Source organism: Neovison vison, chromosome 7 (genome assembly GCF_020171115.1).
Source record: "Neovison vison isolate M4711 chromosome 7, ASM_NN_V1, whole genome shotgun sequence".
Lineage (NCBI taxonomy): Eukaryota > Metazoa > Chordata > Mammalia > Carnivora > Mustelidae > Neogale > Neogale vison.
The window spans coordinates 49,460,124-49,521,536 of record NC_058097.1 but is presented as its reverse complement, the minus strand read 5'-3'; the positions used below and the strand labels follow the sequence as shown (position 1 = coordinate 49,521,536).

The following is a 61,413-nucleotide window of genomic DNA, read 5'->3' as shown; positions in this document are numbered from 1 at the left end:
AGACTCTGCTGCTAATGAACATGCAACATGCTCACGAGTATTAACAGTGGATTTCACTTTGCATTTGCAACCAGAATGTCCCTAGAAGAGGAAGTTCCCCAGAGAACTTCATATCTTAGGGAAGTTACCAAGCTTATCAGGCCACCACTAAGAATTAAGATCTCAGTGTGACCTGCAGAGAGGTCGTTTTTAGGCCAACTATGGAGAACAGGGGACTGAGGAAGAAGCTGGGCATGAGTGGGAAGAATGTGCAGGAATTTATTAAAAAAAAAAAAAAACAACAACTCTGGGACACCTGGCTGGCTCAGTTTGTGGAACATGCAGCTCCTGATTTCAGGTGTATGAGTTTGAGCTCCAGTTTGGGTGTAGAGATTACATAAAAATAAAATCTTAAGAAAAAAAAAAACCCTCGTATCATCTTCTACCTGTCAGAAATATGAGAGGGCACCTGGCTGGCTCAGTCAGAAGAGCATGTGAGTTTGAGCCCCATGTTGGCTGTAGAGATAACTAAAACAAAATAAACTTTCCCCCAAGAGGTTTTATTTATTTACTTGAGAGACGGAGAGAGAGAGAGAGAGTGAGCAAGGAGGAAAGGGAGAAGCAGGCTTCCCTCTGAACAGGAAGCCTGATTCGGGGCTCTATCCCAGGACCCCAGGGACAAGACAGGAGAGGACAACCTGAGCCAAAGACAGACGCTTAACCAACTGAGCCATCGAGGTGCTCCTAAAACAAAATAAACTAAAACAAAACAAAACCAAAACGAAGAAACAACAAGTGTTGGAGAGGCTGTGGAGAAAAAGGAGCCCTCCTGCACTGTTGGTAGGAATGCAAGCTGGTGCAGACACTGTGCAGAACAGTATGGAGTTTCCTCAAAAAGTTAAAAATAGAACTACCGTGGTATCCATAATCACACTGAGTATTTACCCCAAGAATACAAAAACACTAATTCCAAAAGGTATATGTTTCGGAATTTACCTACATTTACTGCAGCATTATTTACAATAGCTAAATTATGGAAGCAGCCAAAGTGTCCACTGGTAGGTGAATGGATAAAGAAGATACAGGATATTAGCCATAACCTTCTAATAATCTTCCAATAATCTTCCAATACAGTGGAATATTAGCCATACACAGGAATGAAATCTTGCCTTTTGCAACAACATGTATAGAACAACATGTATAGAAAGTACAACGTTAAGTGAAATAAGTCAGGGAAAGACAAATGCCATATGATTTCACTCATATGTGAAATTTGAGAAACAAAACAAATGAACAAAAAAGAGACAAACCAACAGACTCTTAACTATGGAGAACTGAAGGGAGTGGCATTAGGTGGGGGGATGGATAAAATAGGAGAAGGGGATTAAGAGTATGCATACATGATGAGCACTGAGTAATGTACAGAACTGCTGAATCACTATATTGTACAGCTGAAACTAGTATGACATTAACTATACTGGAATTTAAAAAAAATAGTGTCATTTAGGCCAAATCCCAAACTGGGACTTAACACAAATCCTAACTGCAGTTTCAGTCTCCTATCACCAGGGCTCAGGAGTGCAGGAGCAGCTGGCTCCAGGAGTCCCAGACAGATGGGTTCAGCCACTCCAAAGGTAGAGACACAAGCGGTAGTGAAACAAGGCAGGAATTTACTCTAGGGAGGCCAACACTGGGACCACAGTGGACTAATGTCTCCAAGACTGTCTTCAGAGTGCTGAAAATCTTCCCAAGTTTATATGAGGAAAATGTAGGCAGCGCCGGGGTGGCTCAGTCGGTTAAGTGTACAACTTGATTTCAGCTCAGGTTATGATCTCAGCTCAGGTTATGACCTCAGGGTTGTCTGATTGAGCCCCACATTGGGCTCCACGCTCAGCACAGAGTCAGCTTGAGATTCTCTCTCTCTCTGCCCCTCCCTCCCCACTCCCACCCATCGCACACACTCGTGCTCTCTCTCTCTTTAAAAAAAAAAAGAAAGAAAGAAAGAAAGAAAGAAAGAAAGAAAGAAAGAAGGGGGGGCCTGGGTGGGTCAGTTGTTGGGCATCTGCCTTCGGCTCAGATCATGATCCCAGCATCCTGGGATCGAGCATGTCAGACTCCCTGCTCGGCGGGGACCCTGCTTCTCCCTCTCCAGTTCCCCTTGCTTATGTTCCTGCTCTTGCTGTCTCTCTGCCAGGTAGATAAATAAAATCTTTTAAAAATACAATAAAAATTAAAAAGAAAAAAAGAAAAGAAAGTACGTGAGGAAGAGCAGTGGGGACATGCTGTTAGGCAAGATAGGTCTGGTGGATGGTTGTCTTGGGGTCAGACCTACTGGGTCTCGCTGGCTCAAGGCAGTGCTTATTGGTTGAGGGGGTAGTTTCACTTCCCATCACGATGCTCCCCCCTCCTCCAAGGTCTCTCGCCTGAGTTCAGAGATAAGCTGGAATGAAGAACTTAATCAATTAGAAAGTACAGACTGAGGCAGCGCCTGGGTGGCTCAGTCTCGTGAAGGGTCCTATTCTTGATCTCAGCTCAGGTCTTGATCTCAGGGTGGTGAGTTCAAGCTCCAGGCTGGGCTTCATGCTGGGCATGGAGCCTACTTAAAAAAAAAAAGTACAGACTGAGGTCAAAGTAGAGGTGGTTGACATCCTCTGTCATTCCCCAGAGACGCAGTCCTAGCTGGTCAGTCAGGAATTTTCTGATCAGCACCAAAGAGTCTGCCACAAGGGTCCCTCCATCCCCCAAAGGAAGATGAGGTAATCTTAGGAGGACGCCCCTTACCTTCACCTCTCCACACAAGAGAAAGCAGCCTAGCCTGGACCAATCCTTTTCTCGAGCTATAACTTTCTTGCCCTACCTCCTTCTAGAAAAATTTCCATTTTGTACTTTAATTAAAAGCTTAATGTCAGGCACTTACGATCAGAAAAGCTCATTGGGCACCGGCATGACCATGCTGCTGGGAAAGTTTCAGCTGCTTTCATTTTAGTGCTTTCTTGAGAAAAAAAAATAATAATAACAAGTTAGTTCAACTTTACAGGAGAGGCGAGAATGAGCTCTTTCTTCTGTCCAGGCTCTGAGCCGCGGTGCGTGCAAGGACTCAGGGGCGAAGGACCAGCCCCTGGACACAAGGTGAAGTGAAGAGGCAGGGCCTCCAGGGGAGGGATCTCAAACTGCACAGCCGTGGGCTGAACAACACAGAGGTTGTAAGGAAGAAAGCAGAGAGAAGTGCAGATGAGCGGGGCCAAGGAACAAAAATTCCACCGAGTAAATCTGAGAATGTAATTAGCTTTATTCAGTGACTCCTAAATTGGGCAGCATTCCATCCCGTAAAGAGACAGGCACTCTGAGGGGCTGCATGTAGGTTTTTATAGGCAGGAGGGTGGGGCAAGGGAGTTATTACCAAAAGAAAAGATTTTTTTTTTTTCAGGTCGGGCCATCTTTTGGGGGAAGCTCTCATCCTGCTGGTGACCTCATCAGGGCTGATCAGGAAATTTCAGATCCTCTGTTGAAAGGTCACATTTCTGGGAGAGGTTGAGACTGCTGTTACTCTTGGTTTGCTCAGTTGTGGGGGCAAGTGTCTCCACTTTGGGTCCGTGGTTTCTTTTCCAACAGTAGCTAGGAGGGAGGATGTGATGGACTTTAAAAGCCGGGGGGCAGCCAATGCTCGTGATGTATTGTCTAAGGCTAGAGAGCCTTGAAGGCGGTTGTGCAGGAGATACGGGGTCAGCTCTCTGGCTGCTGGACACATCGCTGGGGGGCCCATCTGTAAGACAGGGAAGGGACTGGAGGTCAGGAGGTGAAGGAATGTGCTGGAAGAATTGACAGGTACAAGTGGGATGAGGAGAAGACTCCACAGAGATGATAAGAGGCACATATGTCATGAATCAAACACCAGGCTGAGCAACTGGTCTTTCTTTCCCTGGTGGGGGGGCTCTGAAGAGCTCTGGGAAGGAGAATGACCCCAGCAGGTTGCTACCCTGTGCTCCGGTCCTGGTCATCCCAAGCCTCAGGGTAACTTGCCAATTATTTTTCTGTCCAAAGAAGAGAGAGCAGTAGGTACTGAGCACAGGTAAGGCAGTTGAGATGGGACTTTTGTTGGTTGTGTTAATTTCTTTAATGTCCACAACCACCTCTGAGGCAGAATGCGCGATCTCTGATTTACAGAACGGGAAACTGAGGCACGGAAAGATGAAGTGACTTCCTTGGCAGCCTACATGAGAGCCCAAGTCTGCTCCACCTGGGGACGCTCGGCCAGTCCTTCCTGTTCATATTGCCGCAGGGGTTCACATGCTTTGCTGATTAGTGCCTGACTTCTCCTCTGCCCCAGGAGAATTGCCCTGCAATTCCTCAGGCCAAGCTCTAAGCATCCTCATTTGTTGTCTTGATCTCTGAGTACTCGCTGGTGCTGGCGCTCTCCTCATCCTTAGGCTCCCTCAGCTTCATCCTGTGAAAGCTGAAGGAGGCGTAATGGAGCTCCTGTTGCTCCCCTGAGGGAGGGTCATCCCCGGTAGGGGTTGCTTGGGTTGGGGGGCTGCCTGGACAGGACTTTTGCCTGGAACCCTGAAGAAAGGAGAAACAAGGGAGTCAGAAAAGGAATAAGGCAAGTATGGGATAATGGGTCATTCATTCAGTCATTCATTCATCCTCCTATTCACAGACACTTCCTATGAATCCAACGTTTCACTCATCCATTTAAAATCCTGTAATGCTGGGGCGCCTGGGTGGCTCAGTCAGTTAAGCGTCTGCCTTCAGCTCAGGTCATGATCCCAGGGTCCTGGTCCCAGGACTGGGTCCTGCATCGGGTTCCCTGCTCAGCAGAGATCCTGCTTCTTCCTCTGTCCCTCCCCTGACTCATGCTCTCTCTCAAATAAATAAAATCTTAAAAAAAAAATAAAATTCTGTAAGGCAAAAAGATAGATAAAATAAAATTCTGTAATGCTACGACTGATTAGGCCATATTAAAAGTTAACTAATCACATTTAATCCCCACAATGTGAAGGATACTGATTTCCCCCATTTTACAGATTAGGGAGACTGAGGTGGGGGAAGGTAAAGTAACTTGCCCTCTAGTCACCAGCAGAGCCAGGAACAAAATGAGTTCTGTTGTGTTATTGGAAATAAAAAGGGGAAGAAATACTCGGACAAAATAAAGATAAAATTCCCAGAATTGAAGAAAGATAAAACCAACGCAGCTGAAAAGGGCCCCACAAATGGAAGATTTTAAAAAGAGCAAAGGAGGGACACCTGGATGGCTCAGTGGGTTAAAGTTCTGTCTTCGGCTCGGGTCATGATCCCAGTGTCCTGGGATCGAACCCCAAATAGGGCTCTCTGCTCAGTGGGGAGCCGTCTTCCTCCTCTCTTTCTGCCTGCTTCTCTGCCTACTTGTGATCTCTGTCAAATAAATAAAATCTTTAAAAAATAATTTAAAAATTAAAAAAAATTTAAAGAGCAGGGAAACCACATACCCTAATACAGCATACAGCACAGTAAATCTTAAGAATACCAAAACTGGGGGCACCTGGGTGGCTTAGTGGGTTAAGCGACTGACTTCAGTTTGGGTCATGATCTCAGGGTCTTGGGATCAAGCCCCCGCATCGGGCTCTTTGCTCAGAAGGGAGCCTGCTTCTCCCTCTCTCTCTGCCTGTCACTCCCCCAGCTTGTGTGGGGCACTCTGTGCTCTTTCTCTGTGTGTGTGTCAAATAAACAAACAAAATCTTAAAAAAAATATATCAAAACCGAAGAGAAAAATGTAAAAGTTTCCAGTGACAATGAGTGGATCGCTTAGAAATGTGCAAGATTCATAAAGACATAAAATTTCCTTTTCTTTTTTTTTCCTTTTCTTTTTTTTGAGATAGAGACAGAATGCATGTATGCAAGCAGGGGGAGGGGCAGAAGGAGAGGGAGAGAGAATCTCAAGCAGATTCCCCAGTGAGCACAGAGCCTGACATGGGGCTAGATGTCACGATCATGAGATCATGACTGAGCTGAAATCAAGAGTCAGAAACTTAATCACCTGAGCCACCCAGGTGTCCCTAGACATAACCTTTCTTAACCGTGACACTGGGTACAAGAAACAAGAGAGTACAGTGTTGAAAGAGTTAAAGGAAGAGGGTGCATGGCTTGCTCAGTGGGTAGAGCTTGTGACTCTTAATCTTGGGGCTGCAAGTTTGAGTCCCATGTTGGGCATAAAGATTCCTTAAAGGATAAATAAGATAAAATAACAAAGCATTGAAGGATCATCAGTTTGATCCTAGAAATTATATCCTGCCAAATGAAATTCAAGTGTAGGAGCATGAAAAAAAACTTCAAACACACAAGTCCTCAGAAGTCTTAACACAAGAAAATCCATATTGAAAGCATATTGGGAGGAAGAATTCAAATAAAAGTAACAAAACCTGAAAATGCTGCAATAAATATGGGGTACAAAGGTGACAAAGTACCCCAGTAAAATGTGTGGTTGTATCTTAAAAGACCAAATTTAAAAATGTTAAGTATGTTCACAATAACCCATAATGAAAAATGAAGATCTAGAAAAAGCACCAACATCTTGGAAAGTGGAGGGAAAGGAGAACAAGAGATATATAAAAGAACACTAAAGATTTTGTTGGATATAAGAGAGATATATTAATTTTTTAAGAAATGAGAAAATGGAATATTGAAAAAAATGGAACCTAGAGTATAGAGTATTTCTAAAATATGTGGGCTCACAACCCTGAGATCAAGAGTCACAGGCTCTTCCTACTGAGCCAGAAGGTGCCCCGTGATAATTTTTAAATCAGAAAAAAAAAAAAAGCCTGTTAAAATGACCAACAGACACATGAAAAAGTGCTCAATATCATTTGCATCATGGAAATACAAAGCAAAAACCACAATGAGATACCATCTCACACCAGTCAGAATGGCTAAAATTAACAAGTCAGGAAACAACAGATGTTGGCAAGGATGCGGAGAATGGGGAACCCTCCCACACTGTTGGTGGGAATGCAAGCTGGTGCAGCCATTCTAGAAAACAGCATGGAGGTTCCTCAAAATGTTGAGAATAGGGGCACTTGGGTGGCTCAGAGGGTTAAGCCTCTGCCTTCGGCTCAGGTCATGGTCTCAGGGTCCTGGGGTCAAGCCCCGCATCAGGTTCTCTGCTAGGCGAGGAGCCTGCTTCCCCCCCCCCCTCTCTCTCTGCCTGCCTCTCTGCCTCCTTATGATCTCTAAATGATCTCTTTAAAATGTTTTTTTAAAAAGGTTGAAAATAGAGCTACCCTATGACCCAGCAGTTGCACTACTGGGTATATACCCTAAAGATACAAATATAGTGATCCAAAGGGGCACATGTACCTGAATGTTTATAGCAGTAATGTCCATAATAACCAAACCATGGAAAGAACCCAGATGTCCATCAACAGATGAATGAACAAAGAAGATGTGGTATATATACACAATGGAATACTATGCAGCCATCAAAGTAAATGAAATCTTGCCATTTGCAGTGGCGTAGATGGAACTAGAGGGTATTATGTTAAGCAAGATAAGTCAGAAAAAGACAATTATCATATGCTCTCTCTGATATGAGGAATTTAAGAAACAAAACAGAGGATCATAGGGGAAGAGAGGGAAAAAAAGCAAGAAGAAATCAGAGAGGGAGACAAACCATAAGAGACTCTTAATCGTAGGAAACAAACTGAGGGTTGTTGGAGGAGTGGGGGTGGGAGGATGTGGTAACTGGGTGATAGGCCTTAAGGAGGACATCAGATATAATGAGCACTGGGTGTTATATAAGACCCATGAATCACTGAGCTGTACCTATGAAACCAGTAATATAATACATGTTAATTTTTTTAAAAACCTGTTAAAAATACTTCAATGTTGGGGCACCTGGGTGGCTCAGTGGGTTAAAGCCTTTGCCTTCGGCTAAGGTCATGATCCCAGGGTCCTGGGATTGAGCCCCGCATCAGGCTCTCTGCTTGGCAAGGAGCCTGCTTCCCCTTCTCTCTCTGCCTGCCTCTCTGCCTACTTGTGATCTCTGTCTGTCGAATAAATAAATAAAAATCTTTAAAAAAATACTTCAGTGTCTATATACAAATTATTAGAACTAACAAGGGAGTTTAGGGGTGCCTGGCTAGCTCAGTTGGTGGACCATGCACCTCTTGATTTCAGGGTTTGTAAGTCTGAGCCCCACAATGGGTGTAGAGATTACTTAAAAATAGAATCTTTAGGGGTGCCTGGGTGGCTCAGTGGGTTAAGCCTCTGCCTTCGGCTCAGGTCATGATCTCAGGGTCCTGGGATCGAGCCCCACATCAGGTTCTCTGCTCAACAGGGAGCCTGCTTCTCCCTCTCCTCTCTGCCTGCCTTTCTGCCTACTTGTGATCTCTGTCTGTCAAATAAATAAATAAAATCTTTAAAAAAAATAGAATCTTTAAAAAAAACTAACACGAGAGTTTAGCGAGCTGGAAGAATATAAGATCAATATATTTGTAATTGCTTTTCACGTGTTGCTGCGTCTACAGAGAGAACAAAGACAATTCTCAGCATCCAGACCAGCACCCCAAAGAGCTGGGTGTCACTGGGAAGAGACGAACATTTACAGTGGAACCCCCGAAGAACTCTGCATGGGTGTTCAGCCACACCACGGTAGAAAGTAGAAGGAGAAGCTGCATGGACACATTAAGGAACTGGCTACTGTTGACTCTTTCACCACCTACTACCCACACTCCTTGTGACACAGACATCTGTGACCAGAAAACAGAGTCTGAGTGTGCTCACTTTCCTACCACTGATTCAGGAGACTGAGTCACTTACTGAAATATGAAATCTCTTAGAGGAAATATATGTCTGCAGAGGATGCAGTACCTGAAGGCCAAAAGGATGAGTTGATTCTTGAAGAAAATGATATTACATTTGCATCAAATTCAGCTACTTTGATTCAGCTAGCCATGAGGTTTAAAAACAAGAATATCACAAATTTTTCAGACGGTATCCCTCTGTAAAACTGTGGTGCAGCAGGGTTATGAGTAGATCTAAAAATGCTCCAGCTACCAAACCAATAAGAATCTAAATGACACACTATTTGTAATTTTTTTAAATTCTAAAATGCTTTATATAAATTTTTTGAAGTTTATTATTATTATTTTAGTAATCTCTACACCCAACATGGGGCTCAAACCCATGACCTGGAGATCAAAAGTTGCATGATCCTCCCATTAAGACAACCAGGTGTCCTAACGCTTCATAATTTTTTAAGATTTTATTTATTTATTTGACAGACAAAGATCACAAATAGGCAGAGAGGCAGGCGGGGGGTGGAGGGAAACAGGCTCCCTGTTTAGCAGAGAGCCTGGTGTGGGGCTTGATCCTAGGAGCCTGAGATCATGACCTGACCTGAAGGCAGAGGCTTAACTCACTGAGCCACCCAAGTGCCCCGCTTCATAATTTTTTTTAAAAGATTTATTTATTTATTTGAGAGAGAGAGAGCCTGTGTGCATGTGTGTGAGAGCTGGGGTGGGGGGAGGAGGAAAGGGAGAAAGAGTTAGGGGAATACTCCACGCTGAGCACAGAGCCTGGTGCAGGGATCAATCTCATGACCCTGAGATCCTGACTTGAGCCAAAATCAAGAGCTGGCTGCTCAACCGACTGATCCACCCAGGCATCCCAACACTTCGTAAATTTTTTTAAAAAGATTTAAAGATTTTATTTATTTATATATTTATTTATTTGACAGACAGAGGTCACATGCAGGCAGAGAGACAGGCGGGGAGGGGCGGGGGGGGCGGAAGCAGGCTCCCTGCTGAGCAGAGAGTCCCATGCAGGACTCGATCCCAGGACCCTGAGATCATGACCTGAGCTGAAGGAAGAGACTTAACCCACTGAGCCACCCAGGCACCCCAAATTTATAACAAATGTTTTCATTCTGTGTATCATTGATGAATGATCAGAAGATGCACTTTTTAAAAGATAGCGTTTGTAGTACTAACAAAGCTGGTTATTAAGAAAGTAAAATAAAAGTTTGCGAGACCTGTCTGAAAGAATTCTACATCTTTCTTGGAAAAAACTGAAACTAATATCTGTTTTTATGGGCAAGAAGACCGGAATTTATAAATAAGTAAATTCTTCCCAAGTTGATCTACAGATTCAATGTAATTCCCATAAAAACACCAATAGGAGGACTTTTTGGAATGTGATAAACTAGTTGTAATGTTTAAATAGATTGGCAATGGGGCAACTGGGTGGCTCAGTCAGTAGAGCATGTGACTCTTGGTCTCAGGGTTGTGAGTTTGAGCTCCATATTAGGTATGAGTCTACTTTAAAAAAAATGAAATAAAGGGGACACCTGGATGGCTCAGTCATTTAAGTGTCTGCCTTCAGCTCAGGTCATGATCTCAGGGTCCTGGGATAGAGCCCTGTATCAGGCTCCCTGCTTGGCGGGAAGCCTGCTTTTCCCTCTCCCACTCCCCTTGTTTGTGTTCCCTCCCTCGCTGTCTCTCTCTCTGTCAAATAAATGAATAAAATCTTAAAGAAAAACGATTTTATTTATTTATTTTTCAGGGAGAGAGAGCACAAGCAAGGGTAGTGGAAGAGGGAGAAGCAGGCTTCCCACTGAACACAGAGCCCAACATGGGGCTCCATCCCAGGACTCCAGGATCATGACCTGAGACCAAGCAGACATTTAACAACAGAGCCACCCAGGTGCCCCAATAAAATCTTTTTTTTTTTTTTTAAGAAACTATACTTGAATATCCTTCTAATCCTAGGGTAAGAAAGATTTTCTTAAATGAGACCCAAAGTCACTCAACAGAAAGGAAGAGATTGTTGAATATGGTTATATTACAATTAAGAACTAACCTTCATCAAGGTCACCTTTAAAAAGTGAAGACAAGTTACTCACTGGAGAAGATATTTACAATGCATATAATGGAGGAAAAGTAGTGTGAAAATGTATAAAATTCTCCAATAAATTCAATAACAAAGTCGAACACCCAATAGGAAAATGGGCTGCTGATGGGACCAGGCATTTTAGAGAGGAGGTGTTCATATACCAGTGAAGGCAGAGACATTTTCATCCTCATTGACAACCAAAGAAATGCAAATCAATACCAGAGTGAGATAGTGAGATGGAAAAAAATTAGAAAACCAAGCGCTACAGAGATTATAGACCAACAGCATCTGATAGGCATAGATGGATGTATAAACGGATGCGTTTGCTCTGGAAAACCTGGTCAATCAGAATATTCACATACCCTCCCACCTAGTAGCTAAATTCTTATGTAACAATGAAGAAAAACTCTTCCATGTGAATGCAATGAGATATGAACCATAAATCTGGAATAATTCAAATGTCCAGCAACAGGATCTTAAGCAAACGACATAATCATAAAATGAAACAGACAGCGGCAATGTCCCGCAACACAAATGATTCTCCATGATGTAACTCACGGCTCTGGGTCTACAAAAGCAAGTCCTAGAAAAATGCACAGAATGTTGACAACAGTGCAGAAGCAATGAAACTAAACAGCGGCTCTTTCAGGCATATGTCCATGGGATAACGCTAGCAAAAAAAGACTCAGCAGTGGTTCCTGGGGATGGGGTCACAGAGCAACCTGAGTGTATGGAAGTTAGGGTCAGTGTTTGAGGTCTTCAGTTGGATAGTAGGGTCACAGCTGCTTATCATATCATGAACAAAAGGAGTAAGCACAAATGAACAATGCTTATTCCTGCAATAAGGGGTTGGTCACGAATCAAGCATTTTGGATAACTCCATTTAGAGCGACATGGGTGCAATTTTGTAAGAGGTGAGAGGGGACATGTTGCACATGGAGTGAGAGACCACTGCAGTCCCCTGCCCGCAAAGACGTCACAAATACAACAGGGCAGAGACAATCAAAGGCAGTGATGTTGTGTAAGGTGCCCCTCAAGACAGGGATAGACATGGAGCTCTCTCTATGAGAAAGAGACACAGACTCGGGCAGGGAGGGGGATGGCAAAAGCTTCCCTGAGCAGACGTTGTTGGTACTGGAGCTAGAATGGCGATCACAAGAGGTGGTCTGGTGGAAACAGGGACAGGAGTTTGGAGGAACTGTACATGCAAAGTCTCCAAGTCGTAGGGGAGCAGGTGTGTATGGAAACCATGAGAAAGCCAGTGTAGCTGGACCACAGCAGGACCAAGGCTGGAGTGGCCATCGGGAGACTGCTAGAGGGATTTTAAATATCAGACCAAGGAACATGACTCAATTCTCTAAACAACATCATTGAAACTCCCAAATGGCTGGAAAGCAATAGAGTTTGGGAGAGGTTCCATTAGGCTGTATCTAGAAAAGGCCGATCAGCGGGGATGGAACAAGAGGTGACCAGAGGGCCACTGGGTCTGGGAGATGAAGGTGAAGAACAGAAGGGAGGTCAACTCCCAGGCATTCTTCCAGGAGACCAGGGCAGAGCAGGGGGTGGGGAAACGCTGGGAGCCCCATCTGGACTCGGAAGGAACAAGCCCAACAAACCCCCCAACTGCATGAGAGGACGCCAGCATCACTCACCCAGGCCACTGTACCCATGACAGGATCTTCATAATCCAGGCCCTCTCGGCTCCCGGATGCTTCCTTCCTGCGGGCTTTCACTCTAAGGGGAGAAAGCAGCACGCTGCAGCCATGGTTCAGACTCACATGGGCTGGCTGCCCGCTCCCTGGTGAGAGGGCATCCGGACCCCGGAACCAACCTCAGACCTTCCTGACCTGCATGTAAGCACTACGTCCCCCTGGGTGAGCAGAGGTTTGGCTGGACCAGCTTCATCACTAAAGATGCCCCTAACACTGGGGCGCCTGGGTGGCTCAGTGGGTTAAAGCTTCTGCCTTCGGCTCAGGTCATGATCCCAGGGTCCTCGGATTGAGCCCTGCGTTGGGCTCTCTGCTCTGCAGGGAGCCTGCTTCCTCCCCCCCCCCCTCTGCCTGCCTCTCTGCCTATTTGTGATTTCTCTCTCTGTGTCAAATAAATAAAATCTTAAAAAAAAAAAATTAAAAAGATGCTCCTAACACATAAACCCTGGGGCCCGAGTGGTCATAGCAGCGTTCTTCGTGACAGCCCAAATGTAGAAACAACCCAAATATCTATCAATACATGAGTGACAAAATGGGCTCCATCCATGCAATGGAACGGCATATGGAGATAAAAAAAGGATGAGGTATTGGGCACCTGGGTGGCTCAGCTGTTTAAGCGTCTGCTTTCAGCTCAGGTCATGATCCCAGGGTCCTGGAATCAAGCCCCACTCGGGCTCCCTGCTCAGTGAGGAATCCGTTTCTCCCTCTGCCTCTGCCTCTGCCTCTTCCCCCTACGTGCTCACTCTCTCTCAAATAAATAAATAAATAAATAAATTTTTTTTAAAGGACTGAGTGACACATTCCACAACATGCAGGACCCTTGAAGACATGCTAAGTGAACGGGGTCAGTCACGAAGGACCCCGTGTTGCATGACTCCACTTAACACAGAATGTCCACAATAAGAGGCAAAGGCAGAGAGACAGAAAATAGACTGGCGGTTGCCTTGCACTGGGGGAGGATGGGGCCAGGATGAAAATCAAGGAGAAAAGGGTTTCTTTTGTTTGTTTCTTTTTCATTTGGAGATTGATGAAAAAGTCCTAGAATTGTGGTCATGGATGCACAGCTCTGAATATGCTAAAAGCCACTGAATTGTACCCTGTAAACATGTGGGAGTGGTATCTCCATGCAGCCCTTATCCCGCCACCGCCCAGAAGATGCCCCCTGGATCTACTCTACTCGGCTCTGCGTTTCTGGGATCGACTGACCTCTCTCCGCACTCCCTGTACCTCTCCCGACAATGACTTACACGCAAAAGAAGAGGAGGCACAAACTTAGGGACAGCAGAGCCATAGCACCGGCACCTCCAAGAGCTGCGGGCACTGCTCCTGCCAGGAGCACTGGTTTCCCTGCAGGGAAGAGGCAGGGAAGAGGCATGGGGAGACTCATTTCCGGGCCTCTGTCTCTTGCTCTCCTACCTCCTCGCAGAACTTGCTGAAGATGGAGCAGCACCCTATCTCACCAGTCGCCCCTTGTGCAGACCCCAGTCCCACCCCCAGACCTTCTTTTCTAGGATCCAGACTCCCCACTTCCTACATCTCTGCCCCTGGACAGCTCCCGGACCTGGGAGCAGCAGGACAGCGGTGCTCTGTTTCCCGTAGTCATTCCGGGCCTCACAGTTGAGTCTGAGGCCAGAGCCCAGAGGCCCACTGAGGCTCAGGGAACTGTTGGCCCAGGGCCCTGCAAGGCTGGAGGTGGCGGTCCAGGAGGCGTTGCTGTGGTTCCCCTCCAGGAGCTCCTCCCCCAGCCTCCAGTGCAGGGTGGGGGCCGGCTGGGCTCTGGAGGAGCAGTTACAGTGCAGCCCCTCGCCCTCCCAGGAGCAGGAGAGGCTGAGCAGCTGAGGGGGATCTGCGGGAGAAAGGGGAAGGGTCAGCCGTGTCTCTCCTCCCCAGGCCCTAGGCAGCCTGCCCCCAGGGGTCCCCACACTCACAGACCACAGACAGATGCAGTGAGACCTGCCGGGAGCCCAGCAGGTTCTGAGCTTGGCAGGTGAGGTCTCCTTCATGCTCCAGTTGTATCTGAGGGAGCTCCAGGATCCCAGGGTCTGTGGGCTGGGAGGGGCTCAGAGTCTGTCCCCCCAGGACCCAGCTCAGCTGGGCTGGGGGGTTGCCTTCAGCAACACAGAGCAGCTGTGGAGTCTGGCCTTCCTGGGGGAGAATGATCAAGCCCTTTTCCAGAATCTTCAGGGCTTTGGGAGAGAGATGCAGAGAGAGAGGGAGAGCACCCACTCCAGTTGTGGGAGGCTGGCAGTCTCCTTCCTCCCTCCTTCGCAGGAGCTGGTTGGCATTTCCTTCTCCTTCCTTGACCCAATGACTTGGTTCCATCAGGGCTGAAAGGCTGGCTTTACACCCCAAAGAGTTTGACCTCAGGTGTCTGTGCCTCGTATCTTCAGCAGAGGCTCAGTGTCCCACTGGGACATGCCTGGAGTGCTTGGTGGCTTCACTCAGTGAACACGCCAGGAAATAGGATGGAGGAAGCGGGGTGGTGGGGTAGGTGGGAAGCCAGAGGTGTGCCACTCGTGAGGTGAAACAGGCTTTGAGTAGTAAGTGTGCGTGTGTGTGCGTGTGTGCACGCGTGAGCATGGGTGCGTGGGAATGCAGGTGGGTGTACCCGTGGGAGGTAGGAGGCTGCTGATTTTTATTTTTGCTTTTCCCCAATCTGATCCCATTCAAGCTATGATCCGCTCCCCTTTGCTGGGAGCTGACCCCCTACTCCCACCCCAGGGCCTGGTCTCAGTCTCCAAGAAGATAGGTTCTTTCCTACCTGTGACATCGCTGGAGAGGAGGCTGATGGTGAGGTTCTGGGGAGCATCTGGGATGGAAAGATAAGGCCCTGCCTCAGACTTGATGTTTAGAATTGAAGATGACCCAGCACCCAAGGAGGGGTAGAGGACCATAGGGAAAGTGGGGAATGCTGTCCTTGTCCACTCCCCACCTACACTCTCAAGGTGCATCTGCATACACACACACACACACACACACACAGAGTCCCCACTGCCCTGGGGGGCCCAGCTATCCCTCCAGCACTCACAGGAGACATTGAGCCTGATGGTTCTTTTCACGGTACCCTGACCTTCTGGCAGGTGCACCTGACAGGTGAGGTTGCTGCCATGGTCCTGCACCCTTGGGGTGAGGGTCAGCACCGAGGAGCGGAGGGTCTGGCGGTCCAGCGAGTCAAGAGCACCCCCCACCCAGAAGAAGCTGAGAGGTCTTCCTTCTTCGCAGGATCCCCGCAGACTACAGGTCAGGTTCGTGGCATAGCCAGACTTCATGGGCTCCGGAAAGTGGATGTCGGGTTCCTGTGTCAGGGCTGAGGAGGAGAGACGCAGGTGCCTGGACCCCAGGGAGCTGGGGACCCAGAGTGTGACCCTGACAGGGACGAGGGCCTCAGGGCACGAACTGACCCCGGGCCCCCATGTCTCTTCCCACCATCCCAGCCCCAAGACCTGGAGCAGGGAATGTTCCAGTGTCCTGCTCCTGTTCTAAGACGGGGGTCTCCACATCCCAGAGCTCTCCTGGGACCCCTGCCATACCTGCCACCTGCAGGTTCAGCTGCTTATCTTTGTAAGTGTATCTCCCATAGTCTTTCGCTATGTGGAACTTGTAGAGTCCCTGGTCGCTCCTCCTGGCCTCTCTGATCCTCAGGGAGCAGTCGTTTTCCCGGGGCTTCCTGATGAGGTTGAACCGGCCCCAGAACTCTGTCTTCACGAGTTTTGTTGGATCATTTGTAGCCACAGGCTGAGAGTTATGGAAGCTGTCCCCACTCCGGAACCAGTACATGTAGGGCCTCTCATGGGTAGGCCACGAGCTCCAGGGATAGGAGAAGGAGCAGGGCACGTATACACACAGACCCTCCTGCACCGTCACTGTGTCCTGCACTTGAAGCTCGTACCCCCAGTCCTCCTGCAGGGACCCTGTGGGGACACGGAGGCTCAGCTGTGGCTCTGGCACACCCCCACTGTGCCCTCCAGAGCTCCCCCTTGGCCTACTTACCCCCCCACAGCAGGGGCAGCAGCAGCAGGGACACCATGTCTGCATCAGCTGGTGTTCAGGTCCCTCTGTTGGGGAAGGAAATGGCCCAAATCAGGGGGTGAGGCCAAGGAAACCCCAACAGGAAGTTGCATGTCAGAGCTGTGGTCACTGCAGAAAGGGAACTTGGGCAGCACCAGGCACTGGGGAGGAAATTACCATGTCTCACCTCTGCATCTGACACAGCAGTTGAGAACACCAAGACCCCCACCTCCCACCCCCGAAGGCTGAGATGCTTGTCCAGATGTGAATCTGGACGTGAACACCTTCCAAATGATGTTTAAATCGAGAGTGAGGTCAGCGAAGGGCCAGAGCAGCTAGAAAAGAGAAACAGAGAGGGTGCAGCCAGCCTCAGCCCCTTCCCCCAGCCCTTTCTCTTCCCAGTTTGCCATCAGCCTGTGTGTCTAGTCCCGGGGCTTCTTCGGGGAACGCCCTGCAGGGCCCTGGGGTCTTAGTTCTTCATCATGTTCTACAGTCCCTTGGACACGGATCACACATGGAGCTCGCTGAGCTCCAGCTCCAGGATTTCAACAGTCATCCAGACCCACAGCAGCCGCACCCAGCAGATCTGCGGAACCACCACTCAGATAAAGAATCTGAAGAGCGGGTTACCTGGATGGCTCAGTTGGTTAAGCAACTGCCTTTGGCTCAGGTCATGACAGTGGAGTCCTAGGACTGAGTCCCACATCGGGCTCCCGGCCCCGTGGGGAGTCTGCTTCTCCCTCTGACCTTCTCCATTCTCATGCTCTCGCTCTCACTCACACTCTCTGTCTCTCTCAAATAAATAAATAGAAGTAAATAAATTTTCTTTTAAAAAGGAATTAAAAAAAAAAAAAGAATCTGATGAGCCAATGAGGAAGGAAGTGGGACTCACTGGAGCAACCAGAGGAAAATCTGCAACAGTTACAATATTCCAGCAATCAGCTTGCCAAGGAAACAAATGAATTACTGAACTAGGGACTTCAGAAAGACTACTCTGGAGCAGGAAGGATTTCCAAGCAATGCAGGGAAGAATGGCTGAAAAGGAAAAGGAGCTTATTCTGCCTTCGGCTTGGGTCATGATCCCAGGGTCCTGGGATAGAGTTCTGCATCAGGCTTCTTGCTCAGTAGGGAGCCTGCTTCTCCCTCTGACCCTACCCCCCACTCATGCTCCCCCCCAAATAAATAAAATGTTAAAAAAGGAAAAAGATTTGGCCATGATGATCCATGACCAAGGCGACCCAGTGACAGCAGAGAAGCCAGTGTGGAAAGCTCAAAGGTGCATGCAGACAGAACCGCTGGTCAGTTACAGCACGCTGTTTACTATCAGAAAAAATTCTCACAAGAATATCTATATTCTGGCCCTGGTCCTGTTAGTGATGATTGCAATCTTGGGACTTATTATCTGGAAATTTGAAGCAATTGCCTCAGGGCTGCCTTTTGCTGAGCTGTTTTCAGGGACCAGTTCTTCTTGGAGTCTTGCCAGAACAAACAAATATCACAGGAAGAGAACATATATGTTGGAACAACCTGTCATCAGTTAGCTAGAAACTAATTACTAGTTAGACAGTGTTTTTCAATTTACATATACATTATATTGATTTCTCAGATTAGTAAGAGTTCATTTATATGGATTTTTCTCGCTTTTGAATTCTGATGGTCCTTCATCCTGAGTGTTTACTGACACTTTCATTCTAGGTATTTTTTTTCTTAAGATTTTATTTATTTGACAGACAGAGATCACAAGTAGGCAGAGAAGCAGGCAGAGAGAGAAGAAGGGAAGTAGGCTCCCCGCTGAGTAGAAAGCCCAATGCAGGGCTACATCCCAGTACTCTGGGATCCTGACCTGAGCCAAAGGCAGAGGCTTTAACACACTCAGCCACCCACGCGCCCTGCTAGATACTTTTTTAAAGATATTTGTGTTTTGACCAGTGACTCTAGAATCTGGTAACATCACCTTTTTAGTGTATACAAGACTCATCTTTTCACTAGGAACTGAGAGAGAATTACCTTCTGTCACCCAGAATACTGGAGCCTGTTAGAAACTATATATAAGCCAACACTTTTTATGACTTAGCATTTTCATTTGAATTTCTAAGCAGAAATCTGCTTTGAAAGATTTTGGCAATGTGTTTAACTGGAAAGCAAACAATTGCACTGCAATCCAGATTAAAAGTATGGATTGGAGCCATCCAGTTGTTGGGGTACATGCTATTCTGGGTTTGAAGTTTTCTTTATTGTCTGCTGGTGTCAGTAACAGCTTACCCAGAACCGTCTTGTTCACAGTTTAAAGCAGTGAATTTCATTAACATGACTATACTCTCTGGAGCCCCTCTCCCCCAGTCTGTATAGAAAGGGAGATATATTTATTTTTTTTAATATTTTATGTATTTATTTGACAGAGAGAGATCGCAAGTAGGCAGAGAGGCAGGCAGAGAGAGAGAAGGGGAGAAGCAGGCTCCCTACAGAGCAGAGAGCCTTATGCAGGGCTCTATCCCAGAACCCTGAAATCATGACCTGAGATGATGGCAGAGGCTTTAACCCACTGAGCCACTCAGGCGCCCCAGAAAGGGCGATTTAGACAAAGTATGCTTTTGAAGACAAATGGGAATTGTTTGGAATGATTTCATCTTATTGTTGTTGTTCACTTGTGGTTCTATGGTCCTGGTGAACAAGGAATGTTGCTATCTCTCTGAAAAGGTTGCTATCTCTCTCAAAAGTAAAAAACCAGAAACAAATGCAGTCATTGTAATTTAGAATAAACAACTGGGAGGATATTCACACATGGCATACTAATTAAAAGCAAAACAGGACATCCAAATGGCCAACAGACACATGAAAAAGTGCTCAACATGACTCGCCATCCAGGAAACACAAATCAAAACCACAATGAGACACCACCTCACACCAGTCAGAATGACTAAAATTAACAAGTCAGGAAATGACAGATGTTGGCAAGGATGCAGAGAAGGGGAAACCCTCCTACACTGTTGGTGGGAATGCAAGCTGGTGTAACCACTCTGGAAAACCATATGGAGGTTCCTCAAAAAGTTGAAAATAGAGCTACCCTACAACCCAGCAATCGCACTACTGGGTATTTACCCAAAGGATAAAAACATAGTGATCTAAAGGGGCACCGACACCCCAATGTTTATATCAGCAATGTCCACAATGGCCAAACTATGGAAAGAACCCAGATGTCCGTCAACCGATGAGTGGATACAGAAGATGTGGTATGTATACACAATGGAATACTAGGCAGCCATCAAAAGAAATGAAATCTTGCCATTTGCAACGACATGGATGGAACTAGAGGGTACTATGCTAAGTGAAATATATCAATCAGAGAAAGACAATTATCATATGATTTTACTGATATGTGGCATTTAAGAAATAAAACAGAGGATCATAGGGGAAGAGAAGAAAAAAATAAAACAAGATGAAATTAGAGGGAGACAAACCATAATATCAAACCATATAATCATAGAAAACATATAATCATAATATATAATATAATATATACCATATAATCATAATATACAAACCATATAATCATAGAAAACAAACTGAAGTTTGCCGGAGCGGGTAACTGGTAGCTGGAGGAAATGGGTAACTGGGTGATGGACATTAGGAGGGCACGATATGGAATGAGTACTGGGTGTTATTTATAACTGATGAATCACTAAACTCTACCTCTGAAACTAATATTACACCATATGGTAATTAATTGATTTTATATAAAATTTAAAAATAAAGCAAAACAATACCAAAACCAAAAATGAATTATTGATACATATAACAATATAGATATATCTGAAAAATGTAAAACTGGGAAAAAAAATTCAGACCCTAATGCATATGTAATGCTTGAGTCCACTTACATAGCGCCCCAAAACTGGCAATACGGATCTGTATTGACAGAAAAGAGGGAGTTGGCATGCGTGTGACTCTGCTGACTTGAAGGAGCCTGGGACAAAGCCCAACACCTTCGGCACAGCGCTCGAGGCTCCAAATTTTCTGACCCTGCCTTCTGTCCTGCTGTGATCATGTCTCTGGTGCTCCCGGTCATCCCCGCCAAGTTACAGATACAGGTGTGCTCCCCTTCATCTGCCAGGGGGTCTCAATTCTTGGCCCATCTCCACCAGAGCTGCCTGCCCGCTGCCTATCCTTCCCATCTCAGTGGTGGGACCTGACCCCAGGGGTAGGGGGATGGAATCTGTATGTTGAACTTGGTGTTGGAAGCAAGGGTGTGCACACAGGTAAGCATTCATCTAGTTGCACTCCTTAGATTTGATTATTTAATCAATTTAAGTTAGACCTCCAAACACAATGAATACATAAAAAGTCTTCTTTAGACCATGTTCAACAAAAAAAGGATAGAAGGTTGAGACATAGTTTTGCTCTTGAAACTTCCACAGAGACATTAAACAGTAAAATCAATTTTTATGTTGCATCTTTAATAAAACTTTTATTTATAATTAAATGTGATGTTCTGTAGCAATTATTATGAGGTAGGTGTCTCTCATCTGGGAAAGAAAAGCTGTGTTCTTGACTCTATTATGCACTGTCATCTACACTGAGAGGGAAGTTTGGGAGACCAGAAACTCAGGGGTTAAGCAGGTCATGGGAAGTAAGCCCAGGGAGCTCCCTTACAGGGGCAGGGCTGGGGATGGAATGGAGGAGGGTGGGAGGGGTGGGATGGGCAGAGCCAGCAGGGAGAGGCAGGCTGAGCAGATGGAGACTGGCCGTTAGCAGAAACAAGGGGGCATCAGCTACGGTGTGTTTTTACTTCCTTTTTTTCTTAAAAAGCTTGCCATCTGGGGAGAGATGGTGCCTCCTAGGGCCAGCCAGTTTTTAGAGATGGCAAAGAGTTCTGCAGGAAGCTCACCTTTCAGATCAAACTAACCAATCCTCAGCTCGTGTCCCACAAACACCCTTTAAAAAAAGATTTTATTTATTTATTTGAGAGAGAGACAGAGAGAGCACAAGCAGGGGGAGGGGCAGAGGAGAGGGAGAAGCAGACTCCCTGCCCTGAGGGGGACTGAATCCGGGGACTCTAGGATCATGGGATCATGATCTGAGCTGAAGGCAGATGCTCAACCAAGCGATCCACCCAGATGCCCCAAACACCACTTTTCTCTAACTCATGCACCCTGCCCTAAATCACCAAGGACAGGTAGCAGACAACTAGAGCCACCCCTTTAGGTCAAGGGCGCCCAGAATTACTCAGACTAACTGATCCTGAACTATACTGCTGGCCTTGTCTTTCTCACACAAACCCCAGGAAAGGCTTTTGCAAGGCCTCCCCTGTACCTGATTCTGCCTCCCAGCCAAAACGTGTTGCTTCTTCCCACATGGCCCTGCAAGGCGTGGCATGCCCCATTTCCTTGGAAAACCTAAGTAGCAACTTCTGATGATGTTGGCCTCTCTGTGTCATTGCTCCTTCACCTCCCCAAATTAAAGTCCAGGGATACAGTGGAGAAGGTTTGAGTTGAGAGGTTCCAGGAAGAAGCTGACCATGACGTCTCATATCTGTCCCCCTGGGCTCCAGGTCCACACCTCAGTCCTGTCTTGAGAAGGAGAGAGGCTCACTCAGGCCTCTCGGCCCCGATCCCTGGGGGTCCCCACACCTGCAGAACCAATACGGGTCTCAGATCAGAGAGCTGCCATGTAGTTCTAACTCCAGGCAGGATGAGATGGCTCAGCCCCACCTGGACAGTCAGCAGATTTCCCGGGAGAGGGATGGGCCCGCTCACCTGGTGTAGTAGATCCAGGTGAGGCCATAGGCGAGGAGGAAGCCAGCCCCCATGAGGAACCCTCTGATCAGGGTGAGGACCAGGGGCCAGGAGCCCTCCTGCTTCTCACTCACACAGTTGCAGGAAGAGGGGCTTCCTGCAGAAGGAAGTCCAGAGGTTGAAGCTCTGTCCCCAGACCCCAGTCCCTTCCACATCCCAAACACCTGACCAGGCTGCACCCCTCCCCAAACCTGTATTACAACTCACTGCGCACAGAGAGGCTGATGGAGATGCGCTGGGAGCCCAGGGGATTCTGAGCCTGGCAGCTAAATTCCCCTTCATCTTCCACCCCTACGTGAACCAGCTCCAGGACCCCAGGCGCCGAGGGCTGGGAGGGGCTCAGGGCTTTGCCCTCCCGGGACCAGCTCAGCATGGCAGGGGGATTGCTGTCAGCAATGCAGACCAGGCTCAGGAACTGACCCTCCAAGACAGGCAGCGACATGCCGTTGCTCAGCATCTTCGGGACTGGGTAAGAGAGTCACCACCAGCGGGTGGAGCCGAGAGAGGCATTTCTTCCTCCCTCTTCCCACAGAGCCAAAGCGGGCAGCTCTGGCGGAGATGTGCCAGGAACTGAAACCGCCTGGCAGATGGGGGAAGTGCACTTGTCCCTGGAGCTTGGCGGGGACGACCGGGAGCATCAGAGACATGATCACGGCGGGACAGAGGGCAGGGTCAGAAATTCTGGAGCCCGGCTGAGGGCACTGGGCTTTGCCCAGAGGTTACTGGGAAGTGGTAGGGGCTATGAGCAGGGGAAATGCAGAATCAGTGCTGGGTCTACAAAGATCCTGCTGGGCCAAGTACAGCCTGCCATGGAGAGATATACAGGAGGCAGGGAGGCTGAGGAGCAGGCTGAGGCAATGGTCCAGGGTCCAGGAGAAAATTGGAGCTGGCCTGGGCCAAAGGCAAGAGGAGGGAAATGATTTGGGAAATGAAGTTCTCAAGACTCGCGGACTCATGGGTGCAGCTGGTGAGAAGGTGAGTTACCCAGAGTGGGGTCCAGACCCGCCACCGGGGTAAGTAGCAGACACAGAGAGGCATCAGCAAGAGGCAGCTGCACAACCAGCTAGAAAGTTGTGGGAGGCACCAGGACAGGGTCAGCATAGGGTTGGGGTCACAGGGGGAGACAGGGGACAGAATGAAGATGCCCAGGAAAGTGGACACAGAGAGCAACAGGGGTCCAGCTGGAGTTACAGGGACTGAGAACGTGGAAGGGTCCAACAGAAGATGAGGAAGGAGATCGGCCACAAAGGAGTGCAGACAGAAATTCAAGTGCAGGGAGCAGAACCTGGAGCCGCAAAACTCACAGAGACAGAGGTGGAAGATGAGAGGCAGAAGGGTAGCTGCCCAGGGCTGGGGGAGGGGCTGGGGAGTCAGTGTCTGGTGCGCATAGGGCACAGGTTGGAGAGAGTTCTGCAGGCGCAGCACTGAAAGCCTCCAACACGGCTGAGCTCTAGCCTTAAACATGGTGAAGACAGTAAGCTTTACGTTGTGTCTGTTTTATTACAATGATACATAAACTCTAGGGCCGCCTAGAGTGGCTCAGTTGGTTAAGCCTCTGCCTTGGGCTCAGGTTATGATCCCAGCCGGGGTCCTGGGATAGAGTCCTGCCTCCTGCTCTCTGCTCAGCGGGGAGCCTGCTTCTCCCTCTGACCCTCCTCCTACTCGTGTGTACTCTCTCTCTCAAAAATTCATAAACAAGGGGTGCCTGGGTGGCTCAGTGGGTTAAGCCTCTGCTTTCAGCTCAGGTCATTATCCCAGGATCCTGGGATCAAGCCCCACATTGGGCTCTCTTCAGCGGGGAGCCTGCTTCCTCCTCTCTCTCTGCCTGCCTCTCTGCCTGCTTGTGATCTGTGTCTGTCAAATAAATAAATAAATTTTTTTTAAAAATTCATAAACGAGTATTTTTTAAACAGACTCCCCTTCCCCTTCTACCCCTCTCCCCCATCTCTCTAAGGTGAAGAGATAAAATAAATCATTTTTAAAAGAAAACAACCATAAACTCTACAGCTAATGAAAAAAGGAAGAAGGTCAAAAGGCACCAACCTCAGTTATAAAATAAATAAGTTACATCCTCTCCTGAGGATGTAATGCATACGGTGACTATAGTTAATAGTGCTAGACTGTTTCTTTGAAAGTCCCTAAGAGTAGACCTCAGATGTTCTCATCACAAGGAAAAAAATTTGTGATGACGGATGTTACATAGACATACTGTGGTGATCATTCTGCAGTGCAAACAAATACCAAATCATTATGTTGTCCACCTGAAGTTAATACTGGTACATGTTGATTAGAATGCAATTAAAACGAAACATACATAATACACACAAACTAGTGGAAAAAAAGAGGCAGGAGCTGAAAACAATCCTGGGTCCTCAATGGGAGACCCTGGTGAGGTGGGGCAGGGGGGCAGACAGAGACTCAAGGGGCTGAGGAGTGAGGGAGAGTCTCATCTCCAAGCCCTGAGCCCTGAGCAGGCAGACCCTGTTCTCATCACAACCCCAGGCGAGAGGATCTTTCCTACCTGTGTAGTTTCCCTGCAAAACGCGCATGGTCATCAACTGTGGAGCGTCTGAGGAGGGAAGATGTGGTGAGGGGCAGGGTGGGCTTCAGCCCTTTGTTCCAGGAGCCCCATAAGTGGAAGGGATGGGCTTTCCAATTTCCCCCAATCTCCTCTGGAAAAAGGATCCCAGGACTGACCCTTTTCCCCTCACTGCTCTGAGGGACCCAGCCATCCCTCCAGCACTCACAGGAGACATTGAGCCTGATGGTTCTTTTCACGGTACCCTGACCTTCTGGCAGGTGCACCTGACAGGTGAGGTTGCTGCCATGGTCCTGCACCCTTGGGGTGAGGGTCAGCACCGAGGAGCGGAGGGTCTGGCGGTCCAGCGAGTCAAGAGCACCCCCCACCCAGAAGAAGCTGAGAGGTCTTCCTTCTTCGCAGGATCCCCGCAGACTACAGGTCAGGTTCGTGGCATAGCCAGACTTCATGGGCTCCGGAAAGTGGATGTCGGGTTCCTGTGTCAGGGCTGAGGAGGAGAGACGCAGGTGCCTGGACCCCAGGGAGCTGGGGACCCAGAGTGTGACCCTGACAGGGACGAGGGCCTCAGGGCACGAACTGACCCCGGGCCCCCATGTCTCTTCCCACCATCCCAGCCCCAAGACCTGGAGCAGGGAATGTTCCAGTGTCCTGCTCCTGTTCTAAGACGGGGGTCTCCACATCCCAGAGCTCTCCTGGGACCCCTGCCATACCTGCCACCTGCAGGTTCAGCTGCTTATCTTTGTAAGTGTATCTCCCATAGTCTTTCGCTATGTGGAACTTGTAGAGTCCCTGGTCGCTCCTCCTGGCCTCTCTGATCCTCAGGGAGCAGTCGTTTTCCCGGGGCTTCCTGATGAGGTTGAACCGGCCCCAGAACTCTGTCTTCACGAGTTTTGTTGGATCATTTGTAGCCACAGGCTGAGAGTTATGGAAGCTGTCCCCACTCCGGAACCAGTACATGTAGGGCCTCTCATGGGTAGGCCACGAGCTCCAGGGATAGGAGAAGGAGCAGGGCACGTATACACACAGACCCTCCTGCACCGTCACTGTGTCCTGCACTTGAAGCTCGTACCCCCAGTCCTCCTGCAGGGACCCTGTGGGGACACGGAGGCTCAGCTGTGGCTCTGGCACACCCCCACTGTGCCCTCCAGAGCTCCCCCTTGGCCTACTTACCCCCCCACAGCAGGGGCAGCAGCAGCAGGGACACCATGTCTGCATCAGCTGGTGTTCAGGTCCCTCTGTTGGGGAAGGAAATGGCCCAAATCAGGGGGTGAGGCCAAGGAAACCCCAACAGGAAGCTGCGTGTCAGAGCTATGGTCGTGGGATAAAGAGAACTTGGGCAGCAAGGACCATGGTGGGGGATGGGGGAGAGGGCTGAGAAATCACCCATCTTGCCTCCCTGCCATTTGCAGATGGTGAGAGGCTTGGCTAGGAGGATAAGGCCCCAGAACTGCGGCACTTTCCTAGTGCAACAGGGAGAGGGGCAGAGGGAGAGGGAGAAGCAGACCACTCCTGGTCAGTGGGGAGTCCGACACAGGGCTGCACATGTGGAGGCCGAGAAAAATTAAGGCCATCCCACCTCAGGTTGAGCCTTAGCATAAGTACAGCCATCTTAGCTTTGGCAGCCATCTCAGGCCCCTGTGACCAAGAGCTGAACTTTCCCCTACTTCACTTTAGTTCCAGGGACTCCCACCCTGTTTTAGTTCCAAGAAAGTCCCCCACCCTGCAACACCCCAGCAACAGCTAATCAGCTTACTGCAGAAAAGTCTGAAACTTCTCCCCCCAACCCCCCCACCCCACCAGCCTCTTGTAATGACCTATAAAAACCCCTGCCTTAAGTAGCCTCGAGGTCCAAGTCCCTACTCCGCTGTGTGGGGTATACTTTTTTTTTTTTTTTTTTAAAGATTTTATTTTATTTATTTGAGAGAGAGAGACAGTGAGAGAGAGCACGAGCGAGGAGAAGGTCAGAGAACGAAGCAGACTCCCCATGGAGCTGGGAGCCTGATGTGGGACTCGATCCCGGGACTCCAGGATCACGCCCTGAGCCGGAGGCAGTCGTTTAACCAACTGCGCCACCCAGGCGTCCCTGTGTGGGGTATACTTGAGCCCAAGCTTAAGCTTGTCAAATAAATCCTCGTGTGATTGCATTGGTGCTTGGCTCCTTGGTGGTCTCTCGGACATGAAAACTGGGGCACAACACATGCAGGGCTCCATACCAGGATCCTGAGACCACGACCTGAGCTGAAGTCAGACACTTCACCGACAGAACCACCCAGGCGCCCCGTCTCTTGCCCTATGTTTGCACAGGGAAGAGAACACCACCTGGCCAGTTCCCGGGGATCAGAACCTCTGGGCACTGGAAGAGATCTGGAGCAAATGCATCATCACATGATGGGCCTCTAAGGAGAGGCTCCCGGGCTGAGGGGCCAGGTGGCCGTTCCTGCCCCTCTGTCAGGAGAGAAGTTCTCAGGGACAAATCCATTGGTCCACGATAGTTACAAGAGATATGGCTCCCACCAGTGACCCTGAGGCCTCCTGCCCTCTTGGATTTTGGTCCCCAGTCCCACCATAGTCCTCATCCCAGGCAGCCTCAGACTATGGCCTTGGTGTTGATGCAGAACTGACCTGAGAGCTGGGCATTTGGAATGTGGAAGTTGAGGGCATGGAGTTGGAACCCAGATGTCTACCCACTTACCACCCACCCTGCTCGACTTTACTAAATTCTCCTAACCTCTCTGTGCCTCAGTTTGCCCATCTACAAAATGGGGACACTACTACTGCTGTGTGACATTAAATGAGTTCATGCATGCTTAGGACAGTGCCTGGTACTCACTGAGCATTTATTTGTTCATCCAAACGTTATTTCCTGGAACTTCCCATGTGCCAGGCCCTGTTTTAGGGCTGGAGATAAAGCAAAGGGTCAGCTCTGAGGATAGAAAAGATGAGTCAGAAACTCTAGTTAGAAGACAAACAGTTAATAAAAAATTTTAAATGCACTATTACTGAGAGAGTGATATATTTTAGGGGAACCCCCCAAAAAACAGAAAAACGTAAGAGGAATCTTTAAAGACTGCTGAAATTTAAAAAAAAGAAAAGAAAAGAAAACTGTGCCTGGGGCAAGCCTCATGGATAAGGTGACATCTGAGTGACGATGTGGACAAAGTGAGAGATCCAGTGGGCACCCATGCAAAAGGAACCCATTGTGAAAGACTAGTGCTCTCGGTGTTGGGCTGGCAGAAAGGGCTACTTAAGATGGCGAAAGTTCCTGCCACAAGACCTGAGCTCAGACAGGAGAACAAAGGCCCAAGCAGGAATCTGAGACCCCCACCCCGGGCTCCAGTGGACCAATGGGACCCCGACGAGCAGGCGAGATATCCGAATAAGGGAAACTTGCCAAAAGACCCCTGAGTTCCCCTTGAGACCCCTTAAAAGCCCCCTCCTCCCTGCCTTGGGCGTGACTTCTGCCACTCTGCTTTCCAGAGCCGTGGAACCTCGCCTGAGGGTGCCCATCTCCTCCTGGCGCAACTTTCCTGGCTCCCCTTCTCCTGAGCCCTGAAACTTCGCCGGAGAGTGTTTTTAATAAATCTTGCCTTGCACCCACTTTGCCTGGTGTTGTGTTTATCTCGCTGGAAAAACTTTATACTCGCAAGTCCTAAGTGAGGGTAGGTGTGTTGGCAGACGACTGGATGACAGCATAGCAGAGTGAGCCATAGGAAACGTTGAAGGAGAGGAGGTCTGAGAGTTAGTTACCCTAGGTCAGCTTCTGAAGAGCTCTGGAGGCTGCTGTAGGAACTTGAATTGTACTCTGGGTGTATTAGTCAGGGTTCTCCAAACAGAACCCATTGGATCACATCCTATGCATATACAAAGAGATCTATTGTGCGGATTTTGCTCCTATGATTATGGAGGTTGACAAGTCCCAAGATATGCGGTTGGCAAGCTGGAGACCCAAGACATCTGATGGTGAGTTCTAGTCCAGAGACCAGCTGGCTTGACACCCAGGAAGAGCCAATGTATCAGTTCAAGTCCAAAGGCACAGAAAAAAATGATGTCCTAGCTCAAAAGCAGTCAAGCAGGAAGGGCTCCCCTTAGTTGTGCCAGGGTCAACACTTTCCTCACATGCAGGTCCTAACTGATTGGATCAGGCCTACCATACTGGGAAGAAGAATCTGCTTTAAACAATCTACTGATTTAAATCATTGGCCATTGGTGATTTATTCAACTTCCAGCCCCTTTCCCTCCCTGGAGGTCAAAGGGGTGGGACTGAAAGTCCCAATCCTTCAGCCAAAGCTCCATTCCTTTAGCAACCAGCCCCCACCCTTAGGGGCTATCCGACTGTCACCTCATTAACATAACAAAAGACACCTTAATTGTTTTCAACACTTAGTAAATTCTGAGGCTTTTAGGAGCTCCCTGCTGGAAATGGGGATGGATGGACCAAAGGTGCATATTTCTTATTATAAATCATAGTATCACAGGTGTGAAGGGCAGTGCAGGACTTGAGCAGAAAAGGGACAGGATCCAATTTGCTTTTTCCCCTGACCTCTTGCTTGCTGGACTGAGCCCAGACTTCTCTGGGGCTGTTGTGTTGCCCTGCTTGTGAGATGGGAGTGCCCAGGTCTGGGTGGACATGGTGGGTTGGTGGGAAGTTGATGGCTAGCAGCATTTGTTGGTGTATCAGATCCATATTGAGAGAGAAAGAGAAAACTCAACAATACCAATGTGTTTCTCCCGAGTGGTTGCAAGCTGCAAGCTGCCATTGCAGGAAAAGGGAAAATCTTTAAGAGATTTTTAAAGAAGAAATTCGGGAGCTCAATCTCAGACATATTGGGTTAGAGACACACAAGTGGAAAAATCAGACAGAGGGTTGCTTGATCTGTAGGTCTATAGCTTAGAAAAAGTCCAGCAGCACCCATGAACTTGGAATGTCACCACACGGATCATATTTAACTGTGGGCCTGAGTGTGAACACACACTGCACGAGATAAAACAGAAGAGAGGTGAGGACCATCTCCAGTGGGCATCAGACCCACCTTCCTGCTGAAAACAACCACAAACAGAAAGGGAAAATCATGGCAAATCTGAAAACTACTGAAGGGCTGACAAGTGTAAGGTTTTACAGGAGAGATACACATGACACCAGGCAAGATAGGAGAAAGGCAACCTTTATTAAAGATGCCCTCGGGCGAGGTTCCTCGACTCAGGAGAGGAGAGTCGGGGAAGTTGCGCTGGGAAGGGGTTGAGTGAGCTTTTATTGGGTTAAGATAGGGCATAGGTTCACAGTCATATAAGGTAAGGTATTTGGTGCTTGGAGGGTAGGAAAGTCCTGATGTTCCTGTTTCTCATATAGGTATCACTTATGTAATACCTATGTGAGGTTTACTTATGGTGACATGTCCTCGGCATGTCCTTCTGGCAGGAGAGTCATGGGTAGAGGAAGAGGGTGGCCAGGAAGATGGTGGCCCGGCGGCCATTTTATTGTTCCTCCTGCATTCCCACAGCTGCCGACCTAAGAAAATTTTCAGCGTGAAATCGAGGACAGGGTAGAAACCAGACAGGGAAGGGAGGCACCGAAGCTACACATTAGCTGGGTGTGGCTGTAAATGGAATTGACTCCTTAATTTCTCTTTCTTCTCTCTCATTGTTAGCGTATAGAAACACAACTCATTTCTGTGCATTGATTTTATATCCTGCCACTTTGTTGACTTCCTCTATGAGTTCTAGCAATTTTGGGATGGAGTCTTTTGAGTTTTCCAGAGAGTAAGATGCTACTCTTAGATAAAAACCGGGATCTGAACAGTCAAAAGACTGACCAACCAACCAACCAACAACAGAACAACGGCACAGGAAGACAGAGCCATGAGGGAGTGCTGGGGACCCAGAAATGTAGGGGAGGCCATGGGGGTGAGGAAAGGCACCAAACCATGAGATACCTAGGAATAAACATAACCAAAGAGGTAAAGGATCTGAACTCAGAAAAATATAGAACCCTCATGAAAGAAATTGAGGAAGACTCAAAGAAATGGAAAAACGTATCATGTTCATAGGTTGGAAGAACAAATATTGTGAAAATGTCTATGCTACCTAGAGCAATCCATATATTCAATGAAATCCCTATCAAAATACCATCAACTTTTTTCACAGACCTGGAACAAATAATCCTAAAAATTATATGGAACCAGATAAGACCCCAAATAGTCAAAGGAATGTTGAAAAAGAAAAACAAACCTGGTAGCATCACAATTCCAGACTTCAAGCTCTATTACAAAACTGAATCATCAAGACAGCATGGTACTGGCACAAAAACAGACACATAGATCAATGGAACAGAATAGAGAGCCCAGAAATAGACCCTAAACTCTATGACCCACAAATCTTTACAAAGCAGGAAAGAATATCCAATGGAAAAAAGACAGACTCTTCAACAAACAGTACTGGGAAAATTGAACAACCACATGCAGAAGAATAAAACTGGACCATTTCCTTACACCATGAACAAAAATAGACTCAAAATGGATGAAAGACCTATATAGGAGACAGGAATCCATCAAAATCCTAGAGGAGAACACAGGCAGCAATCTCTGTGACCTCAGCCACAGCAACTTCTTGCTAGACAGGTCTCCAAAGGCAAGGGAAACAAAGGCAAAAATGAACTATTGGGACTTCATCAAGATAGAAACTTTTTGCACAGCAAAGAAAACAGCGACAAAACCAAAAGATGATCAACAGAATGGGAGAAGATATTTGCAAATGACGTATCAGATAAAGGGCTAGTAACCAAAATCTATAAAGAACTTGTCAAACTCAACAGCCAAAGAATAAATAGTCCAATGGAGAAATGGGCAGAAGATATGAACAGATATTTCTGCAAAGAAGACATCCAAATGGCCAACAGACACATGAAAAAGTGCTCAACATCACTCAGCAGCAGGGAAATACAAATCAAAACCACAGTGAGATTCCAATTCACACCAGTCAGAATGGCTAAAATTAACAAGTCAGGAAATGACAGGTGTTGGTGAGGATGCGCAGAAAGAGGAACCCTCCTACACTGTTGGTGGGAATGCAAGCTGGTGCAGCCACTTTGGAAAACAGCATGGAGATTCCTCAAAAAGTTGAAGATAGAGTTACCCTATGACCCGCAATTGCACTACTGAGTATTTACCCTAAAAATACAAATGATCCGAAGGGGCATGTGCTTCCCAATGTTTATAGGAGCAATGTCCACAATAGCCAAACTATGGGAAGAGCGCAGATGTCCACTGACAGGTGAATGGATAAAGAAGAGGTGTTATTTATATACAATGGAATACTACTCAGCCATCAGAAAAAGAAATCTTGCCATTTATAATGACGTGGATAGAACTAGAGGGTATTATGCTGAGTGAAATAAGTCAATCAGAGAAAGACAATTATCATATGATCTCACTGATATGGGACATTTAAGAAACAAATCATAGGGGAATAGAGGATAAAATAAAACACGGTGAAATCAGAGAGGGAGACAAACCATAAAAGACTCCCAATCATAAGAAACAAACTGAGGGTTGCTGGAGGGACGGGGTAACTGGGTGATAGATATTAAGGAGGGCACGTGATGTGATGAGCACTGGGTGTTATAGAAGACTGATGAATCACTGACTTCTACCTCTGAAACCAATAATACATTATATGTTAACTGAATTTAAATAAAAATAAGTTAATTTTTTTAAAAAGCAGTATCTTGGGGTACCTGGGTCACTTCAGTCTGTTGGGCATCTGATTCTTAGATTTGGCTCTAGTCCTGATGTCAAGGTCATGGCATCAAGCACTCTCTCTTTAAATTTAAATTTTTAAATTTAAAATAAATTTAAAAATCTTTTAAAAATAATAAAAATAAAAGCAGCATCTTGATTTCGTTTTGGAGGATGACCATCCTCCTATCATCAACTCCATTCCCTACACCAGGGGTGAATCTGTGAACTGACACTGGCCAGTTGGCATATTTCATCACTGATAACTCTTGTCAATTTATCAGGACCTGGATGAGCCTATATCCAATTGCCTCAGAAGAGTTTCCAGGACTTCTGCTAGACCTTTGAAAAAAATGGCTGCTCTCTTTCCCCTGGGGTCTTTGTTTTTTTGTTTGTCTGTTTAAGATTATTTATTTATTTATTTATTTGACAGAGAGCGATCACAAGTGGACAGAGACGGTGTGGGGGTGGTGAGGAAAGTAGACTTCCCACTGAGCAAGGAGCCCAATGCAGGCCTCGATTTCAGGACCCTGAGATCATGACCTGAGCGGAAGGCAGAGGCTTAACCCACTGGGCCACCCAGGTGCCCCTTTCCTGAGGCCTTTGAATGGGAAAGATTCAAGTCTCGAGCTCTCAGAACCCAATACTGGACTTGAGCCTACCTGAGAACAAAGCCCACAGAGGAAAGCAGAGCTATGGGGGTAGCAAATTTTTAAAAAAGGATTTCAGTGACATTGACCAAGCTGTAGAACCCTCTGTGCCAGAAGCCAGCATATTTCAAAACTTCAGCTAACAGAGTGTGATACAGTTTTTTATAATAAGAGATATATATTTGGCCATTGTCCCAGTTCCTGGCACAACATCCTAAAGCCCTTGGAATTTCCTAAGCGATGAGAGGGGATAAATAGGCCTTTTGCTCTGCTAATGAAGTGACTTGGAAAGCACCTAAGGGTGGGAGATGGTTGCCAGGGGAAACAACCATGCAGTTGGAGTGTTGGGGCTTTCTGTCCCAGCCAGACTCCCAGGGAAGGGAGAGGGGCTGGAGGGTGAGCTCAAATGCCAATGCCCCACGATTTACTCACTCAAGCCTATATAATGAAGCCTCTATATAAACCTAAAAGGATGAGGTCCAGAGAGACCTTTCAGATGGTTGAACCATAACGCATCCACATGCCACCATTCAGGGTCCCAAACTCCACAGGGACAGGAAAGTTCCTTTGTTCAGGACCTCACCCTATGTACCTTTGATCTGTTGATTTGTATCCTTCGATATCCTTTGTAATAAACTGGTAATCTAGTGAGTGAACAGTTTTCCTGAGAATGTGAGCTGCTCTAGCAAATTAACTAAACCCAAGGAAGGGCTCCGGAAGCCTCTGATCTAGAACCCGTGGCTCAAGAGCACAGGTGACAACCTGGGACCTATGACTGGTGTCGGAAGCAGGGGAAGGGGGCAGCCTTGTGGGACTGAGCCTTTAACTTGTAGATCTGAGGCTATCTCCAGGTAACTAGTGTCAGAATTAAGTTGAATTGCAGGACACTTCGCTAGTGTTGGGGAATTTCCTGAATGTGTAAAGAGAAGACCCACATATTGGAAATCAGGAATAGAACTGTAGTGAGTTAGTACTATTTTCCCCTCCATTAGGCCAGTTTGAACTGGATTGATGGTACATGTACCTGAAAAAGTTCTAACACAACCTCCCCTCTAACCACCGTGCCCATACCCCCTTACCTACTCCGCCTCAGCCCCGGAGGCTGCCCAAACCTCCCCGTGAAACTCAATTTCACAGCTCATAAGCCTCTCAGGGTCTTTCAGGAAAGACACTGACATATGCTCATGCATAAGCCCGTTTCTGATGCCTATCAAAATCAGATGAACATGACCAAACCCAATTGTAGAAATAAAAACCAATCTTAGCTTGCGCTTCCATTAAAAACAAAAACAAAAACAAAAACAGAGGGTGGCCACTTAAACGAAATGGGGGAAGGGAAGGGGAAAGGGGGAGGGAAAGAGAGATAAAGAGAGCTCCTGAGTGGGCTTGCTCACCACTCTCTATTTTTCCTCTTATTAAGAACATTAATCCCATCACGGGGGTTCCACCTGCAGGACCACATCTAAACTTAACCACCTTCCAGAGGCTTCCCTCCAGCTGATCACACGGGGGTTAGGTCATCAACATATGCATTTAGGATGAATTTAGGATGGGAGGACACATAACAACCAACCAACCGAGAGCAGGTAGAAGTTACTTATTCAGAGCTCACTATAGGAAGGGAGTCAACCACCATCACTGGCACTTGGGCAGGGACTTGAAGGCGGGCAGAGGATTGGGAAAGCTTCACTGAAGAGAAAAGAGAAGACTTCCTGGTTGTGTGTGTCCTGGTTGGAGGCTGTTGATCTGAGGAAGCTGGAGGAGGGCTAACTAGAAGGGAGGCTCCCTAACTGACCGGTTAGGGTACACATTGGCTTTCTCTGTTCGGTCCTAAATTGAGAGCAGGGACAAAAACCAGGGAAGCCATCAGTTATTAATCAAGTCCTGGCCATGTGTGGCTGCTCGATACAGGGGTTAGCGTTTGGTGTCCTGAATCCATTGTCAGAGATGTGGTGTGATTTCCCACAAGTCTGATTTGTCGGCAGCAGGCTGGCTTCCAGGCTGGTGGCTTATGGGTGAGAGTTCTGTTTTTACATATGTCTGAGTTTCCGCCCCTTGCATATGCAGTCTCTCAGCGTATAGAGCAACAACCACACTCACAGAGGACCACACAGTTCATCTTAGGGAGAGGACCTACAAACTTCCTTTTCAGAACAAATCAATGGCCTTTTGGGGATCTAAACAGAAAGCCAGGATTAGCCGGGAGCTTGGGCTAAAGAGTAGGCTAATATAACTCCACCTGATAAAATCCTGTGACCCCCAAGACTGGCTGAGAGAAAGACTGAGGGCAGCATCGGTGTCAGTGGCAGTACAGGTGGTAAGGACGGAAGCCGGACTTCTTAGGAGAGATGTGATAGGAGATGCAGCTGCTATGAGGCCCCATGGGGTAGGGATGGACTGTGCAGGTTAACACCCCCTTTAGGTTACTTTCTTTTCCGTGGGGTCATTCCCCACTGCTGTCCCCGAATGTTTCATATGTTACCCATAATACCATCGGATTAAAGTGCTAAAGAATGCAAGAAGTTTTGCTTTCTTTTCCCATATTGGGGAAAAGGACATCACAATGCATGTGATGATTAGGAGAATGGCATCATCTCCAGTAATTCTCCAAAATAATATGCAGAGTGGGCAATGCTGTATATACTGTACTTTTGTGGCATGGGGCCTCCAGTTATAGTCTCTAGATTTTAAAAAAACTGGGGGGCTGCAGGATTTAGGGGACCTCTGGTTTGTTCCATGCATGATGGCTAAAATGACTGAAGGTATCAATCTGGTGCACAAAAGCTGGACATAACTGAAGGTGACAGAAGGAGGTGAGAACAATTGTATCACCCTCTGCATTAGGACACAGTCCAATGCAAAGAAGCTAAAGTACAGGGAGGACATTTTGTGAGGTGCCACCTAGCATAGGTGTCATATGCAGGAAGGACAGAGGCCACACTTCACCAGCAGTGGTTTCAGGGCCAAAGATAAAACCAGGCAATTGTGAAGAGTCTCTCTCCCCTTCACTTGGTTTCCAACAAACAGGCTAGGTCGTATTTGTGTTTTGTTTGTTTGGACTGGTTTGGAAATATTTTAACAAATAAACTTAAAACATTTCAATATTGGGAGATATATATATATATATACACACATATATATAATGTTGTATATTAAAATATAATATTATAATAGTATGTATATTATGTACATATTTTTTAAATTTATTTTTATTTTTTAAAGTAGGCTTCATGCCCAGCATGGATTCCAACATGGAGCTTGAACTCATGACGCTGAGATGAAACCTGAACCAATATCAAGAGTCAGCTGCTTAGCGGACTCAGCCACCCAGGTGTCCCTCAAGATATTTTTCTTTCTTTTTTTTTTTTTTTAATATTTTATTTATTTATCTGACAGAGAGAGAGACATCACAAGTAGGCACAGCAGCAGGTAGAGAGAGTGGGGGAAGCAGGGCCCTCCCCCTCACCGAGTAGAGAGCCCAATGCAGGGCCCCATCCCAGGACCCCAAGATCATGACCTGAGCTGAAGGCAGAGGCCCAACCCACTGAACCACCCAGGCACCCCAAGATATTTCTTCAGAAATTAAAAGATCCAGTATTCTCGCCTGGTAGCAGTCAGCCGGGGCTGCACAGGAACTGACTGCCTTTATACCGCTGTGCTCCCCTGCACCATGCACCAATGCCTCCTTCTACTAAAGCCAAATGCAGGGACCATCCGTCAGGTACTTTCCTTACGCTAGTCTGCCCCACTTATTTTCTGTACTGCCTTGTCGATTTGGGGGAAAACCCCTCAGTATCTGGTCCTGGTTTGAGGAAGTATTGCTATCCTTAAAATATTGAATATTCAAATTAAATATTCAAATTGAATGACCTAGCTCTTACTGAGGGCTTCTTTAATTTCTCTCAGCAACATTTTCAGTTTCAGGTGTCAAGGTCTTAATTTGGTTAGTTTTACTTTTAAGGAATGTCGTGATTTGGGTTGCTTTTTAAAATGATATTTAAAATTTTTTTAATAAAATGATATTGTATTTTTTATTTAATTTTCTGACATTTGCTAATACAGATATAGAAATCATTTCTGTAGGTGGACTTTGGTTACAGTAACTCTACCGAATTACATATTAATTCCAGTAGTTTGCTTGTCTGTTTTGAATTTTCTATGTAAATGATCTTGTCATTGGAAACAATGATGTTACTTCTTCCTCTCCAATTACACTGCCTTTTCCCACTGCTTCATTGAAGCCTCCAGTAGTTTCATCACAACTCTGAGTAGAAGGAATGAAAATAGAGACCCCTGGCTGGCTCAATCAGAAGACAGTGTGACTCTTGATCTTGGGGTTGTGAGTTTGAGCCCCATGCTGGGTGTGGAGATTACTTTTAAAATTAAAAAAAACATGCTCTCTCTCACTGTCTCTCTCTCTCAAATAAATAAAATAAAATCTTAAAAAAAAAAAAAAAGAAAAGAAAAAGGGACGCCTGGGTGGCGCAGTGCTCAGGGCGTGATCCTGGAGTCCCGGGATCGAGTCCCACATCAGGCTCCCAGCTCCATGGGGAGTCTGCTTCTCCCTCTGACCTTCTCCTCGCTCATGCTCTCTCTCACTGTCTCTCTCTCTCAAATAAATAAAATAAAATCTTAAAAAAAAAATTTAAAAAAAAACATATATTTTAAAGAAGAAAAAGGAGGAAGAGGAGAAGGAGGAGGAAGAGAGAGGAAGAGGAAGGAGAAGGAGAAATAGAAGAAGTGAAATAGACATCCTTGTCTCTTTCTTGACCTTAGGGAAACAGCATTCAATATTTCACTATTCAGTGTAATTAAAGACAGTGCCATGTAAATACAGTGATTCCTGTGTCATTCACCAAAACATTCTAGATGATAGTTTGCATTTATTTACACACAGGTTTCTAAAAAAATTTTCATTCATTCGTCACAGCTTATCATCTGGAGATCTCTCCATAATCGGAATGTCCGCCCTCTCTTGAAAATGTTGATGATCTGGCACTCCCGTGTGACAGAAACCAGCTGGGACCGAGCAGGACCTGCGGGCTTTATTGTGGGGCATTCTCCCAGCAGGTGCTGTGATCTCCTTGGACCTGGGGCCAAAACCCAGATACCGTTTTTCAGTATACCTGCCCCATTATTGTCCTTTACCCCATGTCTCCTAGCTCATTTTCTATACCTGCCTTTCTGTTGTGGGGCTTAGTTTTGCATCCGCTGGGAAAATAGATGCACTGCCCCATCAAGCCAAAAATTCCTCTAACCAGAGTTTCACTCTTCATTTCTCAACAGTAGACCCTACCCTGTTCAACCGGAGCGGGGGAGGCAATCAAGGTCCAAGTCTGCCCCCTGCTGGACAAAGTGCTCTCAGCATGGTAGGCCGGTAAAGCAGGGAGTGAACAGGATTCCCAACTTAGACGTCTAATAATGCTCCAGCTCTCTCTTCCAACACAATTTTGACAAAGAATAAAGAAGGGCGCCTGGGTGGCTCAGTGGGTTAAAGCCTCTGCCTTCAGCTCAGGTCCTGAGTTCGAGCCCCACATAGGGCTCTCTGCTCAGCAGGGAGCCTGCTTCCCCCCACCCCCTGCCTGCCTCTCTGCCTACTTGTGATCTGTCAAAGAAATAAAATCTTAAAAAAAAAAAAGAGACAGGAATCCATCAGAATCCTAGAGGAGAACATAGGCAGTAATCTCTTTGATATCAGCCACAGCAACTTCTTTCAAGATATGTCTCCAAAGGCAAAGGAAACAAAAGCGAAAATAAACTTCTGGGACTTCATCAAAATCAAAAGCTTCTGCACAGCAAAGGAACAGTCAAAAAAACAAAGAGGCAACCCACGGAATGGGAGAAGATATTTGCAAATGACAGTACAGACAAAAGGTTGATATCCAGGATCTATAATGAACTCCTCAAACTCAATACACACGAAACAGGCAAACACATCAAAAAATGGGCAGAAGATATGAACAGACACTTCTCCAATGAAGACATACAAATGGCTATCAGACACATGAAAAAATGTTCATCATCATTAGCCCTCAGGGAGATTCAAATTAAAACCACATTGAGTTATCACCTTACACCAGTTAGAATGGCCAAAATTAACAAAACAGGAAACAACATGTGTTGGAGAGGATGTGGAGAAAGGGGAACCCTCTTCCACTGTTGGTGGGAATGCAAGTTGGTGCAGCCTCTTTGGAGAACAGTGTGGAGATTCCTCAAGAAATTAAAAATAGAGCTTCCCTATGACCCTGCCATTGCACTCCTGGGTATTTACCCCAAAGATACAGATGTCGTGAAAAGAAGGGCCATCTGTACCCCAATGTTTATAGCAGCAATGGCCACAGTCGCCAAACTATGGAAAGAACCAAGATGCCCTTCAACGGATGAATGGATAAGGAAGATGTGGTCCATATACACTATGGAGTATTATGCCTCCATCAGAAAGGATGAATACCCAACTTTTGTAGCAACATGGACGGGACTGGAAGAGATTATGCTGAGTGAAATAAGTCAAGCAGAGAGAGTCAATTATCATATGGTTTCACTTATTTGTGGAGCATAACAAATAGCATGGAGGACAAGGGGCGTTAGAGAGGAGAAGGGAATTTGGGTAAATTGGAAGGAGAGGTGAACCATGAGAGACTATGGACTCTGAAAAACAATCTGAGGGGTTTGAAGTGGGGGGGGGTGGGAGGTTGGGGTACCAGGTGGTGGGTATTATAGAGGGCACGGCTTGCATGGAGCACTGGGTGTGGTGAAAAAATAATGAATTATGTTTTTCTGAAAATAAATAAATTGAAAATAAAATAAAAGAGCATGAAAAAATTATAAGGAGAAGTGCCCAGCTGGCTCAGTCGGTGTAGCATACGACTCTTGATCTCGGGGTTGTGAGTTTGAGCCCCTCTTTGGATGTAGAAATTACCTAAAAATAAGATTTTCTTTTTTTAAGATTTAAAGATTTTTAAAATTTATTTGAGAGAGAGCGAGGGATCACAAGTAGGCAGAGAGGCAGGCAGAGAGAGAGGAAGGGAAGCAGACTCCCTGGCGAGCAGAGAGCCCGTTCCAAAGACCCTAAGATCATGACCTGAGCTGAAGACAGAGGTTTAACCACTGAGCCACCCAGGTGCCCTTCTTTTTTTGAGAGTATTTTAATTTATTAACTGCATCACACACACACACACACACACACACACACACACACACAAATCGTAGGCTGTAGCAGCTTCCCACTTATAAGGAAATTAAAGAAAACTTATATAAGCAATGATAAGAAAACAATAAAAATGGAGCTAGTAAATCTAGGGTAAATTATTAAAGAGAAAACAATGACAATGAAAAATTAAAATGGGACTTAGAAGCATAAAGTACAATGGTTGGCACACAGAAAATAAAAACTAGTGCACAGATTCCAAGTTCAGGAAAATCACACAGGATGCAGGTGAAAGAACCAAAAGGTGGAAATAGTGAAAGGGAAAGTGAGTCCTGGAGGAAATTTTCCAAAACATAAGTTGCAAAAACTCTTCTTAGGAAGAGATTGAATTTGTTAAATAGATTGGTAATTATGAAATAAACTGACAGAATCAGATTAAGTTATTTTATTTAATTTTAAAAGATTTTATTTTTAAGTAATCTCTACACCTAACGTGGGGCTCAAATCCATGACCCCAAGACCAAGAGTCGTTCACTTTTCCAACTGAGCCAGCCAGGTGCCCCATACTAAATTATTTTAAACTATCAACACACAGACGATTCTGACTCAAAGTAAACTAAATATAAAAACTAAAACTTCCCAATTATTTGTATAAAGCCAGCACTATAACTCTAATATGGTAACACACCATGGCCAAAGGGATCTCCTAAAATGCAGGTGCCTTTCCCAACAATAATCCCCTTATATAAGATTATTTCTTTAATTTAGAAGTCTATTTGGGGTGCTTGGCTGGCTCAGAAGGAAGAGCACATGACTTGATCTCATGGCCAAGAGTTCAACCCCCACACTGGGTGTGGAGGTTACTAAAAATAACAAACTTAAAAAAAAAAGTCTTTCAAATTCTACTTACCTACCTATCTGTCAGGTCACATAAAACAAAAGTAAGTTAAATGCTTCCTCGCAAAACACTGCATTGGCTTATTCCAAGGTCTACTCCTTATGGGTAAGGAGAACAAAAGCAAAAGGAAAGGCAGAGGGTCACCTGGGTGGCTCAGTCAGTGAAGTGTCTGCCTTCTGCTCTGGTTATGACCTTAGGGTCCTCAGATAGAGCCCTTCATTGGGCTCCAAGCTCAGCGTGGAACTTGCTTGAGATTCTCTCTCTGCCCCTCCCACTCATGCTTGCTCTTTCTCTCTCTCTCTAAAATAAAATCAAATAAAAACAAAATCTTTAAAAAAAAAAAAAAGGTATATAAATAGTCACTCCCCACAACGCTGGTGAAGCTTTTTCTGCTCACAGGTCCTGTCCCTGTGCTTTAATAAAATCACCTTTTTTGCACCAAAACCTCTCAAGAATTCTTTTCTGACCATTCACTCCTGGACACCACATAAAATCACATCACTTGGACCACTTCACTCTGCCATCTTTACACATTCCCAAAGCAATTCCTTCTAGTTCGAAGTCTTTAAATACTATCCAATATTGATAACTCCCAAATGTGTATCCTCCTTCTGGTCCTCTCCCCAAAGCTTCAGATTCATCCATTTAATTGTCTGCTTGGGTATCTAATATGCACCTTAAACTCACCATGCCCAAGCCTTACTCTACATTTCTGTTGCATGCCCGCTCTTCCCACAGACTTCCCCATCTCAGGAGTTAACTCTGTTTTGCAGGTGCACAGGTCAAAGACCTCAGACCCATCCCTGTCTCCTCTCCTTCTCATTCACCCTACGTCCTGTCAGAAATCCCCTCAGCTCTGCATTCAGAATATATCCAGAATTCATATTCTCCTTTTTTCTCCTCTCCTTCCTTTCTCTTCTTTTCTTTTTCCCTTCTGAGCAGTAGGGCGCAGGTTTGGCAGAGCTAGATGGATACCTGGGCAGAGAGGTGGCCGGGAATGGGGTGTCTCAAACACAATGAGGGGGGTGTCTACTCCAGAATATCACAGAGGAATGTCAGAACCTGAGCAAGATGAGGAGGGCGTTTACATGTGTTCACTCTCAGAACATCCCAGCAGGGAAAACAGACTAGCAGGATAAGGAGGGCAACCACACTGGAGGGGAATGGTGGCTGAGAGGGAGAGCTAGTTACATTCAGGGGGTCTGATGAAACAAGTAAATATATTTTGGATAATAGGAAACAGATTTCTCATTTTCAGAGAAGGAATTGACACATAGAGGAAAGCAGAAACTAGAATGACCTGTGTGGTATTGGATTGGAACTGGAGGTAAAGGACTGGACACATGGATTTCAGTATTTGTTTTGTAAATGAATGAATGAATGTGTGCAGACAAAAGGCTATTGCCAACGAAGTCAGAAAAAAGACAATGGCCCCTGCTATCACAATTATTATTTAACATTCTAATAGTTGGGCTCTTAGTTGCAAAGGAAACCAATTGGGGTTAACTAAAAAGAAAAAAAAAAGGAATTCATTCAGAGGACATGGGGCAGCTGACAGTTTGGATGAGAAAGCTAAAGTAGAAAGTTTAGAAAATGGGTCAGAACCCAAGGAAACAATGAAAGGAGAATGGTCACCAAGTTTGCCTAGGGACAGCCTGGTCCAGTGCCAAAGCCATCCAAATGAGCACTGACCCATTCCTGATGTCTTTATAAATCTCAGTGTGAGTTCAGTCAGACACCTGCATGCTGGCCACGAGGTTTCCGGGAAAACAAGTGTCTGGCCTTTAGGTCCTTAATGGTAGGAAGTAGGACCCCACAACAGTAGAATTCCCAAACAGAGAGAGCTCAGTGGCTCCGCGCAGACATGGTTCTGACGGTGTCCACCAAATGCAGTTACAAAACAGAACCAAACAAGAGGTATAGATACTGGAAAGGATATATCCTTATTTCTTGCAATTAGACACAAAATGAACTGGAAAAAGTATTAGAAGCAATATAATAACTCAACCAAGATGTAGAGTTACACCGCAGTTTTTCAATTTCAGCATTATTTATATTTGGAACTGGATAATCCCTTGTTGTGGGGAGAGTGAGTTAAGCAGATCTCTGTCTTCTGCTTACTAATGCCAGTAGCACCCCTCTCCCAGACTCGGGACAAACAAATGTCTCCAGACATTGCCAGATGTCCCCAGGAGGGAGAGCAAAATCGTCCCCACTTGGATTGAGTTGTACAATTAATTTATAAACATGATAACTTTCTTACATTAGAAAAACAACCAATCAAAAATTACAATGGGAAAATACTTTTTGTTCATACATAAATTACCTTAAAATCATATTAAATCCAGCTGGAATGACATCGTGTGTAGTGTGAGATAGAGATCTAAGTTTACTTGTTGATTCTTCATAAAATCTTGATTAGTATATTTATCTTATATCTTGCCAAGTCAAAGAACTTGATAATGAGTTCTGTTTCTCTGTAAATTCTCTTGGGTTTTCTAAGTAAAGGATCATAACATTTGCAAAAGATGACCATCTTGTCCTTTCATTTCTCATATTTACACTGTTCATCTCAATTTCCTGTCTAGCTGCCTTTCCTAGCACTTCAGAAGCAATTATAATTGTGTTAATAGTGAGACTGCCTTTGTTCCTGGCATAAATGGCAAGACTTTAGAATTTCACCATTATCACTAATGACTTTTTTAAAAACATTTTATTTATTTATTTGACAGAGAGAGATCACAAGTAGGCAGAGAGGCAGGCAGAGAGAGAGGAGGAAGCAGGCCCCCTGCTGAGCAGAGAGCCCGATGCGGGACTCGATCCCAGGACCCTGAGATCATGACCTGAACTGAAGGCAGCGGCTTAACCCGCTGAGCCACCCAGGCGCCCTCACTAATGACTCTTAAATTTCTTTAGCAGTTGGGATGGCTGTACTCTGTTGGACTCATATAATTCTTTTCTAGATATTCTGAAATAGTGATTTTGACTTTTTGGCCTACTGTCAGAGAATGTTTTTCTTCCATTTTTGCTGTGCGTGTGTGTGATTTTTACCATTTTGTGATGGATACAATGATTCATTAATTATATGAAATAGATCTTCTATGTGGCTACAGAGCACTTAAAATATGGCTAGTTGTAACTCCCTGAGTATTCGATTTTATTTCCCTTTAAAATTAATTTAATTTTTTTTATTTTCAAGTAATCCCTACACCCAATGTGGGCCTGAAACTCACAACCCCAAAATCAAGAGTTGCATGCCTTACCGACTGAGCCAGTCCCTCACTTTAATTAATTTAAGTGTACATAGCAGTATGTGGCTATTGGCTACCACATTAGACAGGACAGCTCTAAAATTTTACATATTTTTATACATTGAATCTACCCTGGCCGAGAGAGGTGAATTAAAATCTCTTAGTATAGGTCAGTATTTGTGTATTTCTCCTCATGTTCTGCGGTTTTTGCTGTTTAAATTATAATGCGATATTATATGATATGTAGAATATTGTGGCTGCTAAATCATTCTTGTCTAATACATCTTTTATCCTTATAAAGTATCTCTCTTTATCTTGTTTATGGCTTTTTGTCCTAAATTCAGTTTGGCTGTATATTAAAATTGAAGCCCTGCTTTCTTTTTCCTTCCATTGGTCTCATTCGCCTTGGCCCATCTTTTCATTTGTAGACCTTCTCAGTCAATTTGTTTTAACATGTCTCTTATATTCCCAGAAAATAGTTGGATTTTACTGTGTGATGTGATGTGATGTGATAATTGCTTTTTTAAAAAATATGTAGAACAGGCACATTTAAATTCATTCCTATGACAGATATATTTCACCTTAGTTTTATCAGCACTTTAATGTTATGCTTTCTGTTTTTATTGTTTCTTTTGAAATTATATTTCACAATATGGTGTGTGTTTTCATTGTGTTGGGGTGTGTGTGTGTGTGTGTGTGTGGTCTTTTTTCACTGTGAGCAATGACAAAATTAGAATCTTTCCACTTCCTCTCACCCCCTCCACACCCAATTTTAGTTGACTTTGCTGTTTTTCTTAGTTCTTCTGGATTTTACTTTTACATCTTAAAATACACATCCTCCTATTTTTGATCTACCTTAACGTTTTATTTTACTCCACCTGTGAAAACTTAGGGAATCTGTGTTCTACCACTTTTCATCCTTCATTCTTCCCAATCTTTGTCAGTATATTATTTTTATAGGCAAATGATTCATAATACTTTCGTTCTGTCACAACAGTCCCCATCGTTGTCTTACTTTGAGTCCAACAGGTCAGGAGATTAGTGTTGACTGGATTAAAGTTCATCATTTTGTAGAGGGGCTGGTACCGTTGGCTGGTTTTTCCACAGCTGCTCTCTCTGCCCCTTTTACTGTTCTCACCACCTGCTATAGAGACTGAAGTGGTGAGAAGTTAGTTCTCCACATTTATGTAAATGATCTTCATTTCACTGTTATAGACAGTTTCTTCCACTGAACCTCGGGAAGGTAGACACAGGCTGGTCCAGCCATAAATTGTTCCTACAATCTACCATGACAGAACAAATAGGATCCTTTCTCTTTTCTGTCATTCATTTATCAAATCTCTTAGAAAAGTAATGAAGGTGTTTGTTTTCAGATGGCATGAGAATATACCATAAATCTAATGTTATGAAATTAGTATAATATTGGAATAGGAATAGAAAAATTGATCAAAGAGCACAGTAAAGCATCCCCAGTAGATCCACGTCTGCATGAGAATTTTAACGATAACAACTATGACAGTCCTATTCAAATGAGAAAAAAGTTTATTTAACAAACATGCCTTGGCTAAACAGACCTATCTAATAATAAAGGAGGACTCACATCTCAGCTCATACCATATACAAAGAGGCATGCCACAACTGAACATTTTTTAAAAGTTGTGGAAGTAGTAGAAGAAAATCAAGACGATCAGGTGGCTGTGGAGGTAACCTTAAGCAGGAAACCCAAAAGCTCTGAAGTGGGGGAAGAGTCATGTGGCTATATGGATATAAAAACTTTAGTCAAGAAACAGGCTCTTAACTATAAACAACAGGGCTGCCTGGGGGGCTCGGTCGTTAAGCCTCTGCCTTCAGCTCAGGTCATGATCTCAGGGTCCTGGGATCGAGCCCCAGATCAGGCGCCCTGCTCAGTAGGAGGCCTGCTTCTCCCTCTCCCACTCCCCCTGCTTGTGTTCCCTCTCTCACTGTCTCTCTCTCCATCAAATAAATAAATAAATTTTTTAAAAAATGACAGACAACAAACTGATGGTTACCAGGGGGGAGGGGAGGAGTTGGTGGTGGGTTAAATAGAAGATGGGGATTGAGGAGGGCACTTGTGATGAGCACCAGGTGTTGTATGGAAGTGTGGAATCACTAAATTCTAAGCCTGAAACTCATACTACACTGTATGTTAACTAACTGGAATGTAAATAAAAACCTTCAAAAAATAAAACTTAAGGGTGCCTGGGTGGCTCAGTTGGTTAAAGCCTCTGCCTTCGGCTCAGGTGGTGATCTCAGGGTCCTAAGATCAAGACCCACATCAGGCTCTCTGCTCGGTGGGGAGCCTGCTTCCTCCTCTCTCTCTGCCTACTTGTGATCTCTGTCTGTCAAATAAATAAATAAAATCTTTTAAAAAAATAAAAATAAAAAAGTAAAATAAAACTTAAAGCTTAAGGAAATAATAAAAACCTTTGTATGGTAAAATACACCAAAACTATAATGAGTGTATTAAGGGTCATGGATAGTAAATTTTTCAATACTGATGGCTGATTAAAAAAAAAAATCAAGATCTATATTCTACAAGATGGAAAAAAAAAGACAACCCAATAGAAAACAGGCAAAGAATGAGAATAGAGAATTCATAGAAAAGCAAATCCAAAAAGCTGAACATGAAACAAATGCTCAAATTAACCAGGAGTTTGAAAAATGTTTATCTGCATAAAAACAAGATGTCATATTAGATGGCAGAATACAAGGAATTAGTTCAACATAGAGAGTTAAAATTAAAACTGCATGGTGGTTTGGGGTGCCTGGGTGGCTCAGTGGGTTGAGCCGCTGCCTTCGGCTTGGGTCATGATCTCAGGGTCCTGGGATCGAGTCCTGCATCGGGTTCTTTGCTCAGCAGGGAGCCTGCTTCCCTCTACCTCTCTCTGCCTGCCTCTCTGTCTACTTGTGATCTCTCTCTGTCAAATAAATAAATAAAATCTTTAAAAAAAAACAAAAAAAAACTGCATGGTGGTCTAACTTTAATATTTTAACATTAGAGCATGGGAATAATGATTTCTCAGCATTTTTAACGTTACTTCTTTTTTCTCTGTTCACCATATTGCACAGTTCGGATACTAAATAAATGCTCACTTTGCCAGTAAAGGATCCCCATTATGGTGATCTTGCCACCAGGTTATTAAGTTTTCCTTCCTCACTTAGAGAAAGTGATTAAAGGAAAGGATTACTTCCTCTTCAGGAAAATTTGGTCAAAAATGATGATGTAATTTCATTAAAGATGAACCTCAAACTGAGTCTTCACTGCTTTCTTAACAGTTCCAGAAGCAAACTTAAAATTGTTGCTCCCAGCTCTATTTTTTGTGAAGTATAACCTAAAGATGCATGAAAAAGATGCATTCATACACATATCATGAGTATTTTTTTTAAGATTTTATTTATTTATTTGACAGAGATCACAAGTAGGCAGAGAGGCAGGCAGAGAGAGGAGGAAGCAGTCTCCCTGCTGAGCAGAGAACCCGATGCGAGGCTCGATCCCAGGACCTTGGGATCATGACCTGAGCTGAAGGCAGAGGCTTTAACCCAATTAGCCACCCAGGCATCCCTACATGAGTAATTTTAAAGTAAACTCTTATTGTCACATAGATCAAGAAAAGAAATATATACAATATTTCAGAATCTCCTCCACCTGTTTTCTCAATAACTCCTCATCCCTCCAGAAGTTGGCAACATTCTAACTTTTTGATAATCTTGACCTCTCTCTTCTTTTTTTTTTAAGATTTTATTTATTTATTTGACAGACAGAGATCACAAGCAGGCAGAGAGGCAGGCAGAGAGAGAGGAGGAAGCAGGCCTCCCGCCGAGCAGAGAGAGCCCAGTGTGGGGCTCTATCCCAGAACCGCGGGACCACGACCTGAACTGAAGGCAGAGGCTCCAACCCACTGAGCCACCCAGGCATCCTTTTTCTTTTTAATGTCATCCCTTACGTAGTTTTCTTTGCCCATTTTCAAGATTAGGTATTTATTTACATGAAACAAGACTATTCTTTTATATCTTATCTTCTCTAACATTTTGTGTGTGAGTTGTCTATGGCATTGTGTACTTCTAGTTCATTTATTTTCCTGGCTGCATAGTATTCCATCATGTGGATATACCACACTTTGCTTACCCATCTGATTCTAAGTGGACATATAAATTGCTCCCAGAGTGGTACCATGACAAATGAAATTGTTGTGAACATTCTTACATGTACATTTGGTGTAACTGTGCACAAGTATCTGTAGGGAAGCAGGTCTCAGAATTTATAATTTCAGGACTCCTTTACACTGTGAAAAAAGAAGTATTGAGAGAACCAAGAGCTTTTGCTTATTCGGATTATATTAATGAATACTTGCCTTATTAGGCATAAAAATGGGGGGGGTACGTGGGTGGCTCAGTCAGTTGAGTGTCCCACTCCTGATTTTGGCTCAGGTCATGATCTGAGTCATGAGATAGAGCCCTGCAACTCGCTCAACGCTGAGTGTGAAGCCTGCTTAGGATTCTCTTTCTGGGGAGGAGTGAGAGGGCAGAGGAATAGGAGACCTCATTTGGTCGGGTCCCAGGAATTCAGCTACATAGTTATCAAACCATTCTGAACTCAACAACTCAACTCAACTACAAACTCAACAGGAGGTGGAAGAGAATATCAGCAATTCTAGGAATAGAAACACGACCACTTTCTGGAAGGCAGGGCATGTGGAGAAGTGACTGGAGGCGAAATAGGGGAAGATAGACTGCAGGGGGAGGGGCTCCCGGCAAGCGGGGAGCAGCAGAGCACAAAATTGGAACTTTTAGAAGTCTGCTCCACAGAGGGACATCGCTCCAGAGGATAAACAGGGGGTGGAGCACTTGTGGGGACAGTGTGGTCTCAGGTCCCTTGTGGTCACAGAAAGACTGGGGGTGTCTGAGTGTGGCAGAGCTCCCAGGTATCAGAGTGGGGAAGCCCAGTGATGGAGCTGAGGATGAGCTCTCAGCTCGGGTTACCTTAAACTGTGATCCATGGCACAGTTGGATCACTGCTCTTTGAGCAGGGACCCTACAAGGGACAGATCTGGGGAAACTCACCTTCCTTCTCTGGGAGAAGCAGCACAACAGGAATCTGCTGGGTTTGGAGACTCCAAACAGGGCCGTGCGCCAGAGACAGAAATGCTCAGTCACAGGCCAGGTGGGCTCGGAGCATGGCCAGAGACCAGGGAGACGGGAGGGATTCACTGCTTTTCTCCAAGGGCACACTTAGGAGTGGGGGCCTGAGCTCTCAGCTCCTCCAGGCCAGAGACTGGGAGGCCGCCATTTTCATTCCTATCCTCCAAAGCTGTATGGAAAGCACTCAGGGAACAAAAACTATGAAAGCAAAACCACACAGATTACTTAGCCCGGCCCCTGGCAAGGGCAATACAATTTCACCTCAGGCAAAGGTATTTGAAAATCAGGCAACAGGCCCCTCCCCCAGAAGATCAACAAGAACATCCAGCCAAGACCAAGTTCACCAATCAATGAGAACTGCAAAACTTCAGAGCTGGGGAATACAGCACAGAATTTATGGCTTTTCCCCCATGATTCTTCAGTCTTTCAAAGTTAAATTTTTTAAATTTTATTTCTTTCTTATCCTTTTAAAAAATTTTTCCTCTTTCCTATTTTAGCCTTTTTAAACTATTTTATCTTATCAATACCTCTTTAAAAATCTACTTTAATTTTCATTGTTATAGTCATATTCTATCCCTTCTTTGTATTTAACCTTATTTTTTGCATACATATAAGTTTTTCTTTAAAATTTTGGGATACAGTTTCTTCTAACAGATGAAAATAGACCCAAAAACATGTGTGTGGCTCTATTCTATTCATCATCATATAGATAGATAGATAGATAGATATCATAGATAGATAGATATATCATTTATATATATTATATTATATATTTATATATTATATAATTTATTATATTATATACATAAGGATATATATGTGTATATATATCCTTTATTCTCTCCCCCAAGTTTTGGGTCTCTTCTGATTTCGTTAATGTATATTTTTCTGGGATCGTTGCTACCCTCTTAGTATTTTGTTCTCTCATTCATTTATTCTTCTCTGGATAAAATTACAAGGCAGAAAAACTCACCTCAAAAAAAAAAAAAGAAAGAAAAGAAAAAGAGGCAGTACCAACAGCTAGGGACCTAATCAATACAGATGTTAGTAAGATGTCAGACCTAGAGTTCAAAATGACATTTATAAAGATTCTAGCTGGCCTTGAAAAAACCATAGAAGACACTAGAGAATCCCTTTCTGGAGAAATAAAGCCCCTTTTTGGAGAAGTAAATGAACTAAAATCTAACCAAGTTGAAATCAAAAAAGCTATAATGAGGTGAAATAAAAAATGGAGGCTCTTACTGCTAGGATAAATGAGGAAGGAGAGAGAATTAGTGATATAGAAGACCAAATGATGGAGAATAAAGAAGCTGAGAAAAAGAGAGACAAACAACTACTGGGCCATGAGGGGAGAATTCAAGAGATAAGTGAAACCATAAGATGAAACAATATTAGAATAATTGGGATCCCAGAAGAAGAAGAAATGGGTGGGGCAGAAGGTATATTGGAGCAAACTATACCAGAGGACTTCCCTAATTTGGGGAATGGAACAAGCATCAAAATCCAGAAGGCACAGAGAACCCCCCTCAAATCAATTTAAAAAGGTCAACACCCTGTCCTCTAATAGTAAAACTTACAAGTCTCAGTGACAAAGAGAAAATCCTGAAAGCATTTCGGGTGACAAAGAGAAAATCCTGAAAGCATTTCGGGACAAGAGGTCTGTAATACACAATGGTAGAAATATTAGATTGGCAGCAGACCTATCCACAGAGACCTGGCAGGTCAGAAAGGACTGGCATGACATATTCAGAGCACTAAATGAGAAAAATATGCAGCCAAGAATACTATATCCAGCTAGGCTGTCATTAAAAATAGAAGGAGAGATAAAAAGCTTCCAAGACAAACAAAAACTAAAAGAATTTGCAAACACCAAACCATCCCTACAGGAAATATTGAAAGGGCTCCTCTAAGCAAAGAGAGAGCCTAAAAGTAACATAGACCAGAAAGGAACAGAGACAATATACAGTAACAGTCACCTTACAGGAAATACAATAGTACTAAATTCATACCTTTCAATAGTTATCCTGAATGTAAATGGGCTAAATCCTCCAATCAAAAGGTACAGGGTACCAGAATGGATAAAGAAACAAGACTCATCAATATGATGTCTGCAAGAAACTCATTTTAGACCCAAAGGCACCTCCAGATTTAAAGTGAGGGGGGTAGAAAACAATTTATCATGTTAATGGACATCAAAAGAAAGCTTCCCAGAAGGCTTCCCAGGGAAATTCTACCAAACACTTAAAGAAGAATTAATACCTATTCTTCTGAAACCGTTTCGAAAAATAGAAATGGAAGGGAAACTCTCAAGCTCATTTCATGAGGCCAGCATCACCTTGATCCCAAAACCAGACAAAGACCCCATCAAAAAGGAGAATTACAGACCAATATCCCTGATGAACATGAATGCAAAAATTCTCACCAAAATACTAGCCAATAAGATCCAACAGTACATTAAGAGGATTATTAATCACAACCAAGTGGGATTTATTCCTGGACTGCAAGGTTGGTTCAACATCCTCAAATCAATCAATGTGGTACAATACATTAATAAAAGAAAGAACAAAAACCGTATGATATTCTTAATAGATGCTGAAAAAGCATTTGACAAAGTACAGCATCCTTTCTTGATCAAAACTCTTCACAGTGTAGGGATAAAGGGTACATACCTCAATATCAGAAAAGGCATCTATGGAAAACCCACAGCAAATATCATTCTCAATGGGGGAGAACTGAGAGCTTTTCCCCTAAGGTCAGGAATATGGCAGGGCCGTCCACTATCACCTCTGCTATTCAACATAGTACTAGAAGTCCTAGCCTCAGCAATCAGAAAACAAAAAGAAATAAAGGCATCCAAAGAAGCCAAACTCTCACTCTTTGCAGATGATATGATATCCTATGTGGAAAACCCAAAAGACTCCACTCCAAAACTGCTAGAACTCATACAGGAATTAAGTAAAGTGTCAGGATATAAAAGCAATGCACAGAAATCAGTTGTATTTATATACACCAAAAACAAGACAGAAAAAAGAGAAATTAAGGAGTTAATCCCATTTACAAGTGCACCTAAAACCATAAGATACCTAGGAATAAACATAACCAAAGACGTAAAGGATCTGGACTCAGAAAACTATAGAGTATTCATGAAAGAAATTGAGGAAGACACAAAGAAATGAAAAACATTCCATGCCCGTGGATTGGAAGAACAAATGTTGTGAAAATGTCTATGCTACCTAGACCAATCTATATATTCAATGAAATCCCTCTCAAAATACCATCAACTTTTTTCATAGAGCTGGAACAAATAATCCTAAAATTTATGGAACCAGATAAGACCCCAAATAATCAAAGGAAAGTTGAAAAAGAAAACCAAAGTTGGCAGCATCACAATTCCAGACTTTAAGCTCTATTACAAAGCTATAATCATCAAGACAGTATGGTACTGGTACAAAAACAGGCACATAGATTAATGGAACAGAATAGAGAGCCCAGAAATAGACCCTAAACTCTATGGTCAATTAATCTTCGACAAAGCAGGAAAGAATATCTAATGGGAAAAAGACAGCTTCTTCAAGAAATGGTGTTGGGAAAATTGGATGGCCACAAGCAGAATGAAACTGGACCATTTCCTTATACCATGAAGAAAAATAGACTCAAATGGATGAAAGACCTAAGTGGGAGACAGGAATCCATCAAAATCCTAGAGGAGAACACAGGCAGCAATCTCTGTGACCTCAGTCACAGCAACTTCTTGCTAGACAGGTCTCCAAAAGCAAGAGAAACAAAGGCAAAAATGAACTATTGGGACTTCATCAAGATATAAAGCTTTTGCACAGCAAAGTAAACAGTCAACAAAACCAAAAGACAATCAACAGATTGGGAGAAGATATTTGCAACTAACATATCAGATAAAGGGCTAGTATCCAAAATCTATAAAGGACTTATCAAATTCAACATCCAAAGAATAAATAACCCAGTCAAGAAATGGGCAGAAGCCATGAACAGACATTTCTGCAAAGAAGACATCCAAATGGCCAACAGACACATGAAAAAGTGCTCAACATCACTCAGCACCAGGGAAATACAAATCAAAACCACAGTGAGATACCAACTCACACCAGTCAGAATGGCTAAAATGAACAAGTCCGGAAATGACAGGTGTTGGCGAGGATGTGCAGAAAGGGGAACATTGTTGGTGGGAATGCAAGCTGGTGCAACCACTCTGGAAAACAGTATGGAGGGTACTCAAAAAGTTGAAGATAGAGCTACCCTACAACCCAGAAATCTCTCTACTGGGTATCTACCCTAAAGATACAAATGTAGTGATCCAAAGGGGCACGTGCACCCAAATGCTTATAGCAGAAATGTCCATAATAGCTAAACTATAGAAAAAGCGTATATGTCCATCAACAGATAAATGGATAAAGAAGATCTGGTATAATATATATAATGGAATACTATGCAGCCATCAAAAAACCAAAATCTTGGCATTTGCAATGATGTGGATGGAACTAGAGGTATTGTACTAAGTGAAATAAGTCAATCAGAGAAAGAGAACTATCATATGATCTCTCTGATATGAGGAATTTAAGAGGCAGGGTGGGGAGTCATGTGGGGAAGGGAGGGAAAAATGAAACAAGATGGGACTGGGGAGGGAGACAAACCATAAGAGATTCTTGGATCTCAGGAAGCAAACTGAGAGTTGCTGGAGGGGAGAGGGGTAGGAGGAATGACATGGCTGGGTGATGGACATTGGGGAGGGTATGTGCTATGGTGAATGCTGCACAGACCTGTACCCCTGAAACAAATAATACATTATATGTTAATAAAAAAATTATTGGGAACCCTATAAATAAATAGAGAAACTGGAAAAAAAAGAATTCTCTTTCTCCCTCTACCTCTGCCCCTCCCCACCCCCGCTTACATTCTCTCTCTCTCAGAAAATAAAGTACGTTAACATGAATAATATATTCAATGAAAAACACCTATATCTCTTAAAACATAAGTCAATGATAAGAGTGGCATTGTTTTTGTGTGTGTGTGTGTGTGTGTGAATATTTTTAATGTCTGGCTTTATGGAACAGACTGTGGGACTTCCCAGCCTCCATAATTGCATGAGCCAATTCCCTATAACAAATCTCTTCCTATGTATCTATACCCTATTTGTTCTGTTTCTCCAGACGACCCTGACTGATAGACCCATCCTCTATTAGGGGATAGACCTTATAGGTCTCCCTAACTTCAGGTACCATCCTTCCCTTCCTTGTCCCATCAGGATTGGGGAGGTGGTAATAGATTCCCATGGTTACTTGTTCTGGATCTCTCACCATCCTTTATTAGACCTCTTAATCTTGCCACACCTCTGTATCTAGTTATACCTCTACTAGTTTATATTTAATTGGGCCCCTGACAATGCGTCAGTTTCCAACTGAGATTCTGACTGATACATCTATACATTTGCCACATTTTTGCTCTGGGATCATTTTCCTTTTGTGATTTAAGTACCTTCCTCCAGAAGCAGGTCTAAGTTTGCTTTTCCTTTTGCCCTGATACTAGCATGTTACCACTTTGTCTTGGTTCTCTTCATTCCAGGAGCCTGTTGAAAACTACAGCTCATTTTCATAATTAGAGTAAGTAAATGCTCATTGGTCAAAAGCAGCTTGGAATGTTTTTCTTACTCCTCTGAGTTCCCACTTAATAAACCTTAGCTGGGAAATCTTCACTATATTGTCATATTGTTCATGATTTTGCAAGAACTTTTTAGTATTTTATCCAGTGCTTTTAGTTGTTTTCAACAGAAGAGCTGTTCTAAATAACCCAGCCTGACATTACCAAAAATGAGAAAGTCCTGCCCTTTCTCACATTTTTTTTCCCTAAGGTTTTTTTCATGCTCTTGCTATTTTGCAAATTATTCAGGAATGATCTGTTCTTAAGTCTTGAATGAGAAATATGACAATGGAACAAGGCCATCGATTTCCAGGATATCATTGTATTATCTATCTATTGCTGTGTAACAAATTATGCCCAAACGAAGCAGCTTAAAATGATACATTTATTGGGGCACTTGGCTGGCTCATTTGTAGAGCATATGACTCTTGATATGAGGGTCTTGAGTTCAAGACCCATGTTGGGCACAGAGCCTACTTAACTAAAAGTAAAAAAGAACGCAGGGTGCCTTGGTGGCTCAGTGGGTTAAACCTCTGCCTTCCTCTGCCTTCAGTTCCGATCATGATCCCAGAGTCCTGGGATCGAGCCCCACATCAGGATCTCTGCTCAGCAGAGAGCCTGTTTCCCTCCCTCTCTCTCTCTGCCTGCCTCTCTGCCTACTTGTTATCTCTGTCTGTCAAATAAATAAATAAATAAATAAAATCTTTAAAAAAAAAAAAAGAACACATTATTATCTCAGTTTCTGTGAGTCAAGGATCTAAGTATAGCTTACCTCAGTCTTCCATTTCACAAGACTGTCACCAAGGTGTCAGTCCAAGGCTTAAAGTTTCATCTAAAGGCCCTACTTGGATTGACTCACTTCTAGGGTCATTCATTGGTTTTGTGCAACATTCCTCATAGAATGCTGTATTGAGTGCCTCAGTTCCTTACTAGGTATTGGACAGAGGATTCCCTCAGTTTCTTGACACATGGGCCTTTCAAAAATGGGAGCTCGCAATATGGCCACTTAATTTATTAACACATGAAAGCAGAGAAGGCAATAGAGAGAATTTGCTAGCAAGACAGACGTCCCAGAACTTTGTAACTTGATCTTGGAAACAAAATAACATCCCATCACTTTTACCATTTCTATTAGTTATAATCAAGTCACTAGATGCAGCCCACCCTCAAGGGGAGTTGGATTACACAAGGGTGTGAGTATCAGGAAGTGGAAATCATTGGGAGCCATTTTAGAAGGCCATCCACACTATAAAAATGGTGTCTGAATTTCAATCTGTAGCTCACTTTTCAACAGCTATGCACCAATTTCAGCACCTTGGCAGGAGCAGAATGATGGCAAACTTTTTATAATATATATCTGTACAAAATACCTCCACTCTCGGGGCACCTGGGTGACAGTTGGTTAAGCGTCTAACTCTTGGTTTCAGCTCAGGTCATGATCTCAGGGTTGTGAGATTGAGCCCTGTGTTGGGCTCTGCACTCAGTTTGAGATCTGCTTCAGATTGTCTCCCTCTCCCTCTGCTCCTCCCCCCCTCAAATAAATAAGTAAAATCTTAAAAAAAAAGAAATACCTCCACTCTCAAAGCACATTGGTTTGCTTACTTCTTCAGTAGGCTCATCAAATAAACCAGCAGTTCTGCAAGCAACTCTCAGTTGTCAGTAAGTCTTGCTATGTTAGAACTGTCACTGCAGAGTATACTATAACATCTATTCTTGGGGCACCATGCTGGCTCAATCAGAAGAGCATGTGATTCTTGATCTCAGGGTCATGAGTTTGAGCTCCATGTTGGGTATAGGGATTACTTAAAAAAAAATTTAATCTCTTCTTTTGCTCAAGTAGGACTTTGAACATGGAAGAACTTCTTTGTCATTTTATTTGAATACCCTGTATGAATACAGTTCCAAAACCTCTTGTATATCATGAGTTTGATTTTGGCTAAAGAAGAATGATGACAGTGTAGTCTGCCATCTTTCTGCTAATGGCTGGTAATTCTTTTACTTGGTACTGAGCCCCAATCACTTTTAGACACATAACTAAAGAGTGAACAAATCATAATAAGCTTATAATTTCTAATTCCCTCATGGCCTTTGCCATTTTTGTTCCATTTTAATTACAACACCGATTTTCTGCTCTACATACATCTCATAAACCATATTCACTATCTTATTAACTATGTGTAAGACCCATACATATTTCATCAACCTAGTGGAAATATAGTTAAATTCATTATAAATTAAGTAAATAGACACCTGATTACTTCTTCATATCCAAATGTTTAATGTACAAGATCCAGAAGTAGTATATATAGTAATTTATACAGTAATGCTCCAAATAGTTTAATAAGATCCAGAATAATTTTTTGTGTAGCCCAATATAGAGCTTGAACTCATGACCCTGAGATGATGACCTGAGCTGAGATCAAGAGTCAGGTGCTTAACTGACTGCGCCATCCAGGCACCTCCAGAATAATTTTTCAAAACATGTTTTCTAGAAAGAACTTGTGGGAATAATAGCTTGGGCAAATTATAAGAATCATTCATCTGCCACTTTTGAAAATGGTTGGTAGTATTCTGCAGTCAATCTGGCAGTTTTGATTTAAGCTCTTGACTTCAATAGACTCAAAAAATATATATATATATATAAAACCTCTCAAAAGTATTCTTATAAAACATGTTGTTTTGAAGTTAAATTAGTGAGAACAACATGTATTTCAGACATCTCATTTCTAACACTTTCCTATTTTTCTAGTGCTTTTTGCATTAATTATTATGTCTGGATTAAAGATTTTTTTTAAAGATTTTATTTATTTATTTGACAGAGAGAGAGATCACAAGTATGCAGAGAGGCAGGTAGAGAGAGAGGGGGTAGAGAGAGAGGGCTGGATCCCAGGATCCCAAGATCATGACCTGAGCCGAAGGCAGAGCCTTTAACCCACTGAGCCACCCAGCTGCCCCTGGATCAAAGATGTTTCATCATAAAAGTTGTTATACGTGATTTTGGAGTTTTATTTCCACTTCAAGAAATTTAACTCAGCAATTTAAAATTCATCTTCATGGGATGCCTGGGTGGCTCAGTCAGTTAAGCCTCCGTTCTCGATTTCAGATCAGGTCAAGATCTCAGGGTCAGTATCTCAGGGTCTTGAGATGGAGCCCCTGTGACAGGATCAGCATGGAGTCTGCCTATCTATCTCCCTCCCCCTCTGCTCCTCCCTCCACTAGAGCTCTGTCAATTTAAATAATTTAAATTAAGCTCTATTTAAATAAATAGTTAAAATTCATCTTCATAAATGTAAAGTAACACTTTTTAAAATACAATTAAAAAACTAAAAAAATCAACTATAGTTACTAAAGTTTTTTTTTTTTTAAGTATGAATGGTAGAATACAAAACAATTCTGCAAAGAAGGCTGCCTGGCATAAAAAATGATCTCTGAATCAGTCTGATCTTTGCTGTTTGCCTCGCATTATTTTTTTTTAAGATTTTATTTATATACTTGACAGAGAGAAAGATCACAAATAGGCAGAGAGGCAAGCAGAGAAAGAGGGGGAAGCAGGCTCCCTGCTGAGCAGAGAGCCCAATGCGAGGCTCGATCCCAGGACCCTGAGATCATGACCTGAGCTGAAGGCAGCGGCTTAACCCACTGAGCCACCCAGGCACCCCTTTGCCTCGCATTATTATTTACATTTTACATCTGTCAACCCCAAGAGGAGAAAACTGTCTTCCTAATGGTATCTAAATAAAACACCTTTAATAATCACACCAACACACTCGCTCTATTTCCTGACTTGTATAATTACACGGAAGTTCTCAAGATTTGTTTTGGGCGTGTAAAAGGCATGCAGTAATGGACAGATTTCTCCTCTAAGGATGCTGCTGGGGTGTTGAGGTCTCGAAGCTGAGTAGGTTCCCCTGCTTCCCACCCCAGGTTGCCCTCAGGGGAAAAGAGCTGCCTCACTTACTGTCACGGCCCCTTCCTGGAGGCAGCCCTCATCCATCACCTGGTCAATGTGTCATATAAAGACCTGGTCCCCTTGCCCCAAATTTGAGACATGTGCCTGGGGGCATTGAGCTCTAGCCCTGCCTATGGGATCAGCTGAGTTATCATAGTTCAGCTTCTCCCTCCCACTACCCCCTTCAGGCTGTTGAACCTAACAACACTCCCAGTTAATATCCTAAACCCTAATTTCTTTTATAGAGTCCTTTTCCTGAAAACCCAACCTACAGCCTACAGGCTTTCACAATCATCATTAATTATTTCAGCGTCTTACTCCTGTAATTATGTAATTACTCACACACATACACACACACACTTCAGCTAATAAAATTTTAACCTTGAATGCACACAAGATTTTTACTCCACATTATACCAGGATGCTCGAATCTGAAAGTGACTATTATGATCTTAAAGTAGACAGGAACCACCTCCACCTGGCTTGTTCAATATTCCTCATGCTAATATGCTGGTTAGATGTGATGGTAACCCGACTGATCACATACTCACTGAACACACACGAGTTCAGAGATACCAGGAATAACCTTCAATCAGGCATTCAGTGCTTCAACCTTCAAAAGACTGAAGGTGAAGTCAAATAGAAAAACTTGAACTAAAGTAGAGACCGAATGTTTTCTTAAGCACCTAGTATGGAAAGACCGATAAACGTGGATATGATTTGCTTTTCTAGAATCTCCATAACATATTACCACAAACTGGATAGATTAAAACAACGGAAATTTATTCTTTCGTGGTTGTGGAGGGAGAGGGAGAAGCAAAATCCCTGCTAAGTGGGAAGACCGATGTGGGGCTGGATCCCAGGTCCCTGAGATCATGACCTGAGCCAAAGGCAGATGTTTAACTGACTGAGCCACCCAGGTGCCCCTGAAGGCTCCTTCTGACCTCTTCCAGCTTCCAGTGGTTGCCAGCAATCCTTGGCATTCCCTGGCTTGCAAATGCCTCATCCTGATCTCTGCCTCCCCCTTCATATGGACTTCTTCCCTGTGTCTCCTTTGTATATTCAGATTTTTCTCTCCTTCTAAAGATATCAGCCATTGGATTTAAGACCCACCCTATCCCAGTAAGACCACATCCTAATTTGATTGCATGTATAAAGACCCCCAAATAAGGTCACATTCACAAGTACTGGGGATTAGGATTTCAACATATGTGGGCAGGGACATAATTCAACCTACAGTGGATACCATACCATACGTGATTCAGGGCAGAGAGTCAACCGGGGAGTGGACAAGAAGGGAAAAGTCAAGAAAAGGCAAGCAAAGAAAAAAGAAAGGGGAGGGGAGGAGCAAGAAGAATGTGGTAAAAACATTCCCATAAGTATAAATTGTTCTGTTTCTGCAAAATGCTGTGCATGTGCATGCAGAAATTACGGAGCTAGCTTTTTTTTTTTTTTTTTGTAGGAATGATAACAACAGATAATTCTCCTATACGGCTTACTATGTGCTGGACATTGTTTTAAGCACTTTGCATGTATTAACTCCTTTAATCTTTATATCTCAACTCTGTGAGGTAGGTACTATTAATTATCATACCCATTTCACTGATGACAAAATTGAGGCATAAAGAGACACAGCTAAGAAAATGGCCGAGCCAGGATTCATGCCCAGGCAGCCTGGCTTCAGAATCTGCTCTTAAACACCTTCCTCTACACAACATAATTCTGTCCTTGGAAAACAAAAACACTACATGTGTGTACAAATGCTTGTGTATTTTAGAAGACATAAAATAAGGTGTCAAGATAAAAAGGTAAAGGAGCACCTAGCTGGCTCAGTCAGTGGGGTGTAAGACTCTTGATCTCAGGGTTGTGAGTTTAAGCCCTATGTTGGGTGTAGAGATTACTTAAAAATAGAATCTTGGGATGCCTGGGTGGCGCAGTTGGTTGGACGACTGCCTCCGGCTCAGGGCGTGATCCTGGAGTCCCGGGATCGAGTCCCACATCAGGCTCCCAGCTCCATGGGGAGTCTGCTTCGCTCTCTGACCTTCTCCTCGCTCATTCTCTCTCACTGTCT

At 44.4% G+C, this 61,413-nt stretch overlaps 2 protein-coding genes across 5 annotated transcripts; both read right to left on the bottom strand.

Moving 5' to 3' along the window:
- Nucleotides 1-3,248: 3,248 nt before the first annotated feature.
- Nucleotides 3,249-16,622, bottom strand: SIGLEC5 (sialic acid binding Ig like lectin 5). Its single transcript, XM_044256691.1, has 9 exons — nucleotides 16,542-16,622; nucleotides 16,082-16,462; nucleotides 15,580-15,858; nucleotides 15,313-15,360; nucleotides 14,480-14,737; nucleotides 14,113-14,397; nucleotides 13,799-13,898; nucleotides 12,495-12,576; nucleotides 3,249-4,539 (listed from the first exon to the last, which is right to left on the bottom strand). Exons 1-9 carry the CDS (start codon nucleotides 16,576-16,578, stop codon nucleotides 4,339-4,341), a joined length of 1,671 nt encoding a protein of 556 aa, XP_044112626.1. The 5' UTR covers nucleotides 16,579-16,622; the 3' UTR covers nucleotides 3,249-4,338.
- A 4,989-nt stretch (nucleotides 16,623-21,611) lies between these two features.
- On the bottom strand, nucleotides 21,612-27,808 carry LOC122911717 (sialic acid-binding Ig-like lectin 14). 4 transcript variants are annotated; one of them, XM_044256700.1, is made up of 8 exons: nucleotides 27,721-27,808; nucleotides 26,061-26,125; nucleotides 25,601-25,981; nucleotides 25,099-25,377; nucleotides 24,873-24,920; nucleotides 22,559-22,816; nucleotides 22,313-22,448; nucleotides 21,612-22,186 (listed from the first exon to the last, which is right to left on the bottom strand). In XM_044256700.1, exons 2-8 carry the CDS (start codon nucleotides 26,095-26,097, stop codon nucleotides 22,117-22,119), a joined length of 1,209 nt encoding a protein of 402 aa, XP_044112635.1. In that variant the 5' UTR covers nucleotides 26,098-26,125; nucleotides 27,721-27,808; the 3' UTR covers nucleotides 21,612-22,116. The 4 variants fall into 4 exon arrangements, with proteins under 4 accessions (XP_044112635.1, XP_044112636.1, XP_044112638.1 ...); XM_044256701.1 differs by having other exon boundaries at nucleotides 21,612-22,126; XM_044256703.1 differs by lacking the exon at nucleotides 22,559-22,816.
- Nucleotides 27,809-61,413: the final 33,605 nt, after the last annotated feature.

Bases quoted from the DNA above. Each gene is read 5' to 3' on its own strand.
- SIGLEC5 (XM_044256691.1), bottom strand. From the start codon at position 16,578: ATGGTGTCCCTGCTGCTGCTGCCCCTGCTGTGGGGGG. The intron at 14,738-15,312 runs GTAGGAAAGAAC...TCTCTCCCAAAG, and splicing joins CCTCTCCAGCGATGTCACAG to CCCTGAAGATTCTGGAAAAG. The intron at 13,899-14,112 runs GTCCGGGAGCTG...TCTTCCCTGCAG, and splicing joins CGCTGTCCTGCTGCTCCCAG to GGAAACCAGTGCTCCTGGCA.
- LOC122911717 (XM_044256700.1), bottom strand. From the start codon at position 26,097: ATGGTGTCCCTGCTGCTGCTGCCCCTGCTGTGGGGGG. The intron at 24,921-25,098 runs GTGAGTGCTGGA...TTCCCTCCTCAG, and splicing joins CATCAGGCTCAATGTCTCCT to ACGCTCCACAGTTGATGACC. The intron at 22,817-24,872 runs GTAGGAAAGATC...TCTCTTACCCAG, and splicing joins TTTGCAGGGAAACTACACAG to TCCCGAAGATGCTGAGCAAC.